General features: G+C 39.7%; 2 protein-coding genes across 4 annotated transcripts; one reads left to right on the plus strand and one right to left on the minus strand.

The window, feature by feature from the left end:
- Positions 1–26,635: 26,635 nt before the first annotated feature.
- LOC101160301 (excitatory amino acid transporter 2-like) lies at positions 26,636–55,371 on the plus strand. 2 transcript variants are annotated; one of them, XM_023952414.1, is made up of 11 exons: positions 26,636–26,754; positions 43,845–43,984; positions 45,095–45,247; positions 46,704–46,954; positions 47,042–47,150; positions 47,770–47,896; positions 47,986–48,219; positions 48,589–48,783; positions 49,360–49,494; positions 50,291–50,501; positions 51,437–55,371. In XM_023952414.1, the coding sequence occupies exons 2-11, from the start codon at positions 43,855–43,857 to the stop codon at positions 51,506–51,508; spliced, it is 1,617 nt and encodes a 538-aa protein (XP_023808182.1). In that variant the 5' UTR covers positions 26,636–26,754; positions 43,845–43,854; the 3' UTR covers positions 51,509–55,371. The 2 variants fall into 2 exon arrangements, with proteins under 2 accessions (XP_023808182.1, XP_023808172.1); XM_023952404.1 differs by lacking the exon at positions 26,636–26,754 and adding an exon at positions 42,211–42,464.
- LOC101160541 (mucin-4) lies at positions 55,077–58,736 on the minus strand. 2 transcript variants are annotated; one of them, XM_020711898.2, is made up of 5 exons: positions 58,595–58,736; positions 56,637–57,646; positions 56,192–56,462; positions 56,026–56,104; positions 55,079–55,907 (listed from the first exon to the last, which is right to left on the minus strand). In XM_020711898.2, the coding sequence occupies exons 1-5, from the start codon at positions 58,671–58,673 to the stop codon at positions 55,733–55,735; spliced, it is 1,614 nt and encodes a 537-aa protein (XP_020567557.2). In that variant the 5' UTR covers positions 58,674–58,736; the 3' UTR covers positions 55,079–55,732. The 2 variants fall into 2 exon arrangements, with proteins under 2 accessions (XP_020567553.2, XP_020567557.2); XM_020711894.2 differs by having other exon boundaries at positions 55,077–55,907; positions 56,192–57,646; positions 58,595–58,734.
- Between the last annotated feature and the right edge of the window lie 13,353 nt (positions 58,737–72,089).

Here is a 72,089-nt window from a genome sequence, read left to right on the forward strand (position 1 = left end):
CAGGTAACAAAACCCAGTAAGACAGTCTTAAGTTAAAGTTATGGGAAACAAAACTTTAGATGTGAAAGGCCAACTGTGTGGAGATGGACACACAATATTTCCCAGCATCATTACAGAGGACACCTGCTGCAAAACTGTCATGTCTGATATGACAGCTGGTGTATGATGGAGGTTTACACGGAACATGGCTTACAGCGGTAGTAATCACAGCATACAGGACTTGATAAAGGTTTACACCAAATTGTTTGATAAATATGAAAACAGACATAAAATGATTTGCTGTCAATGTAAAGTAATAATAGGGTAAAGTTTTTGGAGAAAATGTACATTTTTGATAAAGAAAAACATGGTTTGTATAAGTAAACAGTGGTTTAAACGTTGAGGTGTAATGTCGGAGAGTGTACACTTCAACCATTCTACAGTCTCTCACTTGCTAAAATGTGGTATGGTCCAAGGCAGGGGTGGCGAACACACTCGAGCCGCATGCGGATCTTGGCCAATGAGCGTGCGGCTCTTTGCGTCTCATAATATTTTCTATATACTGAGCCTCATTTCATTATTTTTTCCCTCTTAAACCACACACAAACCATCAGAGGGTATTAAAAATAAATAATAATAAAAGTAATGTGGCAGTGTGTGTGTTTTGATGCTGCTCCCGACACATACGTGACCGCCAATCATTTGCACAGGTCACGCCCAATGCCGAAACACATAGATAAAGATTTGATGTGCGTGCAGACTGTTACCGTCATGGTCAAAATGATTAAATTCAGAGTATAAAGATAAACACAGGACGTTTCTGGAAGAACGGGAAGATTCTTCCTTTTTTACTGAACAGAATGGCAAGTCTCTGTGTTTATTATTATGAACTTTTGGAAGCAGTAAAATAATTCATGGCAGAAAAGAACAAAACGTATCCTGGAGAAAATTAAAAACTCTTCCTGATCTGACACAAATTGTCTCCTTTATTAACAAGTTGGAGCTTTTCGAAGTGCACATTCAAAACGGCCATCATGCCACTTTCCTTCTTTGTGGAGCTCACAGCAGAAGCTGCAATCCAAATGAATAAAGTGCAGAACGTGACGCTGCTGCTGGACGGAAACTTTACTTTGTGGTTTGAGGAGCTGCAGCAGAAACGACCACAGATCACTTTTCTCATAGATCCAGTAACCCTTGTGCTATCCTAGGCACTTTAACATTGGGAGTTGGGTCATCTAGACCCACAGGACAGTGCTCTGAACCTTTTTTCTTCAATGATTTGTGATCTTCACTGGTGTCCATGGATTACATGAAATCTTTCCACCTTTATCCACCTTTGTCATGGTAGGAATAACACGTAATGTAAGGGGGGGGGTCATCTGAGATAGCACAAGGGTTTAAAGCAGAGACTGACTGCCTGAGATCCCCGCTTGTCACTGATGAGGCAGCGAGAGAACCGGAGATGATTGAGCTGAAATCTCTCTGAAAGAAGGCCCTGTTACGTTATGGAGAACAGAGAAATCCCCGTGTGTAAAAGAGCTGCTCACAAGCTTCTGTTGATGTTCTCCTCAATGTCTGCCAGTCCCTGTTTATTACCTTGAAACACGTGAAATCAAGGCATCGGTCCGTTCTGACCGACACTCACGTAAAGGAACCGATCAGAGAGGCTACGACTGGGCTGGAGGTTAGCCCTTCAGCCCTTAAGGATCATGGGAAGTGGGGTATCTTGAGTGCAAAACCATGAGCCAGGGAGCTGTGAGCAGAAGTGACTTGCATGCCGTTTGGCTTGGTGTGTCTTCAAGTCAATGGGCTCTTAATGTGGACAGGGGGGCGTGAGTATTGCAGCCAGTTTAATGGTAACTTAGCACTTGTTTGCTAACTTTGTTGGAGAATTAACTGAGTCATTGCAATATATTAACATTTAATAAATTATTTGCTTTTGATGCAAAAAGTCAGTCATTCAATTTTAAATAAAAAACATATAAAAGCAAGATATGAAGGTAAAAATTAACTTAAGATGCACACAACTGAAATGTAATGTATTTAATGTGTTATGGAAATAATACGGTTTTAATTGCATGTTTGTGTGTGTGTGCGTCTTGGCAGGTCAGTGTGTAGTGTGGCTCTCTGACTCTCACAGTAAAAGAAATTCGGCTCTTGGTGTCAAATTTGTTCGCCACCCCTGGTCCAAGGGCTCCATGGTCGGGAAGTGGTTAGCACTCTCGCCTCAGCAAGACTGCTCTGGTTTAAATTCCAGTTGGGTTCCTGCTTCCCCTCCCTCACGTATGCATGGGGTATGCATTGGCACCTAGTTTTTCACCCACCAAAAATGCATTGTAGGTCAAATGGTCTGTAGGTCAGACATCCGGTCACGCTGTCTCAGCAGAGTGACCAGCCTCACCAATGACTGCACCCATCCGGCCCACCCTCTGTTCAACTTACTACCCTCTGGCAGACGCTACAAGTCCATCAAGACAAAAACCTCCAGACTGAGGAAAAGCTTTTTCCCTCAAGCAGTCACCCTACTTAACGCCCATTAACATAAGCACACCCCAGTCAAAATCTCAGATTCTTAATCCTAGTTGGAATCTGACTTTTTACTTGTTGCTTCTTACTTTACTTACTTTTTGTACATTACCTCTACCCCTTTCTATAAACTCCATCTTTGCACAACTGCATAAACTTGCATATTTGCACTCTATGTCTACCTCTTATTTATTGATGTCCTCTGTCTGTATCTGAGCTGCTCAAATCTCGTCACAATCTACTAATGACAATAAACATTTCAGATAATTGTGATGGTCATTCTAAGGTGTGAATGATGTGAGTGTTAGTTTGTAGCCCTGCTATAGCCTGATGACCTGTCCAGGGTGTACCCCAGCTTTGCCCATCAGTTGCGGGGATAGCCTCAAGCAACCCCATGAGACTGAAAGGGAGAAAGTGCATTTAGAAAACAAATGGGGAGGTATGGTTTCAATAATGACCTCCTCTCTAATGTGGAGACTTAAGCTTCACAATGACCATGATTTGTGCATCGCGGCATCCAGTTTCAATGTTAAGTCAAAGTTCAGACACGATCAGAGGTCCTGCAGCGCATTTTGAGCATCAGGAAAGAGGGTCTAGCAGCAGCTCATTTCAAGTATCGCGATGTGATTTGGGCATTGCAGCACAATAAGGGCTCAAATATCTGAACTTTGGTGAAGAAGACAAGTGAAAACCAATTAGGGACTCAGCTACAGGCCCTTCATGTGATGATGACGCGAGTCCAAAACCAACATGGAGAAGAATCTGATCATTTTCCTCCTGAAATTTGAGTTTTTTTCTTATTTATACGGAGACAATACCAAAAAAAATACTTTTATTTTATTTATACCCTGTTTAAATTTTTTTTCCCCCTCCTTGGAGAGACGGCAGTACCACTGCTGGCGCCGTCATTCAGTGGCAGCTCCTGCAGTTGATGGTGTAGCTCACCATACCGGGAGAGTCTCTGAATGACCTCATGTACCCAGAGACGAAGATGTGATTACAGATGCTTTTGTAGAACTCTTCAACATACTTAAACCTGATCTCTCAACATCATCCGTGTCTTCCAAGCATTGTATATGAGAGATTCAGTTAATGCTTTCATGTAGCGATAAGGCTCAAAACTTTGGAAAGTAGCTCCTTCAACACACTTCTGGAGTGTCAAGCCATTTTTGAACAAGCGATTCGATGTGCGAATCGCAGTATCAGGAAGAAATCAAGGCATATGATTTTCAGGAGGACAATCAGTTTTGAGCCGTCTCACACAATTCAAAATTATTTCTAGTTTGTTTGTTTAATCATTGGTGGCCAGATGCACAAACACTTCCCTTTTTGTGTTATTTAAAAAAAAAGGAAGTTTTTATCCGACTTCTATAATCAACCTCTTTCCCATAATTTCCCCACAGATTTTGATGTTGGCTTGTACCTACAGCCCCCCCCCCCCCCCCCCCCCCCCCCAACGTATTCTCCACCAATGTATCTCTGCCAGTATTTCCCCTTGTTGCTATGCAGTGCTCAGTGCAGAGTCAGGATTCATAGGAGAGAGGAGAGAGCGAGTTACAGACCCACATTAGTCCTGATTAGCCTGTAGTTTAGAGGAAATGGAATGGGTTAGGGATCTCTATTCATTACGCTGAGATAGGAAAGCTTATCACCCATAAACAGATTGGAAGACTGTTACTGAGTTGAGAGCCAAAATCCAGATTTTCCTCACAGCCAACATGCTCATGATCACAGACCCAAATTATGTTTCCCTCTTCTAAATTTCTGTTTGCTGACTTGTTGCAGCTTTGAAACTTGGTAAGCAATGTGAGTTTTTCTGATTTAATGAAAACTTAGATGTGAATTTTACTGTTGTTTGCCTTAAATTGTTGTTGCAATAGAGGGTGGTTATTTATTTGCAGTTTTTAATCCGACTTACTTAGATTGTTGTAAGTTGAGTCTCTTCAGGGACCAATCTAGCTAAAGAGGAGGCGAAGGAGGAGTCCACCCCGAACACGTCACCAGTTTGTTGCAGGGCCACACAATCACATGCACACTTAGTGGCAATTTAGAGATACCAATTAACCTGTGAAGCATGTTTTTAGACAGTTGGTAGGAAACCAGATGTAACGGGAGTCACCTGTAGGTGTCTCTATACCCATTGTTCAGGGGGTTTAAAAAGGAAGTTGACGTGTGGTTGCGATGGCGCTAGCTTCCTGTGAGAAAGCCGGTTAGCTCAGAGAGCAGCGTGAGTTGGCTCGAGCAAAGAGTGCGGATCACGGCAGAGGTAGATCCTGCTTTTCTGGGGGTTTTAAAGACTGGGCGTGAGGTTTTGCGACGTACCAGTGTTGGAATACTGTGCCCTGCTGTCCTGTTTAAGTTTATGTTTTGTACTTTGTTTGTCCGCTCCTGACGGAGCTGTCCCAGCGTGATTGACTAATCAAGTGCAGGAGCGGACTATTTACCCTCTGTTCTGTTTGTCATTTTTTTTTAGTCACTTCCCTCAGGTTTCACCCCGCATGTTATTTTGGTGGGTGCCGCATCCCACCGAGTGCTGTGTATCACAGTTACGTTGCATGTTTTTATTTTTTATTGTTGTGCATGAACTGTGGTTTTTTTGTCTGCATGCTCCTGTGGTGTCATTGATACGGTCAACATTTTTATTCTACTCATGACGGGGTTTTTGTATTAATAAATCTTCGTAACCTGCTCTGTGTTAGTTTTCCCTTTCTTGGCCCCTGCAACATTGGGTATAGAGACACCTACAGGTGACTCCCGTTACACAGGGAAAAACCACATATGCACGAGGAGGACATGCAAACTCCAAGGTCCCAGCCAGGATATATGTAGTCAGATATGCACTTTTCCAAATAATTCATATTCTCCCAAAACAACGCTATTTTTTAATGTAACTAAAAGAACCAATTCAATCATCTTTTGCTTTATTAGCAAAGCATTCCTTGTGGGGCAAAAAAGTATTTAGTCAGCCACCAATCGTGCAAGTTCTCCCACTTAAAAAGATGAGAGAGGCCTGTAATTTACATCATTGGTATAACTAAACTATGAGAGACAAAATGAGGGGAAAAAAATCAAGATAATCACAGTCTGATTTTTAAAGAATTTAATTGTAAATTATGGTGGAAGATAAGTATTTGGTCACCTGCAAACAAGCAAGATTTCTGGCTCTCACAGACCTTTAACTTGTTCTGTAAGAGGATCCTCTGTCCTCCACTCATTACTGGCACCTGTTTGAACTGGTTATCTAGATAAAAAACAACTGTCCTAACCTCAAACAGTCACACTCCAAACTCCACTATGGCCAAGACCAAAGAGCTGTCTAAGGACGCCAGAAACCAAATTGTTGTCCTGCACCAGGCTGGGAAGACTGAATCTGCAATAAGTCAGCAGCTTGGTGTGAAGAAATCAATTTTTGGGAAATGGAAGACATACAAGACCACTGATAATCTCCCTCCATCTGGGGCTCCCTGCAAAATCTCACCCTGTGGGGTCAAAATGATCACAAGAACGATGAGCAAAAATCCCAGAACCACATGGGGGACCTAGTGAATGACCTGCAGAGAGCTGGGACCAAAACAACAAAGTCAACCATCAGTTCAACCATCAGTAACACACTACACCACCAGGGACTCAAACCCCAGGGCCAGACATGTCCCCCTGCTAAAGCCAGTACATGTGCAGGTCTGTATAAAGTTTGCTAGAGAACATTTGGATGATCCAGAGGAGGATTGCGAGAATGTCCTATATGGTCAGATGAAACCAAATTAGAACTGTTTGACTGCTGTCATTGCCAACAAAGGGTATATAACAAAGAATTGAGTTTAACTTTTGGCATTGACCCAATTCTTCTTTTCCACCATAATTAACAAATAAATTCTTTAAAAATCAGACAATGTGATCTCCTGGATTTTATCCCCCTCATTTTGTCTCTCATAGTTTAGCTATACCTATGATGAACATTACAGGCCTCTCTCATCTTTTTTAGTGGGTTAACTTGCACAATTAGTGGCTGACTAAATACTTTTTTGCCCCACCGTAAATATGCAGTTTTTAGGTAAAAAACCTGTGTAATTTTTCTAGGACATAGTTTCTGTGGAGCCATTCTAGCCATCATCACTTAGATTAGGTGTATGGATTTGTCACTTTCTCTCAGTTTGATTTTTTTTGATTGTAGCAAAACCTCAGTCTGGCAAATATGGCTGTAAGAAGTCACATGCATTTGTGCACATGCTTTTTAAAAAAACTGTCTGCACACTATGTTCCTTGCTTTTAGTTCTGAGATCCCGGAAAATAATGCCTGTTTTACAGCAGAAACCAACCTTGTAGCGATGCAGTGTTACCGGTACTCTCTTTTACAATCCCCTTTGCTCCAGCCTTGACGACACTTCGTGCAATACTTTCCATTGACAAAGAAATCGTTAGCTTTCCATGTTCTATTGTGGCAGCTCTACAGCTCTCAAAGAGACTGCAGTCTGGCTGGGGCAAAAGCAGGCAGAAGTTAAGTCTTCTCGTCACGTAACAGTGATTAGCTCAACCATTTTCAAGACAATTTGGGACACTTGGCTAATGTTTACAGTATAAATGACTTGTTTTTCGAAAAATTCCCTCTAATGACGGGAGAATAATGCCTCTTTTATGGCCTGTTAGTAGCAGATGCTTGCTTGGAAAACAGAGAAAGATGTAAGCAAGTGAAAGAAGCAAAAAAAGAAAACAGCTGACAGATAAATAATGTTCAATCAAAGTCGATGTGACAATGACTGTACACCTTTAGGAAGGATGCAGGGGTCACACTGCTCCAAAAGATTTAGACAGCAGCAATTGCTGAAGCCTATTCTTGACCCTTTGGAGGGACATGCCTGGAGGTGTTCTCTGCAAAGATGAAACATGGCGTTCCACTTGGTGCTTGGCTAGTTTTCTCCTGTCAGGAAAGCTCTGTAATTGCTGTCTTGTCATAACCCCCCCCTCCAGCGTGTTCTACACAAACAGCGCAACATACGGTCATCGTAGCAGCAGCAAGGTGACAGGATCGTAGCGGCGACCTGACGTGCACATTTAAATAATTTTACGCGGAAATGGGTAGTCTTAGTCTAGGGCAGGGGTCGGCAACCCATGGCTCCGGAGCCACATGCGGCTCTTTCATCCTTTTGTTGTGGCTCCCTGTGACTTTGGAAAATAAGGAGTATTTTATATTAATTAAATTTTATTTTCGTTTGTTCATCTGCTGGCTCCGTACGAAGCGCGTACCACGTCAAAACCAGCTTCCTAAATGAGCTCGTATTTATCGGGCGAGAACTGCAGAGCTGATAGCAGGAGGACTGTCCCTGAACCAACAATGTTCAATGGCGACCCCTTGAAGTACAATGATAGGAAACTTTCTTTCCAAACCATAATTGATCAAAAGAGCATTCAAGATAAAGAAAAACTCTATTACCTTCGCCGATATGTTGGTGGTCAAGTCAGACAAGCACTAGATGGTTTTTTCCTTCTCGGAACTGAATCTGCTTATGTTGCAGCATGGGTAATGTTAGAAGAAAGATATGGAAATCCGTTTGTGATTGCAAAGGCATACAGAGACAAATTGCAAGCATGGCCAAAAATTGTATCCAAAGACAGTTTTGAATTAAGAGAGTTTGTTGATTTTCTTCATAGTTGTGAAACAGCTATGGCTCATATCAAGACATTGGAAATCTTAAATGACTGCAATGAAAACAGAAAAATCTTGTCAAAGTTGCCAGACTGGTTGACAGCACGATGGAACAGAAAAGTCATTGAAATAGAGGAAGAGAGTAATCGTTTTCCATCATTCAGTGAGTTTGTTAAGTTTCTAACAAGAGAAGCTAAGATTGCATGCAATCCCATCACTTCCCTGCATTCAATGAAACAAGGTGAAGTTGAAAAACAAAAAACACAGAAGCATTCCAGTTTTGTAGCTAAATCACTGAACACAAAATGCACTGAAAGACCGCTGGCTACATGCATGTTTTGCAAAAAGACTGGACACACTTTACATAAATGTCGAAACTTCATGGAGAAAGATCTCAAGGATAGAGTCAAATATGTTCAGTCTGAGAGATTATGCTTTGGATGTCTACAATTTGGTCATCATTTGAAAAGCTGCAGATATAGGAGCAGCTGTGACATGTGCAAAAGACGACATCCTACTTGCCTGCACGAAGAGAGAGACAAAGAAAAGCAAAGGTCTCCACAAAACAATCAACATCTTTCTAGAATCGACTCTCACACAATGCAAGTGAACAACCAAGAATGTTCACCTAATCCTCACCCTGAAATCATTCAATCTGCAATTTCAAACAGAGTGGTGCATGATGGGGCCACAACACAAACAGCTGCAGTTGTTCCTGTATGGCTTTCATCGTCAACCCATCCAACCAAAGAAGTCCTTGTATGTGCACTCTTAGATTCTCAGAGTGACACAACTTTTGTTCTCAAGGACGTGGCAGACACTTTGGACATCAGCAAGGAAGCAGTCAAACTCAAACTCTCAACAATGGCATCAAAGAACATAGTGATAAACTGTCAAAGAGTAAATCATTTACAATGCCGTGGTTTTTCCAGCACTAAGAAAGTTTCTTTACCCCCAGCCTTCACTCGTGAGTTCATTCCAGCCAATAGGACTCACATACCAACAAACGAAACAGCTAAAGCCTGGTCCCACTTGGAACATCTTCAAGATGAGATTCCAGCTCTGCAAAACTGCAAAGTCGGTTTACTCATTGGCTATAACTGTTCTCAAGCTTTACTGCCAAGAGAAGTTGTGTCTGGCAATGAAAATGAGCCTTATGCTCAACGCACAGACCTTGGGTGGAGCATTGTTGGCCATGGAAACCCTCATGTTGATTTTAGTGATGCTATAGGTTTAAGTCATCGCATAATAGTGCAGCAAGTGACACCGATGGTTAAACCTTATGTCAACCTCAAAACTAAAGTGAACTTCGTCAACAGAACAAAAGTGAAAGAAATAACTCAATCTGACCTCATCAGAGCCCTTGAGCTAGATTTTCAGGAAAAAGGTGAGGAAGAGAATTTTGTTTCTCAGGAAGATTTCACTTTCATGACAACATTAAAAGACAACATCACACAAAATGAAACAGGTCATTATGAAATGCCTTTACCAGTCAAAGCTCAAAGACAAAACTTGCCTAACAACAAAGTAAGTGCTTTACATAGCCTAAAGTCTCTTGAAAGAAGATTAAGGAAGGATAAGGAACATTATGAAGACTGTGGGAACTTTATGACTGACATAAGTTCATGCAAAGAGGCAAAAAGGGTCCCTGAAGAAGAAACAACCAACCCAACAGATGCTTCTCAAGGTTTGAAGGTGAAACAACTCAAGAACTCTAATTGGTTCACAGGTCCAATGTTTCTTTGGCAAAGTACTTTACCTGTTAAAGAGTCCATGGTGGGAGAAATTAAGGACGATGACCCCAAACTCCGAAGAATAGTGTGTAACACGACGACACAGAAAACGCCATCATTCGTAGATCATTTTCAGAAATGTTCTGATTGGACAAGACTGGAAGGAGCAAATGCCAGATTGAAGCGATTTAACAAAGAATTAAAAGAAAGGAAGCAAAGAACAACAAGCAATAATGGACGTAAGAAGAAATGCAACAAACACAATCATAAGACTAGCTAAAAATGAAGCATTCTGTAAAGATATCAAGACTTTGAAGTCAAACGAAACAATCACAAATCACAAGGACAGTAAACTGTGGAAGTTAATTCAGCACCAGACAATGAATGGAGGTTAGCCAGAGTCAGGGTACGAGTAAGATGGCAAAGTAAATAAACTTTAGTTGCAAGTTAGCGATACCATACTTGACAAAGGTGGGAAGTCCAATTTCTTGAAAGGCCAGTTTATAAGGTTGTAACTTTGATTGAGGCAGACTAAAAATACTTATGAGGTGTTGTTAAAGACAAATTAAAGGACCTGAGAAAAATCCCACATTAAGATTAGTGTGATTTGGTGGGAGTGTAATGGTCATTTGTTAGTCTGTTGTGTTTTGTTTGATAAATGTTGGTTAAGTTATGAGAAGTTTATTTTGAAAGTAATTTTATTTTGAAAATACCGGAAGTGCTTACCTTGCTTAGCGCACATTGTATGGACAGAGAAGAGAGACGCTAAGCAGGAGCACCACGTTTTTATGCAAAGAATACCAGATGTGGATGAGAGGACACTAAGAGTAACTCCCATCTGGGCATGCAGCCAACGAGGTGATTTATTTATTTGTTTTAACTGTCTGTTTACAATGTATGTTCAATGTCAAAGAAGTTTCTATTATGTTTGTATATGCAGTTTTCACGGTGGATTTGGAGAGGCCAAATAAACCCGTTATGAGAACCATTTGCGTCTGTAAATGCCTGGTGTGGAGAAACACATGGAAACCAGTGAAGATCACAAATCATTGAAGAAAAAGGTTCAGAGCACTGTCTAGTGGGTCTAGATGACCCAACTCACAACGTTAAAGTGCCTAGGATAGCACAAGGGTTACACATGTAGCTCCAATATTGCTCGCCATTTTGTTACAGCAGTAATGTTGGGTTGGGAGTGTGAGGGGCTGTTAGCTAGCAAGAACTGCATGTAAACAGAGAGCTCTTGGCAACAAGGAGGGAAGGGGGGGGGGTTGCTCAGGGCCACCAGTCCTGCCAACAAATCAGAGAAACATTTCTAATAAACTATTGCCGCTCTGCAGAAACCAGCCTATGTCGTAGAGAATGTCACAGGTTTTTGGCTTTGTGCTATAAACAGCATAATCATAATGAAAAGACAACTAGAAACACTTTTACAATATATCAAAAATGATCAGAGAGGGACTTTAAATCAAGAGAACAAAAAATAAATAAGCAAAGATTTAAATCACCAACCCTAGCTATGTTTTAAAAAGTTGAAGCTTGACTCTAACAGTTAGTCAGGCATTCAAGCAGAAGATACAGTCTTGTGAAGAAATTAGGACACCCTCATTAAATAATCAGCTCTGTCTTAAAAAATGTTCATATATCAATGTCCAATCATACTTTGAACATTTTCTAAAAAAAAGGAAGTGACAACTGGAGGAAAAAACGCTCTACACCTCTCATACATGATATTAGTTCTTTTTTTGTTGTTGCTTAGCATTTTTACTTTTATTAAATAAAAATTGTTTCATGAATGTAAGAATGAAGTAAATTCTCCACTAAAATAATGACTTTATTACAATAAAATACTGACTCTATTCCTCATAATTTTACTACTTTATTGTTGTAAATGTATTTATTCATTTTCATGGTGGCCCTAATAGCCCGTCATTAGTAAATCCTTATATTGGTATATAACCATGATTTCCAAAGGTTAAACTGTCTAGAATAAATAAAAACGTGGTACATCTTAGATTTAGGCTGATGTAACAAACATTGATATTTTTTTGGGGTGTGTGCATGCTGGTGTGAATGCATTTCAAACATGCTAAAACTTGTCCTCGAAAGGTAACAAATACGCGACCACACATATCCACACTACAGGACAACCAATAATTCTCTGTACTCTGTCACTCAAGTGAAAAACAGTCATAATATTTTTCTAGTGTATACTTTTCGTGCCACAGGAGAAATTTCCATTCCGTCAAACATTGTAATTTTGCCGTAAACTATGCAAGCAAAGGCTCGTACGCCTTTTTGCACCCTTTTCTGAAGTGTGTAATGAAAAAACTGACCAAGCACTTACATTAAATGGGTTGTGTAATGTGCTTTGAAAGGCAAGACAAAATCTTTCATCTTTGCTCCCTTTGTGTGGTGAGGACTGACTGGTATCAGTTGGAGCAAACTTTTCATTTTTGTTTTGTTGTTGATTGTGCTCATGCCAGTATGCGGTTGATCATTATACTTGTCATAGCACCTGGTTTGCATCTATCACCTCATGATATTTTGGTGTTATCCATCATCTTACACAGCATGCCACATTACTGCGCTGAGTTTTAACAGGGTTCCGTCCTGCTGTGATGAACACACATGAAATGGGACCGGGCATTTACTAAGTGGAAAGTAATTACCGTTTTTTGGGGAGCTTATAATGTAGGGAGTTCATTCTGTGAGTGCAGGATCATGTAATAATGGAATTACCCAGCAACCAGTGTGGATGAACTGTGCAAGTGGAAACAGGGGCTGCAACATGAAGCTCAGATGGGAGACGTGGCAAAATAAAAGTCAAATGCAGAAATATATTGGGCTACATCTAAAGCTTCATTCACATTGATCTGGGCGACGTGCATTCAAGCGGTCGTTTTCACGTAGCAGTTGCACGTAAATGCGCAATTCGGGCTCCTGCGTTCAAAACTCTCACATACCTTCCCACAATTTTAAGCCGGTTTTCAAGCTCTATACAGTAAACCCTTGTTTTTCACGGGGGTTACGTTCCCAAAAAGAACCCGTGATAGGCAAAATCCGTGAAGTAGAAACCTTTATTTTTTTCTTACAATTAATATACAATTAAATACAATATTATACATTGAAAAGAAAGAACAAACCATTTTACAGGCTCAAGCATTTGTTTCACAAATAAAGGTACTTTAGAAACGTTTTTTTTTTCCAACAAATAATTTCTGTACTGTACTGTCAAATAATAATTTTAATCATCGATGTGAACAGAGGGCTTCAAATTGCGGACATTAGCCCCGCCTACCGCGACCCGAGTAATTGGATTAAACCGAAGAAAATTTTAAATGATTATGAAAAAAATACAAAGTACAGTCGGACAAATAGTGACTCAGGTGTATTTCACTGCTCTTCAGACTGAGCTGCTGCATCCTGACTCCGCTCTGCAGTGTTTACTTCTTTTGAAGCCCGCGGTGCAGGTGTGTTTGTTCGGGAGAAGAACATAGTGATAGGCAGGCAGTTGTTGTCGCTCTTTTTTCCTATGGCTTTTTAGAGAAACTCGAAATTGCAAAAGAATTTGCACGTACGTAATGTAAATTTGGAAAGCTGTTTTACGTACGTGTACATATTAAACTGCAACGTTATTGACGCACAGGTAGAGAAGAAGCGGAGTGACTTTTTAGCCAATCAGAATGCAGAACACAATGCACGATGCAAATCCGTGAAGTAGCGAAACCGTGAAAAGTAAACCGCGTTATAGCGAGGGATCACTATATACCAAACACCTGGTTGTTGAACGCATATAGGAAGTTAAACCAGTCGAACTTTGGTCATTCAGGGATTCAAGCTTGGTAGTGACACATCGATGGTGTCCCTTTAACTCACAGAAGTGCCAAACGTTTAAAAATTAATCATGGATTACAAATAACACTTTAACTGCCTGCTCAACCAAACAGTAAAGTACATTAAGAAAACATAGTATAAGAAAACATAGATTTTTACTCCCCTAAAAGAATAGGCTTTTTAGACTTTTTATTTTGTTTGATTGGTTTTATCTTTGTTGGGTATTAATAATTGCCATTTGTGCCCAGACCGATTTCTATGTCACCAACTCTTTTATGTAGTGGAATAGAGCTGTGATAGAAAAACCCTAGAACACGATTTGCACCGCCTCAACATTTCGCGCTAAGCCTCTTACAACTGTCGGAGGTGGACATGCACTATTACACAGTAGAAAAAGAAGAAGAAACTTTCACCTGCTTGTCCAGTGTGAACATTGTGGGCTAAATGTTTTACGCGTTCTTGAATGTGTATCCTGTGCTCGGTGTCTGTTGGGTCAGGATTGGATCTCTGTTGTGGTGGTTACAACCAAAGTGCTCTCGGAGCATAGCCTATCTATATTGTAATATCAATCAAAACAAGTATAGGCCAGAAGGTAGTAAAGCGCTATGTAAGCATATGTCATTCACAGTTAGGTGAACAAGGGGTACAGCCTGTACAGGTTGCCAGTGTAGTGCAGGGTTATCCTTTGTGTTATCCTAAGCACTTTAACATTGGGAGTTGGGTCATCTAGACCCACTAGACAGTGCTCTGAACCTTTTTTCTTCAATGATTTGTGATCTTCACTGGTGTCTATGGATTACATGAAATCCTCTCCAACTTTATCCACCTTTGTCATGGTAGGGAGAACACGTCAATGTAAGGGTGGGGTCATTTAAGATAGCTCAAGGGTAATACAATCACACCTTGGGCAATTTAGGGAAATTAATTGTCATCCTGTTTTTGGACTGTGGAGGGAAGCCATACCGCCTAGAGAAAACCCACACATGCACCAGGAAAACTCAACCAGGATTCAAACAAGGGCCTTCTCACTGTGAGGCCAGACCACTAACCACAGCGCCACCGAACAGCCCGCTTTTTTTAGTCTTTACAACAAAGTTATCCAGAAGAAGAATGTTGTGAGCTTTATGAGGACGACAAATCAAGAAGCTGGCGTTGAGCTTGATCGAAATGCCTCTTATTTTGAGCCATAAATAAAGAACCAAATGGTTTTGTCATTTTTAGCAGTGTTCCTTAACTCCGCCGTGGAACAGAACCTGTCTGTGGGAGTATTTTTACCAGGCTGCAAAAACGTTTCTGTGTAATTTCTAAACTGATTCCCTACCTTACTAAACTACTGTCAATGCAGTGTATCTTTTTTTCCTTCTTTTTATATAAAATAAATGAAAAAGCAACAGAAGACAAAATTCTTTTATAAAGTCTGCTGGGCCATTTTTCATACTAAAAAACTTTTCGTTTTCATTGATGATTATCATAAACATCATGTGCCTCCATTTTTTACTCCCTTCTCTACTCCCAGGTTTTTAGCCCACAGTGTGAGGACTTTGATGGGGAGGATCTGTGCTCCCATGTGTTTACTTGTTTTGTGGGGGCGTGTCCAATTAGAAGCTGGGTAGGAACTGCTTCCACCATCTTTTCTTCTCAGTTTTACTTTTTTTTAGATATTTATTTTTTCGGGAAGAGTTCAGATAGGAAAATTTTTTTAGCAATGTCATGAATGCAATCGAACAAAATATTAATATGAGTAACATTACATTGCAGCAGTTTAATATTCTGAGTCTAAACAAATATTTTGGAATGAATGGATTTTCTCTAAAACCTAAACATCTATGATATACGGTAGCTATTTACTCCGGTTATTATGAATGATACGGCTGAAGTGCTGCTGCTCTTTTATAAATGGCTCAGTCATTCTGCATGTGTGCAGCCTGCAGGATCAGAGTACTGATGTGAGACGGACTTTCAATTATAGGTCTTTTTTTTTTACCCTTTGTTGTATTTCAAACAAACAATATATTCCATTTGCATTTTATTGGTACAGTATAATGAACACAAAACTCTCCATAGTAGAGTCTATGGAAATAAGCTGAAAAACTAGTTCAAGATTCTCAAGGACAAATCCCCAGTTTCTCTACAAAGAGATTTTTTTAAAGGGGCCTTTGCAGGTGGTTTGTTCATTTATGCAGATGATGTATAATTAATGGCATCACGCAGAGCCCTTTCTCACCCCTTTTTTTCTCATCTTGGTATACTCTCAAAAAGAAAGTTTCAGTCTGAACCCTTACTGCATGTTTCTTATGCTTATCTTCTCTCCAAACTACGTAAAGCCCGTCCAAGTCCAGCACAGTGAACCCTCCACCTTCCTCCATGATCCGTGGATACCATCGAGCTGCTGCTGACACACAGGGTGCAGTGAGGATCCAGTTTTCTGGGGGAAAAAACAAGGAATCTGCCCGTTCCAGAGGATCATGGCAAACCATCCAAATGTTTTTAATTATAACATTTAAATTTGACCTTTACGTTCCTAATATTATTTTTATTTTAACATTGAGACAATTTTTAAAATTTCAACTCCACATGAACTCAACTTGACCTTCAGCTCTTATTTTGATAGAAAAACTATACAAAAGCAAACATAAATTACAGCATCCTAATGTTACTATTGTTCGAGGACAAAGAAACATTTAATCTATTTCCCTATAAAACTTTTTAAAAACAAATTATTGTAACATAGTAAACAAAAGGAACATACTGTCAAGGTGCCTGTCGGACTCCTCCCCCTCCAACACCGCCAGCCGTGCTCCCTCTAATCACCTCCAGCTGACACCACTCATCTCATCTACCTGCTGCTTAAAAGGAGACCCAACGCCTCAGTTCAACGCCAGTTCGTTAACCTCTATGGTGACTAGTCTGGTCTCATGTCATGTTAAGTCTTAACCCTCGGTTTGAATCTAACCCCGATCTCCTGCTCCAGGAAACCCTTGTCACGAGTGACGTCAGTTGGAACCTCCGATCCATTCACGGCAACCCACCGGACCTCGTCATCCACGCTGACCGCGTCTGTACCTCCAGCCTCGCCGCTAGCCACAGCTGCCTCTTGACCAACGTCTACGCCTCAGTTCTCCCGGGAATTAAAATAAACCTCTTCTTATCTGTCTCTACCAATCTCGCTCTCTGGGTTCCAGCATCTGGGTCCTCCCGCTTGGAGAATCATGACACATACTTTTGTCTAAGAAGAGGCAGACCCAGACGCTGGAACCCGGAAGGAAAACACAGGTGAGTAAAAATGTTTATTTTTGATCCTGTGTGGCTTGGAGTCGTGGCGAAGCGGGAGGCTGGATAACGTCTTGTGGCGTGACTGGAGATTTGTCCGAGGGTCGTGGCGTGACTGAAGGTTCGACTGAGGCTTGTGGTGTGACTGGAGATTCGTCCGAGGCTCGAGGCGTGACTGGAGATTCGTCCGAGGCTCGAGGCGTGACTGGAGATTCGTCCGAGGCTCGTGGCGTGACTGGAGATTCGTCCGAGGCTCGTGGTGTGACTGAAGGTTCGACCGAGGCTTGTGGCGTGACTGGAGGTTCGACCGTGGTTCGTGGCGTGACTGGAGGTTCGACCGAGGCTCGTGGCGTGACTGGAGATTGGACCGTGGTTCGTGGCGTGACTGGAGTTAAGCAGAGACTTGAATTCAGGAGGACTGAAGACTCAGGTGACCATTCGTGGTAATGATGTCCTGAGAACGAGGCAAAGAATGAGATTAGGACAAAAGCAAGGATACATGGACTAAGCAAACTTGGCGACCAACTATGCACCATCAGGGGCAACGAACTGGTGATGAATACTGGAACTGGATCTCCTTTTGAAGGCTGGCAGGTGATGAGGTGAATGGCCACAGCTGTGTCGAATCAGGAACCAAGCAGAGAGGGGAGGGGAAGGAGAGCTGACAGAGGCACCATGATAAAATGAGAAACAAAAATCAAAAAAGTACTTGATTTCAGCAAGGGGCGCTGTCTTTAATATCTTTATTGAAGACAGCTGTAAAGGGCTATAAAGGGGAAAAGAAAGAAGCACATCTGGGCCGAATTCGTCCCCTACCCCTCCTTCTTCAAATGTTTTGCACCCAAAATAGTGTTTTGAAGGCACAGGGTCACACTGTGCCTTAGAGGAGGAGCGCTTTTCTTTATGTGGGTGTAATGACATTTCGTTTTAGCATGACCTTTTTAAGTTATACTTATTATTTTCTGAGCACTGGCAGCTCACTGACCAGCTGGATGACCAGCGGCTATTGATGATTTCATCTAGTGGAAGTGACGTCGGAATTAGAAGACAAAATTTTGCGATAACTCTTTGTTTGTAGGAGTTGGGGGAGAATTAGGATTTGGCATTGCTTCCCCTTTTATATTTCTTTTGGATAAGAATGACTAATTTTAGAAAAAGTAAAATAAAAAATACTAAAATTTAATATTTAGTTGATCAAAGCATTATAAAATTAATGCATGAAGCACATTACAATTATGTGCCCCACAATATACAAAGATGATTAAAAAAATTAAAAGTTAGAAATTATATATATATAAATATATATTTGGTCCTGGGACAGACCCTTGCGGTACTCTGCAAGGTTTATTGCAAATATTTGATTTTATGCTATTAATCTGTACATACTGTTGTCTGTTGTTTAAAAAGAAACTTGTTAACCATTGTACGTATTCATTGTGTATTACCTGCTAAAGGAACATTTTTAAATGCAACACTTTTCCAAGCCTGTTTCTATGTTTGTATCAATGTCATTTGAAATGAGGAGTAACACCCTGTTATGCTAAAATTATTACTAATTATGTTAAGTGTATGTGCAATTACTCATTATATGTAATGAACCATATTCTTTAGCTCTATTCTTATTTTGAATTACTGCAAGACAATATTCAATAAAGGCACTTTTGTGAGAAGATTTCTGTGTTGCAGCATTTAAGCTTGTCTATTTACAATTGTTATGTAAGTGTAAGCAACACTACTGTTCCCTACAAATAAAACCCACAGACCTGCTGTCAGACTATTGAACTGTTTAACCCTTGTGCTATCTTAGATGACCCCAACCTTACATTGACGTGTTCTCCCTACCATGACAAAGGTGGATAAAGGTGGAAAGATTTCATGTAATCCATGGACACCAGTGAAGATCACAAATCATTGAAGAAAAAAGGTTCAGTGCACTGTCCAGTGGGTCTAGATGACCCAACTCCCAATGTTAAAGTGCCTAGGATAGCACAAGGGTTACAAAATGTAAATTACACGTTAAGGTCACATGACTGGAATTAAAAAGTGGAAACATTTACATAAGATTTCCAATATGTTTGCAGTTACATATGGAAATTTGTCTGTTTACCATTCTAGCATTTACTATGAATCTACTATGAATTTACTTTGAATCTACAAGGTGCATTTCATTGCTCTTTTCTTGTCTCTTCTGGTTCCAACAGTGTGGCAGATCAGACACACTCAGCAGACACAGTCTGCCTGACACTCAGTGGCCGTGGCATGCAGCCATTTATATCCGCTCACCTCCTGATCACCCTGAGAGCGCCCACAGGGCCGGTGGAGGCACCGCGCTGGCCCAGCAGGGGGCCTCAGAGGAGTCCACATTCTGGTTCCTTGCCTGCAGCGGGGCTTTGGTCGCAACACGGTGTGTGCCGGGCAAGGACAGGCAGCAGCCCTTCCACACTCATCACGTGAAGATAGTCATGGGGGGGGTCTCCTGAAAAACCTGCAGCACCTCAAGGTAAAAATAAAGCTAGATACAATTTAAACTTAAGACTTAAAACCATGTCTACAAAAAAAAATATTTATATTTATTGTTTGTAGAAAAAAAGCATTTCCTGTCATCTCCTTAAATCTAAATTTGTATGTACTGTATGACCTGCAGCAGTCCAGGACTGCAAAGACCAGATAGTTTCAGCAATTTTTTTTTCTTTCTGCGCTTTTGAGCTTAAATTTCTCTCACATACTGAGAAAACTCACCAAAATTCACACACACCTTGTACCTGATGAAAATAAATATTGGGCACAGTAAGCGAAAAATGATGACATCACAGCATCACAGCAGCCGAAACCATCAAAAAAAGATGAATGGGGCCAACATTTCTTCTTATAGAGCTCAAATAAAGTAGTTCAAAGTCCACTAATAAACACCAAAACACATGCGTTTGGGATATCCAAAGGACGTTTTGAAACTATTAAGAGATGGCACAAGAGCTACGGCTTTGAGTCCATTTTGTGGCAAAGTGTGAAATTTGGTGATTTTCACATTTTCACACAACATGGGAAAAGTTTTATTATGAAAGTCCTTGGCTCAAGCTGAATGAAATGATAGGACATACGATATGGACACATTGCGAATGCTGGCGTGGTTAACAAAAACACTCCAATGCCAATGTAATCCAAAAGCGCCTGTGAATCTTACAACCCCACTCTGGCTTTAATTTATCAATATAATATAATTGTAGCTTTCAACACTTGCCTACGACAATTTCAGGCTTTTCTGGTCCCAAATCACTTTAAAAAAGAAGCAATTCTTATTTTAATTCAACTCATATCATTCATTTATTCATCTTCTAAGCCGTTTGGTCCCTTTCGGGGTCACGGGGCTGCCGGAGCCTATCCCGGCCACTCGTGGGCAAAGGCAGGGGACACCCTGGAGAGGTCGCCAGTCTGTCACACGGCTCAACTCATATCATTTAGTTGAAGTATTTTTGTTTGCCGATTAAACTCTTTGGCACTTAGACGTTCAATAAACACTGAAAAAACATGCAGCCCTGCCTGATCACCATCTGAAGTGTTTGCATGTCTTTATTTCGTGTTATTTACACATCAACAACTCTTTGGTATTCTTGCTGTGCGTCACAACAGGTTTCAGATTGTTTACTGCGTCCAAGTTTTTCCTTTACTCCTGCAACTGCTCTGGGCTCAAGTTATAGAACAAGGTCAAGACGGGTGAGCATGTGCTCCTGGCATGTCTGCCCACAGTGGAGAGTGCAGAGGTGACAGTGCGGCAAGCTCACACTGCCAGGTGGATTTTCCCCAGCAACCTGAGGTTTGAGCCAACCTCTGACCTTGCGCTAGTCAAAACCTGTTGAGCCGAGCCCTGTTGCTCATTGTGAAAGAGAGTTTGCTTAAGGAGTGGCACACACTGCAGTGATTGGTGACAACTCACTCTTTGTCATCAGTAGGCAGTCAGGTCCCAGAGGCCCGTGTTCTGGTGTTTTTCCAGGCATTGCACTCATGCCACCTGTGTTTTTCTACTCCAAGAGTGTCCTGACAGGTCACAAGGAGAAGCAGGGAATCCTTGATTCTGACTGACAGCTCCTTGCTTTGAAGAGATTTATCATGCACACGATTACTCTCTTCAAACACACACACAGATGTTGTCTCCCCACCTTTTTCTCTCTACGGTACCCTATTCATCTCATCTGCGGGCGCCTGATGGTTAGGGGTATTTACTGTACTCTCAATATTTGTATTTATTATTATTATTATTATATATTTTTTTTAATATTTTTTTTTGTTGCAACAATGACAAGATGATTATTTCTATTGTTGGTTTTATGATGGTCACTGCTATTTACTTTTCCAGTACCAAGAATATAATGAATGTATAGTTATATACGTCCATAGCCTTTCCTATCTATTTATATGATTCTCTAATAATGTAAAATGTAAATATGTATAGTTAGCATGCATGATGGTTAGTTCAAATTAGTCTCACTTAAATAAATAAAAAAAACAACAACAACAAGCACACACATGCACACACGCACACACACATACACAGTAACCCTATCAAGACTGGATTATATCCAAAGATTATATCCACAGCATCTTTGTTTTCAAACCAAATCACTCATCTGTCTGGATGCTGCTGCCGCAGCTTCATTTGCAAGATTTTAAATCATGAAATTGTCGTGGTTTTGTCATCCTGCTCTGCAGCGCCTTTTGTTTGTTGGTCATTAAACCCTTTAGTCCTGAACCCGTTGGCCTCCCGTCTCTGCATCTGGGTCCTACCGGCTCTCTAGCCATCCCAGACCGTGACAGAATGTACCAGCCCTTTTTTCTGGACCCAGCAGAGCGGGACATGATCCTCCTAGAGGCCTACTGCCAGGAAGCCGAGCGTACGAGGTCTTACTGGGTTTTTGACCAGGCCCAGTTTGCCTCGTATGCCTGGAGTGGGAGCCACCTGGACTTCACAGGGAGCCGTCTTGCCCTGAGGGGGGGTCATCGTCGCCGTCGTCCCCGCCGTCCCCTACAGCCACGCCCAGTGGTGGTCCTGGACGCACCACAGCCACGTTCAGTGGTGGTCCGGGATGCTCCACAGCCACGCCCAGTGGTGGTCCCGGATGCTCCACAGCCACGCCCAGTGGTGGTCCTGGATGCTCCACAGCCACGCCCAGTGGTGGTCCCGGATGCACCACAGCCACGTCCAGTGGTGGTCCACCCCCGACCCGTCCCGGCTCCCAGGGGGGTGCCGCCTGCACTCCGACAGGTCCCCGTTTCCAACGGCTCCATGCCTGACCCGCCAGAGCTCGGCTCCACGCCTGACCCGCCAGAGCTCGGCTCCACGCCTGACCCGCCAGAGCTCGGCTCCACGCCTGACCCGACCCGCCGGCCGACTGCTGGCCCGACCCGCCGGCCGACTGCTGGCCCGACCCGCCGGCCGACTGCTGGCCCGACTCCTCCAAGTCTGACCCCACGCCTGATCTGCCTCGCCGGACCGCTCGGCCCCCCGGCCGTCCTCCGGACCTGCCTCGCCGGACCGCTCGGAACCCCGGCCGTCCTCCGGACCTGCCTCGCCGGACCGCTCAGAACCCCGGCCGTCCTCCGGACCTGCCTCGCCGGATGGCACGGCCCCCCGGCCGTCCTCCGGACTCTTTGGACAATTATGCCCGTCGAGGTTTGTCTTCCGGGGCCCCCCCCTCAGTTGACTTTTGGAACCTCAGAGCGGTTCCTTGAGGGGGGGGGTACTGTCATGGTTTGAGTTTCTTGTGTCTTGTTTTTCGTTTTAGTTCTTGTTCTGTCTTGTTTGGTTCTGTTTCCTGTTTTATTTTGAAAGGTTTCCTGTCTTGTTTTGTTTCTTGAGTTTTACTTCCTTTGGTCCCCATCTGCCCTGATTGTGTTCACCTGGGTCTTGTCTGCCCTGTCTGTATTTAAGTCTTGTCTCTGCCTTCCTCCTGTGCTGGTCCATTAGCCTTTGTCTCGGTGTTCACGTCTTCATGCCATGTTCCTTGTTTCGTGCCACGCCACAGTGAGTTTTTGGTTTTGGTTTTGTCATCCTGCTCTGCAGCGCCTTTTGTTTGTTGGTCATTAAACCCTTTAGTCCTGAACCTGTTGGCCTCCCGTCTCTGCATCTGGGTCCTACCAGCTCTCTAGCCACCCCAGACCGTGACAGAAATGAAAATAAGAAATAATGCAGCAAGTATTAACATATGAAGTAGGTGTTCTGTTTTCAAAACAAAAACAAATAGGAAAATTCTTTTTTTTCTTTCTTTATTTTTGTTTTACAGTTCGTCATGTTATTTACTGTATTTTCCGCACTGGACCATTCATTGATTTACCATCAATGAATTGTTTATTTTCAAAGTTATGTAAAGTAATCATGGGGTCATTAAATCAGAATGACCAGAGGTGGTCAGGTGTGCCGTGGGTGATTGTCTTCATTAACTGATCTACAAACTTTTCCCATCTCCAGGATATCAACTCTGTGTTCATCCAAATAGGCTTTAATAAAACACTGAGTAGTTAAGAATATGAAAGATCATAAAATACTTTTTTCTTTGTGTTTATTTGATTATATTAAAGACATTTTGATAAGAACGACGGCACCGCGATTTAGCCGTAGCGTCAGCTGTTTTCGGAAAAGTCCCGCCCCTTTAACTGTCTCCACCAATCATTCTTGGAGGCTTCATCACACGTCATCAGTCTGACCAATCAGAAGTGGTTAAAGTCTTCACTTCCTTGTTCTGATTTATCTCGTAAAGTCTCTCAGTTCCAACGTAAATACCAGCTAAAGCTCGTCTTTAGTGGTGTAGCTTTCCACAGAATCCGGAATCAGACAGTGGAACAAGTGAACAAAACAATGAAGCTCAGAGACGCGAGTCTGTCTGCGTTTGGTGGCTGTTTGCACTACATCTCCCATGATGAATTGGGTTAAAGTGACAGCGTCTCAGCGCACAATGAGTCTTCCTTTGACATCTTGAAACCAGAACGAACACACATCAAACAGTTTTTAAATCTTTTAACTTAACTTTTATTTCCTCTTTTAGAAAAAACAGCTGCAACTTCCAGCTTTTTCTGCCACAATCATCTCAAAAATGCATGTGAGATTGTGGAGGGACTGTAGATCAATACAGACTATGAGTTTCTCCGTTTTTTGTTTTTTTTTGGATGCTGGTGTGCCGTGGGTTTTTTGACAAGGTTACAGTGGGCCATGGTTAAAAAAGGTTGAAAAACACTGCTTTAAATTATTCTCGGGAGGTGATTTTTTTCAATTTGACTCTCAGGAAAGAATCCGCTCTTTCGACTCTCGACTCTTTAAAAAAGATTTTTTTGCAGACTTTTATTTTACCATAACTTTAACAAAAGTATTGGCTTGTATTTTAAGAGATACTTTAATGTTATATTCATAAGAAGTCTTAGAATTGCCTAATGTTTTGCATTTATTCCATTACAAACCATTCTTTTTTTTAATATTTCAATCAAATATTGGCATGTGAGTTCTTTTGTTATGATTACTTTTTAATACTTAAGCTTTTCATTTATTGTTTGAAAGAATTAAACAACAGGGACAGATAACGTACATTTTTCTTTTTTGTGCTCCTCTTTATTCATAAAAATGTCATATTTTTTGTATTGTTATGATGAAATGAAGGTCTAACAAATAAATAACAAAACTTTTTAATTAGAAAATGAACCAATTTGAAGATTTGCTGTCCTGCATTTACCCCAGAAGGAAAATAATAATAATAAATATACAATTAGAGGATCTTTTTTATTAGTGTCTCGATAAAAATAAGAAAAATATCATAAAGATCAGGAGGCCTGCGCAGGCTGCTTCCCCACGCTCCGCCTTCTCCCTACAGTGGCCAGGACGGGATTCAGCAACGGGTTAAACATTGGATGGAAGCTTAGAATGAGAACACTTGGTTGCTGCTGCAGGACTGACACACCGCTCCTGGCGCTGAAATTGCACCGCAGGACCTCAGATCGAATCTGTACCATTCACTTAACATTTAAGCTTGACACCCCTGACACGTGAATCGGGTCTGGTGTGGAAAAGCAGGCAGAGAGCATGCAGCAAAATAAAGTAAAGAATTGGCTACTCTCATTTGAGAGTCAATTCTTTTGACTCCCCAGACATTGTTACATGTTAGCCGCATTAGCGTATTTACAATAACACCCAGTTTTGTTTGCAACATGTAGAAAAATTTATTGGGACTATGCTAACTCCCCACATTGTTAGTAACACTTAAAAAAACAACACAGTCAGACCCCGCTGCATGCTAGCGCACACCAGAATTAGTCCGTATATAAAGTGATCTGAATTTTAAAACGCACTGTGGTTTTTGTTTTTTAAGCTTTGAAGTGTGTCCGGAAAATACGGTACAACAACATTATGCAAATTATCAAAGTTTTTTTTTAAATTCCCCATTTTTTATTCTATTAATACCAAAACAATAAATCAAACATCACTTTTTTTCCTTCTGGAACTTTGTACTATTTCAAGTTTTAGAGCACACATAAATAAAAATGATTATGCAGTAGCGCTAAACCATATTCCAAACATAAAGAATGTTTCCACATGTTATAAATAGATGTGCTTTTAATTCATTCGAGACGGAAATTACAATGCAATAATTTACATTGGAATATAATTACTGTGATAAATAGGCAGAAAAATAACTGTCCTATTTTGCAAGAGATCTAATTTTTGCACAATACTAGCTAGTTAATTAGTTGACTTCTAACTCCTACTTTCTTAGACATAAGCATTTTTTAAGAAGGATAAATTATTAGTTGCAAAGTCCACAGTGCATTATGCAAATTGTAGGAATCTATACTTAATTTAAATTTTTATGCTTTTTGTTTTCAAGTTTACTTCAAGGGATAAAACCTTGACTATGAGTTAAGAAACCATTTTTCTTCTGTGCTCAAAATTCCTTGCATGTGTGCACGGCAGAACACCTTGTCCCCCCTAAAGGCTCCCCTGTCGGGGTAAAAATGCACATGCAGAGCGCGTGAGTCTGTGCTCGCATGTGAGCCTGTGCATCCCTCTGCAGACACTCCAACATGTGCTGTCATTGAGAAACGCGCTGAGAGGATTTGCTAAACTTAGCTCTTACTCCTGCGATGCAGACACCCGCTGCGCTCACTGAGCCTTTGTGCAGGACACCTGTAAAGCCCAGCCAATTAAACAGCAGCTCAGCGCTCCGTCTCTGCCTCTCACAAAGTGATTTGCAAGGGTAAAAGCAGATAATGTTCAGCAATTTAAGATCATGCTATCCCTTATGTACACTTCCATTAAAAGGTTTTCCAAAGAGCAAATGGTCAAGATTTCAATAGCTTAAAATGCAAAGTTCTGTAATGAATGTCTAATAAATCATTAAAACATTGCATAAAATTTGATTTTTTGTCTTTTTACAACAGATATGTTCTAATAGTAACTTGCCAAGGCCTTCATTTCAATTTGATTCTATGATGTTAAGAAGTTTTCTGTCAAGGTTACTTCAGCTGCTTTAACTGGAAGAACATCCTACTCCAACTTGAGAGGAGTCACTGACCTCTCCGTTCAAATCCCTACCTCTGCGTGAGCGTCAGTGAGCCCGCTCGCAGTGTTTGTTTAGCTTGCTAAGATGTCCTTTCCTTAGATTAGGCTAGAACTGCTGCTACACCAACTTTTTGCCCCAAAATATTTTGCCAACCCGACTGCTTCTTTGACTTTGAACGCAACAAGGCTTACAAACTGATCAAGCAGGACCAGCTTTTTGAACAGGACATCTACAGGTGAGCAGAATCTATAGATCAGATGGTGAATATTGAGGATTGCTTCTTTTTTCAGGAACATTTGTTGAGGGAGTCAGACAGACTTATTTGTGCTAAAGTGTAGTAACTTTAAGTGCAAAAACGCCACTCCTTATTCTGTAAATAATTTGCTGGTTTCTGGATTAATGTAAAATAAGAAATAGAAACAGAAAAGTGAGGTGACCTCATTTTGTTGGAGTTTAAAGTTGGTTGCATTTCCACTCATACTCCTGGGTGGATGGCTCAATGTAGGTCACATCAGAATCTTGTGTTTCAACTGGAAATGATCACTCCACAAAGTCTTGCAAAAGCTAAAATATATAAACCTGTCAAGTGAACGGACTGACTTGAAATCTCCTAACAGGAGTTAATGTCAAGCGATGCATTGTATGGATGTGACAGTTTCTTAAAGTGATGCAGAACTGCTTGCCTTCGGCCACATGTGCATCGGTAAAGATATGACGCTGTGTGCTATCAACTCCCACCACAACTCGAGACAAAGCTGCGAGAGGAGGGAGTTCAAAAGAATAGCCCGAGGGGTTAGACTGTACATCTCCAGTAAATTAACGTGATGGATTTCACATCAGCGCGGTTTGTTTTTCTGTGTTTTGTCAGGGAATGTAGCGATGGGAGGGGGTGAGTGGCCAGCAGAGAGAAATGATATGCCTCCCTACCTGATCAACATCATTCTAAACAATTTGTTAAATAATTTACATATTTATTATATTAAAGACTGTGCTAGCTTTGGCTTTTTTCCTGTAAGTTGACACTTTTTTGGTGTTTTTTAGTAGCAATGCGAATTTAGACAAATTCCTTTTCATCTAACCACGAACATCACTCTGAACCCTGGAAATGAAAAACTAAACTTGCTTCAGTTCAAGTAAAAAATTGTCCACTTTTAACATTGAAGTCTGCATAAAAGAGGTGTTCAGTCAGACTATTGAGACTAAATCTCTGTGTCTGCTCAGAAGATGCAAACAAATCCCAAATCTCCCTCCCTTTACCTGTCATCACATCTTCACATCTGCACCTGACAGAAGATGGTGCAACTCCAAATCTGTGGCCCCAACAAAAGCTTGGAAACATCCATTTATAATGATTTTATTGTCCAGGGGGTTGAAGCAGCAAACGTGTTGCCTCCTTCCTTCCTTCCCTCATGTCCGATCAGTCATGAATATCAAATATTCTCTGAACCTCAAAGTGACAGGCAGCAAAGTGGATTCCGTGGGAAAGGATCATGAAGACCCAATATGGCCTTCTGTCTCCCATATTTACTTTTTTAAAATTACTCTGGTGGAGTGTCGGCAGTCTTTAGGAAAGTGTATGTTCAAATCAAATATGATATTTTATTTGCTCTGTTGCCTCAGTCTTTTGAGGAACACTTTTAATATTTCTTTAATCCCTTTTTTAAATACCCACTCTGATGAAAATTGTGTTTTTGGTGTTTTTAACATGTTCTTGTAGCATTTTGCTGATGATGGAGGGCATTTCAATACAAATTAAGCCTACAATTTCATTTCTGGGCATATTTTTATTCAAATTGTTTTGAATCAGGAGCAGATGAAAAAAGAACTCATTTGGGTGAGCCACAAGCTTCCTGCCTGTTCCAGTCTTAAGTCTAATGTTTTGAACCACGGCAAAAATTTGATTTATTAAGCTAAAAACATGTCATCATTCAATGTGTCAAGTTTTTAGAAATGAAATAAGAAAAAGCATTTCCAGTTACCATGAAGAAAAATTAACTTTAAAGTCTCACTCCAATCATGTTTTTATTTATTGTAAGACCAAGTGGTCTTTAAATTATGATGCCATTTTTTAGCTAATAAAAAAAAAACTGCATTGTTTTTTAGTTCATGGTTCTTCAGAACGGCAGGAGTTCATCAGAAATTTACCTTTGAGTTGTGGGTGGGACTGTGGGCACAAAGTAAGCCCACCCCTACTTCCCATCACCCAACAAGCTCTCCCGCTAGCTTACAGCACCTCACACCCCTAAGCTTTAACACATTTTAACATACAAAAATCGCAAGCAGTATTGGAGCTGTACATGGCAACCCTTATTTTAATCATCTATACATTCCAATATTGCACGTGGAAACTTTTAAAATGCGAAGAAGGGGTTAAAAAGAGGGCAATTGCTTTGATGAAAAAGAATCACATACAGTGGGCGGAGGGCAACGCGTTTAACCCCGTCCACATTGAGCCACGCCTCCCCCATTTTTCTTTATCAGCGGTTGGGATCTAGCGTGATGATGGTGCATATTGCGCTTTACTTACATCATTTTGGTAAAAAAATAAAACTTTAGACCAGAAAAATCATACAGAAATTTTTTAACGGCACTATATATATTTAAAACCAAGATATCAAAATTTACGACTTTTAAAATGCTTTGCAATGCCTTGTTTCCAAGTTTTCAAATTCAAGGCTTTTAAGATTTTTTAAAGACCCCGCAGGAACTCTGCTTTATACTACGGAGGTGTAAAACTTGGATTCTTCAGAGTTGAGTTATTATTTTTATGAAAAACAGTACATTGATTTTTCTCTGTACATGCACTTCTTGTAATTTAAATCATTTTGCACCCCACCTGTGTAAGGGGAAATTATGACAAAGCACAAACACTAACAAGTGTTTAAACATAAAACCTAACACAGGAGCAACAAATCTGTTTATATTTGCAACTGCAGCTCTATTTTATACACTGTCCTTCATGACTGCAGATGACTGTGTGTCATGGAATGGCTTGTATTGTATGTCTCTGAAAGAACACCAATGACAATCAGTGAAAACAGAATTAGACCTAAAATATTGGACGGAACTGGAGAATTTCTGTTTGCTTTCTGTTTAACCAGACCCATATCTTTTGGATTCTGGTTCTCTTTAGTCTGAACCATTGACTCTAAGAGGCTATAATACCTCATTTCCACTGAGTTGTACAGTATGGTATAGTCCAGTCCAGTTTGGCATTTTGAGCATTTCCATTATAAAATGGACCAATTAAGCTGGAATAACCCATAATTTTTGGGGCCCCCATTGGTTGTAGGTTAATAAAAAAAAGGAATGGATCGGTCAGGGCAGAGCTACTGTTGAAACTTTTGATTGGCTCAATGTCATTAAAACAGAAGAAAGCACCAAGTGGCTGTATTCCTCCGCAATCTTCTCTCAAACACTAAATGCTTTGTATACAAAGTACCAAAAGCCGAGTGGAAAAAAAAAAAGAGCTTCTTGATGACCTCCATTGTTGTTGTTGTTAGCTTCGCCCATGACGTTCCAACTTTTGGTGGAAATGCTCACCTGGACCATTCTAAACTGGACCACAACAGATCGGACCATGCAGTGGAAACTAGACTGACGAGAACTGGACTAAGTGACCACTCCCCCTCGAGTTTCAAGTAGGACGTAACCGCTGGCTCCAAGAAGCCAAATCCCATAGATTTCTATAGAGAAATAATCAACTGTTACTCTGTTTTCTATTGTTCAGAATAACCATTTTGGCCTTGCAAGTTTTTCAACTTATAAACTGACCAAACAGGTGCCTCAATAAAAGTATATTGTCTTGCATCAAAATGTTTGACCCGGCTTTCAAGTGGTAGGGGTGTGGACTTCCAATAAGCTTACTGCCGATTGTCGACAGAGAAATGTTGACTCAGACCAACGGTGACCAATGACTGCTTACTGAGGCTGTCTGGTTCCAAATTGGGGCGTCCATATCGCACAAAAATGAAAGATCTCTCCTTCGTGGAGGGATCCTCTCCCAGGAGGAAAGGCGATGTACCAGGTTTTAAAAAAAGAATACGCTTATCTAACTCCGCAACTACTCACAGGTCCAGATCTCATATACAGTCAATGGTGTGAGTGCAGAAAATCAGGAAAGCACATTACTTTTAGAGGAATTTTTCACAGAGAACCTGTTGTATTGTTACATATTTTCAATATTTTAGAGCAATGCAATTAATACAAAAACCTAAAATGTATATGCATATATTTTTCTATTTTTTATATTCTTTGGAACAGGACAAAAATTCTGCTCCCTTAAAAACAGGCCATCAAAAAATCTTTTTTTTTTTATTTATATTTGGTTACAGATTTCAAAGAGGACTCAAACATGAGCACTTGATGGCAGGAAAACAAGGCATTAATTAAACAACCAAATAGAATCTCGAGGTGCCACATTGTCCATAAATAAATAACACAAACATAAACAGAGGAATAAATAAATGATCTGAGATGAAGTGTAAAAATGTTGTGGCAAATAACTAGAAATGACCATGCTGGCAAAGGAACAGCTGAACACTGAAGACAAGAGAACGACTCCTTCAGAAGCAACATCTCTAAGTAGCAGGGATGTTACATAATATCTGCGCTCAAAAACAGTTACCCAGCATGCATCTTTACCACCTGCAGCTTTGTGAGCAGAAGACTTACAAAAACACATCAGGATTCTGCAATTTTGTGTTGATCTACTTTATGTAGACTTTATGGTGACACCAGAACACAGGAAAAAAAGTGCCTTTTTTTTCCTTTTTCCTTTCAAATAAAATAGGATGATGAGACAAAACAAAATAAGATAACGTCTTTATTGTCCTACAAAGAGGGGATTTTCAGGAAAGTGATGCGTCCAAATCGTGTCGGTTTGAGAAAAAATTATGATATTTACTGTTTGTTTGTTTTGCATTAATTTACATATTTTCCACACCACAGGGTGTTGCAGATGATATGGCACACCATTAAGGAATGATCTATTTTCAAATTTATGTCATATGTAGGGCGCGCCGAAGTATAAGGCTCATTAAGAGACACAAAAGAGTCAGAGAAAAATTTGGCAGTCAGATTTTACTACGTTCACAGTAACTTGTTTGTAACATGCAGCGTGTTAGCATATTCACAATACGTGCAACTCCCAACCTTGTTAACCACACGTGAAAAAAACAAACTAAAACCGCTAAAACAAACGTAACTGTGAGTATGCTAACTCCCAACCTTGTTAGTACCATGTAAAAAAAAACACAGTCTAAAACTGCTACATGTTAGCTGCATTAGCATATTTACAATAGCTGTAACTCTCAACCGTGTTTGCAACACATATGAAAATGGACTGATACAGCTTAAACCAATTTTACTGTGACTACGCTAACTTCCTACCCTGTGTTGTAACACCTGTAAACATGTCAATCAGAATGTTGCATGATTTAGAACCTGGCCTTATATGGAAAAAGAATGCACATAATGTGGATGTTTTGCCTTCAGCAGGAACAAATGTTTGGTGATGGAAACTGCTATTGATTTTTTAAACACATAACTCTGCAAAGCATGATGCAAGACTATCCTATAATTTTGTTGTATTTTGTCATCTCCTGCATGCTGGGAAAGAGAAGAAAAGAAAAGAGTCTGAGTAGAAAATAACATTACCTCCTCTGCTTTACTCTCAAGTGATGGCAGTGCAAGTTAAGAGCTGTTTGTTGAAGTTTTTTTTTTTTTACTTTCTCTTTTATTTCTTTCCACTCATATGTCCTGAATAAGTAAGAGCAGTTAAATCCCATAATCAGGAGCTGAAGCAGAGCTCTGGCTTTGTGATTGCGCTCTTAGCAGACAGATGTCATTAAAATCATCACTGTGTTCATCAGTGCTGCACTACGATTTCAGCCATGATTTCAGATTATGCAAAACTGAAGAAAACACTCAGTGAGCGTGGATTACACAGACTCTCAGCATGCGTTTTTGCATTTTCCTTTAATTACTTTTTCTAGAAAAAAGAACAACTTACTTCTACAATTAGTAAGGAATCATTTTTTGCTTCCCTTCTGTTTGATTATTAGTTATAGGTCACTTTAAATTAGCACTTTTTTTGATTTTGAGAATGAAACCATGTAGACCAGAAATGTCCTCAGTGTAGCTGTAAGTATGATTCACTACAAAGAGAATCTGTGTGCCCCACCATATTTTCCGCTCTATAGGGGGCATTGCATTATAAGGTGCACCATCAATGAATGGTCTATTTTTTAAATTATGTTTTATAGGGCATACCAAGCAATTAGGCATATTAACTGAGGTCAAAAGAGTCAAGGGTCAAATCCAAATTCTTCCCCTACCCCTCTGACTTCTCCCTATCCCTCCAATTGTAGGGCCATTGGGGGGGGGGGGGGGGGGGGGGGTAGGGTTGTGCGAAATCATTTTTTGAAGGGGAAACCCTGGGGTGGAGGGCTCTCTATGCCTCTGCTACGGTAATCCACACCACAGAGGAGAAATGCATTTTTTCATGTGGGTGCGTTCTAAAGCACAGAAGTTTACATGTAAATTTAAGTAAGGACTATTTGTTTTAGCATGACTTTTTAAAGTCATAAAACTGATGTTATGTATTTGCGAGCGCTGGCAACTAATATACAGTACAGACCAAAGTTTGGACACACCTTCCCATTCTGGGAAGGTGTGTCCAAACCTTTAGTCTGTACTGTATATGACTGTCAACTATTTATGACGTCATCGACTTTTCTATATGTTGTCTAGATGTTGTTTGTAACATGCTGAATGTTAGCCACGTTAGAAACGTTAGCCTTGTTGGTGTCCTAATCACCTGTAACTCCCAATCATTTTTGCAAAAACACCAAGAGGGCCTGGCTGCATACAAGATGGTGCCCAGACATAATTGGCCAGAAAAGGAGATCCGGAACCAGAAGTTCACAACCCCCGGGCCCCTTCCCATCGAAAAATACTCTTTCTTTGGTCAAAAAACGTCTACATTCCATGTTAAAGCATTCTCACTCCACGCATCAGCTCCTGGTCCGGCCCATCTATCAAATTTTAGAACCCAATCTGGCCCGCAAGTTAAAATAATTGCCCACCCCTGGTCTAGGGCCTATACGGGTTGAAAAGTTGCAATAGCTGAAGGAATGTTATCGCTGGACCTAAGGCTCCAGTGTAAAAGTGTTGACAGTTTTACAAATCTGAACACTTTAGTTAATATCCTTTTAAAAAGGAACAGTTTTTTTCTCCCCATTTTAACTTCATCTTGCTAATTAATCTGTTAATTTCATGTTAAAATATTGTAATAAACAAACAAACAATTCTGAAATTTCACCTGCCGGCTACTGATGTCTGGGGGCCACCCTGCCTGCAACCAGGTCCTCCTCAAAAACAAAAAAAACCAACAGACTGAAATCACTAAAACAAAGGTTTCTGTGACTACGCCAACTCTTAACATTTTTAGTTTATTGAAAAACACAATCAGACACAGCTACACGCATTCACAAGAAAACCCAAACTTGTTTGCAACACGTGAAAATAAAAAACATAGACTGAGACCGCTACAACAAATATCACTGTGAACAAATGTTAAAAACACTATTTTCATCAGAGTGGGTCTTTAAACTTATTCTCACAACCCCTTTGAAATAAAGAGAGGAATCACACTAGACCAGATTTAGCGGAAAAGCACTGGAGTGTGGAGTTTTTACCACAAAGGCTGACTCTCTGCTGGGCACTTTGATGAAAGCCATCTTGGCTCCTAAAAAGGGCAAGGTGACCAGCAGCAAAGACAGCAGGGAGCTTGTGCAATCAAAGTCCTCAGAGATGTCTTTTTTTTTTTCAGTTTAAATTGAGGATTATGCAGGGGCTACAACAGTATCTTGCTGTAGCTTTATTCTGAAGTACAGCAAATGTTAAAAAAACATGTAACATAAAGATAAATACAAATGTACTACTTCTTCCCCAATTTAGAAACTGAAGGTCCAATTTTATGCTTTTACCAGAGTGGAGTAGGAGGTAGGTGGGTGTATAAATGCATGCAGTGGGAGTGAGTGTTTTCTGTTTGTTCCCTTCTGATTTTTATTTTATTGTATTTTTTTTTGCACATGATGGATGGATGGATGGATGGATGGATGGATGGTCGGAAGGAAGGAAGGAAAATAGTTTTTAAATTACAAGGCTCTTTATGCTGCTTGTGCATGCAAGTGTGATATTATTAAAGTTGGAAATGTCTAAAGCAGGGGTGCCCAAATCCAGGTTTAGAGGGCTGATGTCCTGCATGTTTTCCAACTGTCCTGCCATTAAAGTTCCTTCCTTAATATGCTCCTGAACACCTGACCCAGGTAATAAACAGCAGAAAAGGCAGGATTTCTGGAGAACTAGCAGGAGGCTGGCCCTCGAGACCTGGATTTGGACACCCCAGCTCTAAAGCATTGAAACTCCCCCAAAAAAAAGAAAAAAATCTTTTACGTAAAGGTCCTCAAGAGGCTGCTATTTTGTTGATTTTTAATTGAAATGTTTCATAGTTACACAATGAGCCTTTAATTGGTTTTTAATCCGTTGGGAATGGTTTTCTAAATTCCTTCACACACACACGTATACACCAAAAATACATGTCGTACGTTTAATTACCAAAAACAAGACATTTCCCTTTGTCCTCGCAGCTCCTCCACATAGACGTTCTGTAGTTGCCACTTTTTAAGACACTTTCAGACACAAGTCATTTATCAGCAGAATTTGTGTGTTTCCTTTGAAAAGTGTAACAATCGTTTTTCTGAAACTAATGTCTAGGTCATTTGCAAGTGAACCCTTGTGCGTTTCATTTACAGCAGAGGTGTCAAACTCCAAGCCCCGTGGGCCAATGTCTTCCATTTCATTCCAACTAAGCCTTAGCTTCTCATTAATAAACCCAGTAAAGGTGATCAGCAGTAGGTTGAGCAGGGATATGTGAAAAACCAGCAGGATGCCAGCCCCCCCGATCTGGAGTCTGACACCCCTTGATCTACAGTGTTAATGCAAGAAGACTTCCCAGAAGGCAAAGAGCAGAGGTGAATCAAAAAGAATGATTGATGTTAGCAACACGCATTAAAAGTGTAAAAAAATACACTGTCTATATAGTGAATTCAAAAAGCATGAGCATTTATAAACATGTGATGTTCAGTAGACTAGCTGGGCAGCCCTTTATTTATTCATTTGTTTTTCTTTTCTGTTTCATTTTTTACTTCATAATGCCGAACTTACAGCCATTAGAGCTGCATTTCCAGAGGTTTGGTCTGCCAGTTAAACTAAACGAAGGTGTAAAATTGTTCTGCATTTACTATTATTTTGAACAAACTTTTAAGTTCAACGAATATCTTTGGTTGAAACAGCACAAATTAGGAGAAGCATTAATGAGAAAAGAAAAAAAATGGTCACAGGTTCATCATTTTCTTCAGAAATACTTTACTTTATTTTCTGTAGAGGTCTACAAAAGATGTATACTTTATTTTATGGTTACTTTTATTTTTTAGGCACTGTTTTAATTGTGCTTAGAATGCTATTCTTGTTTCCCGGCTTCTCGTTTCAACTTGATGAACTAAGAAATGTATGATTGCTGTGAAACTGCAAAATAAGCCCATATAATCATTTCTTTACCACTATGCAAGGGATACTGCTTATTTTTTAGCATTATAAGGCTCACCTAAAAGCCTCAACTTTGTTCTGAAAATAACATTGTGCCTTATAATCCGGAGTGCTTCATAGCCTGTATGACTTAATTCTGGTTGTTTTTATTGATGTTGAAGCAATTTTGGGAGGTACACAGCGCTCTGTCAAGCTATGCTGGCTGGCTGGCGGCCTGAGTAGGCCGCCTACCCTTCCTGTGGCTCACTTTCTCCCTTCCAGCCAGTCGCCATGGGGCTCCCCGACGTAGCTCCAGACTCATGGGCCCTGCGACAAGCTGGTGACCTGTCCAGGTTGTATACCGTTGACTTCCCAGCAGTCAACAGTAAAAAAATTAGATGCAAACTTGCTACCTGTAGAGAGTTGTTGGTCAAGTTATTAATTGAATTTAGAAAAAAAACGTTTCCATTTCAATTTAGCAAAATATGTCCATTTTTATATGCCTCAAAAACACCCCCTCCAAGCACGAAAACTTATTTTCCAATAAATGCGAGTTTTTTCAAAAAAGACGTGTTTCCAGCAAGTCAATTTGTTATTGCAAACCCAATTTGCTCAATTTCATAGTCAATGGAAACATGTTTTCTGTTTCTTTATGTCTCTAAGCTACGTTCAAATCAAACACGGTTCCCGTGTCAAATTTGCATCAGACGCTTTTCTTTCTTGGCGAATTCGCTGCTCAACGCATGTCCAGAATTGTGCTTATAAGATTGACGTCCCAGACGTCTGTGGGAGGAGCTACTGCCAGATGTTTTTAGCCTGATCACTACATGGAGTGGTGTCTGCGTTTATCTCAATTACAATGCATGGAAGACATGGATGATGTTGAGGGATCAGATTTATTTATTCTGAAAATGGTAATCATGTCTCCATATCTGCATTTGTGAAATCATTCAGACTCTCTCCCGGTAAAATGAGCTTGACTCCTGCTGCGGTAGCTGCTTCTAAATGACAGCCGCTGCTGTGTTTCTGTCTCTCCGTGACCCAGTGTGACGACTTGCTGTCTAACATTAGTCCAAAAGGGGGAAAAAATAAAAAATGCAAATATTTTTTTTATTTATTATTGTCTAATGCAAATAAGAAAATTAGCATGAAGTTCGCCCAACAGTAACCGAGACAGGCTCCAGCAACCCAGTAGCCCCAAGGGATATAGCAGGTTAGGAAAATGGATGGATGAAAAGAAGTTCAGGAAAAGGACGCTCGGATCGATCCTCCAAACTGAATTTGGACTCCACCCGCTGATAGAGTCACTGAACACGTCCCTGATTGGTTGATGCAACACAGCAACCTCACCAAAGTTCAGAATCTTTAACTCTGGACACAGCGTCACCCAAATCAGGCAGCTCAAATCGCGCTGCTGCCAGACTGCTGCGCCTCAACCGAGACTCCAATCGCGCCGTGTTCACAGTGACTTAACACTGAAACTCGACGCCCTGACATGCAAATCATATTTGGATGTTAACTTCGCTTTATAGTTCAGTGCAGTTTATTTATAGACCATTCATTGACGCAGCACCTTATAATCTATAACTCAGATGTCATAGATTGTCATAATGTATGACTTGATCAGAAGTCATACATTATGACTTAGAACAGTTTTTTGTGTCCTAACAGTGGCTTATTATTACCGCACCCAGCCAGCAAGGTCAAGTGGGCCCCATATGGTTTAAAAGTGGGCAGAAAATGTGGGCCCTGAATGGGTTTGTCCGTAGTTTCTGTGGGTGGCGCCACCTGTGTTTTCCCATATTGGCTTAAGTGGGCACTCAGTGGGCTGACTGACGTAGAAATTAATAATTGCAGGTTGTGCCTGGCAGGAATTCATACATGAAAGCAAAAGCCTGAAGCAAAATTCACAATTTTTGCACCACTTCAGCGTTTTGCACCAAGCCTCTTCCAACTGTAGATGGCAGATGTGCCAGTAAACAGTACAAAAAAAACAATAAATCCTTTCCTGCTTATCCATCGTGAACAGCATGGGCTAAACACATATTCAAGAACCCGCATTTAGCGGATTCTTGAATGATTTAAATGCCCAGTGTGTCTGTAACTTAAAAGTTTTTTTGATCATGTACATGTAGTAAACATACTGTAATATCCAAAGCCTAAAAGGTTGCTAACTTTCTACGTGAATATTCTATAGTTTTCAACCGTCTCTACTAACGCAATTTAAAATGCATATTCTCATTTAGAGAGTACCAGACTGGCTTGCAGCTAAAAATTTTCCATTAAGATCATTGTAGATATAATTTCTTCTTGGCATGGTGCTAACATTCTCCAGACAAGCAAACTGCCCAAAGAGAATCAAGAGGTTAAGCAGCAGCAAATAGCTTTTATTCACACTTCCTATTTATTTGCAGATGGTGAAGTTTTACTTAGGTTCGGTTTATAAAACTCATAGTTTGGGATTCTCCTCCTGAACCTACAAAAATGCCTTTTTGTTTCAACAAATTTATCATTTGCACATATGCATACATGGACAGACAATAGCTCCTCAACATAGTATTTAAAAAAAAAAATGTAATTTTAGGTATTATTATGAAAACCTGGAGTTTGAGAACGATGAGACCTTTGTTGGACGATTCCAAGAAAGCCTTTACAGCTGCAGACTTGTTCTCAGAGTTTGTCTGATCCATCTTGGTGAATGTGTGTTCTCGAATTAGGATGGCTCAGGGCAGATTAGGTAATTATAGACACCTGCTGTCTAAGCGTGGCCAAGTGTTGTCAGGTGTTGCAGCATGAGGTGCACTTGTTGAAGTGTGTGTGTGGGTGTGTGTGTGTGTGTGTGTGTGTATGTGTGGGGATGGGGGTGAGGTTGGGCAACCTGAGGATGGACAAATGTTTGGCCATGTGCTCTTAGCTTGGCTCTCCCTCACTTGCTCGTGCTTTTTGAGCTGGAATCTGAAACTACAGCTTTGTTTGGCAAGTCCTTTGGACTTACAGCATTTGAATCCAGTTTAATATTCATGCTTTTTTTTTTGCATTTCAATAAATAAGTGTTTTATCAGATAGGAGTTATGTTTTACATCAGATCAACATGAAAACCATCATATTTAATTGAAGACAAAACAGCAATTCACAATTACTCTCCTTGAAGACTTTATTGTACTTTTTTTCCTTAAACACAACCTAAAATATCTCAGACATTTGCTGCAAAAATAAAAAATGTGATCTGCACAAATATCCACATGTGATGATTAAATGACAGCCATATATTGGATTGGAATTGGTTTGTTTCAAGCAATCCAAACAAAAAATATTTTAAAAAAGACAAATAAAAAATTTATATCTAGATTTTCAAATTTAGAATTATTTATTTTGACTTGATTGAAATGTTTTTTAAAAAGAAACAAAAAAAATTGTCCCATTAGAATTAGTTACTCTTAATCATAAGTAGACATTTTTGTACTTAAAAGTACATTAAATGATACACTGAAGCCATGAAAGGGGATGTTTGACAAAAAAAGAGTTGAATTATTTGCTTGAAAAGGAGTGGGAGGAAGCAATTTAATGCCACCCTTAGGATTAATATGTAGCTTAATACTGTTTATTGGCTTGTAAGGCAACGTTTGTCAGGATTTGAAAATGTCTTTAATTTGTCATAAGCATTAATGCCGGGAGCTATCAAACTGATTTCACTCACTTCAAAATATTGATATTAGGTTCCCACATATCAAAGTGGGTATTGCACAAACAGGGATGACTATACTATTCCACATTAATATTTATATTCACCTCTAGTTCACAGGTGGACTCAACAGATATGTTGATGCCAAAACTCCACACATCAAAGGCCTGATTTCTGCCTCTCCTGCCACAAAATGCTATGCTGCTCTTCAATGATTTAGAGTGAGAGAGAACAAAAGGAGCAACAAGCATCGAGGCTTTTTTTAGTCAGAGTGAAGAAGCATGCAGTCATGTTTACATCCAGCCAAATTATCTCTACAATGTACTTAGTGGTTTCTTCACAGGATATATGAGTGCCGTGTCTCATATTAAGGGGCTGAAACCTCAGAATAAAGCTTTCATTACTCTCCAATTGATGGATAAAAACGGCAAAACTAAAAAAGTAATCATGCCTTTTTTTCAGCACATTCCAGAAAATGAGTTTCTATGAGGACTATTGCTATAAAAATCTAAACCTAGTGCGTACAGCAAACATTGTTCTAAACCAATGAACTGTGAAATTGACGTGTTTTATAATTTTAAACACTTCTGTCTAAAATTACATTAATAAGACATTTTACCTGAAGACCCTCATCAAGGGAAATGAATAATTGTGTTTTTTGTCCGGCTGGAATTCTATAAAAGCAAGTCTTTCATGTAGAAAAAAAAGTCTGGAGGAAGATTTACAGCATTTACACTTCTTTGATATTTCAAACCACGCCTCCTCATATATCAGGTACATGCGCTAGTATCAGGTAGTGACAGTCCAGTGTGAACACATATGTCCGTTTGGAGCGTTCGTTAACGCACATTACATGCCTGGTTGTGAACGTAGCATCACAGATTTTTCTTGATTTGTTAACATTTTGGATGCAAGAGTTACCAGAGGACTTTGAATAAAGAAATCCGTGCAATGTTTTGCATCCAATCCCCTTTCAACCCTTGTGCTATCCTAGGCACTTTAACGTTGGGAATGGGGTCATCTAGACCCACTAGACAGTGCTCTGAACCTTTTTTCTTCAATGATTTGTGATCTTCACTGGTGTCCATGGATTACATGAAATCTTTCCACCTTTATCCACCTTTTCATGGTAGGGAGAACACGTTAATGTAAGGGTGGGGTCATCTAAGATAGCAGAAGGGTTAAAGTAAGCAATAGGGGGTAGAATAACCAAGGTTCAAACAGACGACCTTCTGGTCGCATATCCTGTGCAGAAACCACTTAGTACAGATGGTGGGGTGGAAGAAACACAAGGTTCTTGATTTGGTTTTACTGGCATTCTCCTCATGCAGGACAACGTGGGTAAAACTGCTGAATTTAAATCTCCTGTTTAACTCTCATTCAAGAAGATACTACAAAAAAAATTAATTATATAACTTACTTTTGTTTGATTACCTTCAAACATATTATCTATTCATGAATATTATAAATAGCTGTGAGGATAATAACAGAATTAAAGGGTTAGCATGCTGTTGGGATTGCCCCGCTGCTTTTGTTTTATTTACAGTACATTGCTCTTAGGACATTGAATGAAAATCAAATGTAAATGTTGTTCCACTTTTGGCATACCCAACAGCGAACAGCTCCCACTGAATCACACAGGTGGTTTGGCAGAGATTTTTACGCCCAATGGCCTTCCTGACACAGCTCTATATTTTATTTGGGCTGAGACCAGCACAGGGGGACCCAGACTTGGACCCCCCCTTCGTGGATGCATTGTTAGGCAGTAGGATGAAGGGTCTTTCCCAAGGACCCACACTTGATGAAGCTCATGGCCCCCCTCCCCCGGAAAACGAACCCTAGTTTCCCTTGCTCCAGCCCAACAGGCAGCCAACTAAGTCATCCAGTCGACAATGAAATCTAAATGTCCACAATTTTTTCATGCTTAGCAACTTCTCTGAAATGAATTCTAGAACTGGCGGTTGCATATGCATTAGAGTGGTCTACAGTAATAACCCAGGGTATTTAGTTGCTGCAAGAAAAGAAAAAAAAGAAAGGGGAAAAGAAAACGCTCACCAGACTGATGTAAAATATTCTTGATGAAAATGCTAAAAAGACGACAACTTCTGCAAGAAATGTCCTTTTTTTATATCTAAGTTGTTGGTTCAAATTGTTTTTGGTGTTTTCTTTAAGTCACTGTTTTTATCACAAAATGTTGAGCTTGTTTCAGTAAAAATGTGAAGGGGTGTTGCTTGCATTTTGTTGCTGTTATTATTTATTATTAAAAGTAGTAGCTGTAGATTCAGCATTTTAAGACTTTATTGTCATCAAAGGGGAGAAAAAAGCACTGAAACAAAGAGGCAAAATGATGCCAACAAGGATTTTCACTTTGCTGCTAATCTCGGCAGATTGACTCCACCCTTCTTCGTTCTTGGCTGTGTGCTGTCAGACCTGCACGAAAGTCAGTTTACCTCAACACACCTTGGTGCAGCTGAATCGACGTTCATCCGTTCTTGTGGATATACATCTAATGGTCAGGAGTGAGTGATGCTCACATCTTTACTTTCTTAAAAAAAGAAGAGCATCTTACTGAATGGATTTATTGCTGCATGCACCATGATCTGGTTAATTTCCTTCGTTGCACCTTTGGCTGTGTAGGATCGTCCACAATTGTAGTCTTCAATACGCAGAAGGTAAGCATGTTTTGCAGTGTGGATGTGAGAAGGGAAGGAACTTTTGGAGCTTCTTGCATTGCTGATGCAAGATGAGCTGATGTTTGTCCTTCCATATGTCAGAGATGCACTTCTGTCAAGTGGTTGTATGTCTACGGAAGTCATGTTGTGATATACTTTAGCGAGCCATTTTTTCATCATCATCTTCCAAACATAGACCTGGAATTCAAGCTGTTCTGCTGACAGATGAGTCTGACATCCCAAAATCTCAGCAGAACAGATCCTGTGTAGTTTTTCACCATGCTAGTTGCTATGCTTGTTCCCAAACTTTTCTTTGTTGTGAACTTTTTGCTCTTTCATTTTTGCATTTATTGCTCTGCAGTCACCTGCAGCTTTGAAAGTCAAACACTCTCAGGCACCTTGACTTTGATAAATGCCCTTTCCTGTTATGCAACTCAGTCACTTATGCGCTGTAAAGACTAATTTTAGCCTCTTTAAATAGCCTAAGCCTCATTAATGCCAAAGCACAGTGCATCAGACAGGCTTGATTGACTTGGCAAGTCACCTCATGCTTCCTCTTTTCCTTTCTTGCACAAAAGTAACTGATATACTCAATCATCACAAACACCTGATGATTGAGTTTTGTCATACTCGCCTGTATCAAATGTAAGGGATGCATTTCCCTCTCTAATGACAGTTATCTTCAAAATGCATTTTTTGATCATCCTTGACTAAAAATAATAAAAGTGATAGGGATTTTCTTTTGCCACAAAGTGTTTTTGACCCATCAAACTCAAGGTTATCCCAAATGACTCCAATGACCGCAGGTGCTGGATGTTATATAACTGCGTGCGTCTGAGGTCCACAGATCTGTAGGGGATTTAAAGGCCACTCAGGGAAGAGTTAATCTTCAGTCAGAGAGGGTTTAAGTCAAACCACAACATACCAGAGACAATTGTTGCTTCCGAGGCCAAACACGAGGAACTGTGTGGTCAGATGTGATGGTTGAGGACATTTTGTAGTCCATTCACAGACTCTTTAACACCTGATTGAGGTTGTGAAAACTCCTTTGGTATATAATCGCTGTGGTATTGCATTTAGGAACACCCACAATCTACTGCTTAATAGAGTACAAAAGAAAACATCTACAAATCCCTCAACAGGCAACATGCATTAAGTACAACAAAACCAATGCTCTGCCGTAACCTCTCACCAAGTCATGGACATGTTTCTCCCATGGAAAAACAGCTCCAAATTACATTTTTGTGACCTCTACTCACTTATTATCATGTTAATTCATGAGATTTTATCATTTAGTGCATGTTTGTAGTAGTCTTTTTCTGCATTGAAAAGGGTCATCAAAGTCATTCAAATAGACAGGTGTTTTTTTTTTTCTTGCAGTGCCAATAAAATGCATAAACAAGTGGAGGTCAGGATGGGTGAGAACCACCTTGAGCCGTCCGTGGACAGTCCTGAGAATCCATGTGCCGGTTTCTGCGACAAGATAATGAAGAACATGGTTCTAACTCTCACCATCCTCGGTAGGTTTTGTTACATCCAGGTACTCAGGGCTGTTGGATACATGTTTCATGTCAACACCAGACTGACATATGAACATGATCTGAAGAAGGTACAAAGAATTAAGCTGGATCCAGAGTTTAAAGGCTTAAAGAAATCAAAAGTTTTTGATTTTGATGTAGGTAAAACCTTTCACAACAACAACAGATCAAATAAGAACCACTCGCTGATTACAATAGTCATTCAGTTATTTCAAAAAGTCTCCATTTGACAGAATGTAAGAACAAAAAACACGATTGGCAAAAGCTGTAGCTTATTTAAGCATACTCCTTTGTACCCATTTAACTCTGACAAAAAATGAAACAAAACAAAAAATCAAACATTGCTAAAAACACCATTACAAACTAGCCTCCATAAGGTTTTTTTGTCAGATTTTCTATGAAGTAAACCATGTCATCGTAAACTTGTTTGTGAAAGAAAAAAGCACACAGAAAAATCTTAAAGTTTTGCACCCAATTACACTAAAAGTGTCCTTTCTAGTAAATAAAATTTGGAGTATAACAATGCAACATGCTGTGCCAAAAAAAATTGACAATTTTTTTAGCATCTTAACCTGTCAGGAAAATGAGCTGTGAAGCAAATGTTTCCCATTGTTCTTTGGGTGCAGAATGAATGCTGAGCAACTCACTCAGCGGGTCAAAGGTCACACTGGAGGCTTCTTCTCACACCGTTAAAGTACGAGATTCAATAAAAATGTCTTCAGCCTGTTTTTGTTTTTTAAATTAAAAATGAAAACTTTACTTGGAATGGGATCAACTAAGCAGCAAGTTCAATATTCATTAAAATTGTTTTGTAAAAATTATTTTTTGTACAAGATGCATCAATAAATGTAGTCAAAAATTCTAATGAATGCCCTTTACAGCTAAAACCAGCAAACTTCTGGCTGTTTCATTATGAGTAAGGAACGTAGTATGGCAACGTCCTATATGCCAGGTTTAGAAGCTGCATCTTGAGAGAAATGCTGCATCCTGTTTTCAGACAGCTGTGCATTCTCAGAAGTATTCCTATGGTTTATCTCAGGGGGGGTGCTTCACGGGCCGTTGTGGTTAAGACCAGCTTTCTCTGTCTGACAGGCGTGTTCCTGGGCTCCATTGCGGGAATGCTTCTACGGCACATATCGCCTCTCCCTCCGGATGTTATAATGATCATTGCCTTCCCTGGGGAGATTCTAATGAGGATGCTGAAGATGCTTATTTTACCTCTTGTTGTTTCCAGTCTGGTCACAGGTGGGTGAGATACAGTACATGCTGCCTGTAATGTTCTAGTGAATTAGCAAACAACTGCCCTAAAGGAAGTATATGAAAATTGCATTTTTTAAGGACACCTCAACAGAAATTAGAGGTATTTGCGTTTTTTCTGATAAATAATTACGATTCTACAATTTTACCTCCTAAGCTAAGGCTGCACTTAGTTTTTTTGAGCAAAAAAGTAAATAAAAGTATTAGCTTTTGCAAATGAACAGCATTTCTCTTGTGTATTACATAAAGTCAGAATGCTTATACACTCTTAAAACACTTGGATTATTTCTTTAATCTCTTGGATTATTCATGTTAGGATATACTTTTTTGGGTTTGTTTTTATATCAATGCTAGTTTTTAGGTTATAGGGGTTTCATCTTAATTTATGCATTTATGCTTTGATTTATGAGGGTTTTTTTTTTTACAGAGTTAAAATAACGCAATATATTGTTGATCTCTTTTAAGATTGGAGTTGGGTAAAAAACAACCAAACTTGGGTTATTTTATGGAATTTTTAGTGTATAGTATGGCTAGTAATCCACTTGGTCACATAATTCGGTGACCAAAACCAGAAATGTACATCCATATCTATTTTCAAAGGACATATTTGGAAGTCATTACATAGGCTATGTTTCCATTGACTATGAAATTGCGCAAATTGAAATTGCAGAAAATAAAATGGCCCAATAGAAACACAACAATTATGAAAAACAATGCAAAAAAATGTTTTTGTGCTTGTAGGAGGTGGCTTTTGAGGCGTATCAAAGTTGTCATATTTTGCAAAACTGCAATAGAAACACTTTTAGAATGTAATGAGTCGTGTGACCAACGGCCAGATGGCAAAGCGCTTCTGGGTAGGAACTGGCTGCCTTTGGCACTCCACTGGGGTCCCACAGCATCCCACATCATCAGAAGCTGAGCGTCTCATGCAGCATTGTTGGATCCACTGCTCCTCTGTTAAATCATCACCGCTCCATGGCCTGAATAAGACGCGGTCGTCTCCTTAGATAGATGATAATGAGCGCTAGTGCTGTGGCAGAAATTTGAATTTATCTGCTGTAAATCAAAGTATTGCTCACATTCATGTTTTTGAATGACTTATCGCGTGAGCTGGTTTGTGTTTACTCGGATGATTGGGATTGAACGAAAATAGTGTAATTGCAAATGTTCTACACTAAATTTCTAGAATTTCAATAATGTTATGTGCATATGGGTAATGGAAACACAGCTATTGTCACCTTAATCTAAAAAAAAACTTAAGTGTAAAAAAGAAAACGTTTTTTCTGAGAATGTGTCTACCTCGGAGGATGTAAAAGCCTTAAAGATGTACCCAGACTTGCTGCTGGGTGTACAGCTTCAATTATTCTAATGTTATATTTATTTGTTTTATTACCAGCTTCTTTTGGTCTCTATTCACTGACTTTTCCACTTATTTGGCCAACAGGACTTGCAGGCTTGGATGCGAAATCCAGTGGCCGTTTGGGCACCAGGGCCATGGTGTACTACATGAGCACAACAGTGATTGCAGCTGTCCTAGGAGTGATATTAGTGCTGCTCATCCACCCAGGGAACCCAAAACTGAGGGCTAATCTTGGACTTGGAAAGAAGAATGACGAGGTGTCCAGTGTGGACGCCTTCTTTGATCTCATCCGAAATCTTTTTCCAGAGAATCTGGTGCAGGCTTGCTTCCAGCAGGTAAGATACTCATGAACTTTACAGGAACAGCGATGTGTTATGAGTACAGCGGCCCAAACTCTTGTTTTTTTGTGTTTTGTTTTTCAGATTCAGACAGTAATCACCAAAGTACAGGTCCCCACAAACAGGACCAGAGCTCCTCCACAGTTCACAATTAAGAGGTCACTTCAGTTCAAGAGCGGCATGAATGTCCTGGGTATGTCGCATGCATCAAAACACACCAACTAAAGGTCTCCAGAAAAAAAAAAAGATATTTTACATGATGCGAAAATGCCTGTACTCAAAGGTTAAGGGCCTTGTTTTTTCTGTCATCATCACATGTTGTAAAGTTGTGATAAAAACACCAAAATAATGTTTCAAATTGTATGCTGATTTCCTGGATCATGCATTTATTTATAATATTCATAATTCATATGTTTTTTGTGGTTTATATTTTTACCTTCAATCTTTATATTTACGGATTTACTAAACTGTTTTTAATATTTTTTATCATGTGAATCTTTTAATGTACAGTGCTTTGTTCACATTTTGATATCTCTTATCATACCAAGGTCCGGGTGAATACTCAATTCTGATTGGTTGCTGGGTGTGGATTAAAAAGTCATAATCCACAGTGATAAAGCACACTTAAAAAAGAAGTTCCTCCGCTTCGCGCCGGCTGGTTCAGGCTCCCACGGCGTCCGTTAATTTCTAATAATGCACACTTCATCGGCCATTATTCCTTATTTAAAAATGAATGATGCATAGAATAGTTTGGAAAGTAAGCGTTACTTTATTGATATTAATTAGCTTTATTGTGTTTATTTGTCATTTAGGTTTGATCGGATTCTTTGTTGCATTTGGAGTCATTATGGGCAAGATGGGAGAAAAAGCAAAGCTCATGCTGGAGTTTTTCAATGTGCTCAATGAGATTGTCATGAAGCTTGTAGGTGCAATTATGTGGTGAGTGCAGTTTTTTTTTTTTTACCATTTCTGTTTTGCAATCATCACAGCATGTTATGTCACAAGATCCTGATAAGATCTATCTTCAGGTATTCTCCTTTTGGTATCGCCTGCCTCATCTGTGGAAAAATCATCTCCATTGCTGACTTGGAGGTGGTTGCAAGGCAGCTGGGGATGTACATGGTCACTGTGATCGTGGGTCTCATCATCCATGGAGGCATTTTTCTTCCATTGATCTATTTTGTTATAGTGAAAAAAAATCCATTCACGTTCTTTATGGGGATATTCCAGGCCTGGGTCACAGCACTTGGAACAGCGTCCAGGTATGGGAAGGTTCTGCTTTTTTTTTTGTTGTGTTTCCTGAGATTATTAGCCTTCTTTCATAGTGATTTATTCTTTTATTTTAAATTAGTTTTTTTTTTTTAAATGGGATTTCTTGAGGCTACAAATATTCTAAAGCAATGTTAAAAAGGGAGATGATTCCCATCCAGTAGAGACTAAGAAAAAATTGATAACCAAATCCATGATAACTTCTATTCAAGTGTGACCCATTAAAACTATGAAAATAGGAACTAATTTAACGCTCTGAAATGACGTCAAGAATTGTTAGTGGAATCTTTACGTCGTTTTACTGACTGTCACCTTAAAGCCATTCATTCTGTTTTTATTTTGTTTTTGTTTTTTTACCACAGTGCTGGAACGTTACCAGTCACATTCAGATGCCTAGAGGAGAACTTGGGCATCGACAAGCGAGTCACTCGCTTTGTCCTACCAGTAGGTGCCACCATCAACATGGACGGCACGGCCCTCTACGAGGCTGTGGCTGCCATCTTTATCGCTCAGATGAACGGAATTGATCTAGACTGGGGCCAGATCATTACAGTCAGGTGAGAATGTGGAAAGGAGTCCGAGGACACTTGGAAAAGTTCAAAAACAGTTTATTTTACCTTATTTCCCTCACTATTAAGCGCACTTACAAGCCAAATTTTTTTTTGGGATAAATCACTTTGTGCCTTATCATCCAGACCACCTTATATATGGATTAATACTGGACTTTGGAAGCTACACTGTGCTCTGTAAAAATGTTCGGTTGGGGGCTATTGTGAATGCGGCTATTGTGTAGCGGTGCAGTGTCAGATTGTGTTTTTACGTGTTGCAAACAAGGTAGGGAGTTGCAGGTATCGTGATTGCGCTAAAGCAGTTACATTTTTAATGTAGATAGCTCGTAGCTTGTTACAAAAAAGTTCTAGATTTCCTGTTAACGCAGTTAATAAAGTCTGACTGACAAACTTGTCTCCCGCTTTATAGTTCAGAGCACATTCTAAATGACATTATTTTGAAAATAGACGATTCACTGACAATACGCCTTATTATGTGGAAGAAAGTTTAACGGTAGCTTTTAACGTGTCATTGTATCGTGACATAGCACAGTGTGAGATCCGTGTGTGCATGTTTCTTTTCAGTATGACAGCCACGTTGGCCAGTGTTGGAGCAGCCAGTATCCCCAGTGCTGGACTTGTGACGATGCTACTGATCCTCACAGCAGTGGGTCTGCCCACTCAGGACATCAGCCTTCTGGTGGCTGTCGACTGGCTTCTGTGAGTTACATGTTACACTGGCATGTCCTGCCATGACTAATTTATTTCAATATGGTCCAGTGGCCTTCCTGTCTGTCAGTTTATGGTTTAATGTGTCTGAGGGAAAGGAGTATAAAGACCTGTTGGCTTCAAAATGTCAACCAATCTTTTTCAAGCTTTTTTCTCTTGATGATTTTCAAACTCTTGGCAGCATAAATCAAAGGAAAGAGTTAAAAATGCAAGTAAAATCAGAGATTTTTTTAGTACTTCCTTAATAAATTTAGTCTGAGAGTCAACAATTTAGACATCTTGGTGTAAATCGAACAGACACTGTCATACTTGTTCAGTTAAGTTGCATTCATTTCCACACCAGAGTCTATAATCGAATGTGAAAGGTAAAAATAAAGTAACACAACACCAAGGTTTTTTTCTTTTTAGCAAGAAAAACAGCGATTACAGTAATCTGTTACAGTCAAATCACAATATAATGATATATAAACCTTGAATTCCTTTATGGTTGGATATCAATATCATCTGTTTGTGTAGTGGGGAAATAGATCAAATTAGGCTTGTATTAACATCGGCACATGCATCTACCGTACTTTGTAAATGTTGGTTCATTGTGATCAGCATCTGTTTAACCCCACAGCAAAAGTCTTGTTTTGAATTTTCCTTATACTGCCTTTCATTGTAAAAATCAAAAACTGTTTGGAGAGCTCTAAATTTGGAGCAGCTAAAACCATTATGAGAATCTTTTATTCCCTTTTGGACAAATATTATCTCATGTTTTTTTCTTCTTTTGTGTTTGAACATGCAGTGATCGCTTTCGTACCTCTGTCAATGTGGTTGGGGACTCCTATGGTGCAGGTATTGTGTACCACCTTTCCAAGGACGAGCTTGACATGTTTGACGCCCAGCAGGTCAGGATGGATGACTTTGAGATGGCAAAGACACAATCGTTCTTTGAAAACAACAGCAACCAGAACGTTTATGCTCACCACAACTCAATCTTGATAGACGACTGCAAGGTACATTTTACATTAACGGACATAGAGACTTGCATGTAGAGAACCCTCATCCTCGGTCTGTGTTTGTTTTTTTCCTTTTTGTCTTTGTGTGTCTTTTGTATGTGATTGGTGTATTTGTGTCATTCCCAAGTGAAAAAAATTGCATGTTTTCATTGATGAACGTATTTTCTAAAAAAAATGGTGGAAGAATTTAATAAAACTCCATACTTTATTCATTCACTTTTACATCAAATGAAGAAGCAGTTTTTGTGATACCTGCCTCAACAAAAAGTAAAGTGTGTTCTTTTGATTTGTTTCATACTTTGTAAACAAAGACATATTTTTGGTTAAAGTAGCTGTCAAAATTGTTTCATAAAAGTCAAATTGTTTTATTTGTGTTATTCTTGGCAATTTTTGACTTGTAAAACTTGTGGTCTATCCTGAGTTTTTCTTTTGTTGAACTATTTTGGACATGTATTTATGGCAGCCCTGACCAAATTACAATTTTCCAACATTGGTCATATTTCCAAAGACGTTTTGTTGCTAGTGGTATACATAAAGACTGCTGATTCACCATGTGTGATCTCAATATATCACATTTAAGGAATGCTTGTCTCAGATCCTTTCCTGTAGTTTTCTATTCAAACTTTTAGCTATCTGAATTGCCTGTTTAATGTTGATTATTGTAATTTGGTTGGGGAGAGAATCCATAAAATACATGGCCAACTTTGGAGATTTTTACTCATATTCTTGTGGGCTGTCAGTAACAGTTTAATGATGCGAATCAGTGTATGATTCTACATGTGTACCCATTTTCTTTCATGGTTCAAACTCAGTACCAAAGACAATGGCCTGATTGTATCATTTCAATGGCTTCTCTGCTCCCAACCAGCAATGGTTTATAAATCACAGTGCCTTGGCCCAAATAGTCAGTTCTTCTTAATAATTGCTTACAGGTCACCATGGGCAAAAATGGGAACACTCGAGAGTTCTCTCTTGTTGAAGAGGAACCATGGAAATTTGGGTAAAGCAGATTCAGTTGCTGCTCTACCTTATCCTGAATTTCATCAGCTCTCTCATTCTGAGGACACGACTTAAAGAAAAAAGTAATCATAGAAAGAAAAAAAAACAGGAACAGAATTAAACAAGAAACGTCGACATGGCTGATTGGCCATTCAGATTCAACGGTTGACCAGTGGGACTGAAGGCATTTACCCATCCGGGTGGCAGCTGGTCACAATCTCAAAGTAGCACCTTGTGTTAGCTCTTTCATCTGCTCTGACAACACACATCTGTCCTGAATTGAACTGATCTACAGACAGGGCCTTATTTGTGGCTTGTGTGTACTCTGTCTTATCCCAATCGGCAACACCTTTCTTCGTGTTCAAGCGCTTTCTCTGGAACTTTAGTGGCAGAGTCTGGATAACGTGGAAAAGATGGCCTTGCTTTTTAAAGAGAATCAAAGACTCAAAAGTAAAAAAATAGCAAAGGTCTGACAGGCTCCAATTGTGACTGGTTGTTGCGAAAATGTTCTTTTCTCTACAGAAATAAACAAAATGGTCCAAAGAGAGTCAATTGCAAATTGAATGTATACAAAGTAACTGGTGGTAATACAGACAAGTGCAGGACTGTTAAGCACTGTATGATCTTTTACTCTTTGACTTATGGGATTACACTGTCACACACATGCTTAAACCCAAGAAGCAAAGCCTAAGACTTAGGTAAGAGGGGGAGTGGCCTCTAAATAAGGCAAGAAACAGTACAGCATGTGTTGTACAGAGTAAATCTCCCCATGGGGTGCATTAAAGGTGCCCTTCCAGCTGCTGTATTTACTCAAATATTTATTTATCTACATTTTTCTATGCAAGATGTTTATGAGTAAAGAATGGAAAGTTGGCTTGCCTGTTTCCTGGATACTATCTGTCCTCCTGAGAGGAAAAGAAAACTGTCAATCAACGAGAGAAAACGAGAGGATTTCCTCTGAAACTTTGCAGGCTCGTGCTTTGTTCTGTTTTATTTCAAAGTGTTTATTTATTTGATATTCGACTACTTTGCCTTGAAGATGTCACCTGCAGAGTGCAGTCACTGTTTTGAGTGCAACAAACTTTTTTTGTCATTTCATTAGGATTCTTTAAGATAAAATTCTAGCTTGGGAAACGAAGATTTCCAGATTTCTTTAACATTGCTACACTTTGGTAGGAGGATGGCTGGGACGTCCTCTTTAGAGAAAGTGAAGAAGCTGGACAGATTTACTTTATACAGACACAGTTGTGTAAAATAAAGTTGAACCCTGAGTCAGTTTAGAAGTTTCAAAAAGAGCATACAACACTGAATTTTTTGGTAGAAATAACCTAGTTTAAAAAGCAACAAAAAAGCAGCTCTTTCATTAATGGTTTGTCAAAAAAAAGTTTAAAAACTGAAGTATTGGGTTACCTACCAACAGTTCTTTTAGAACAAAATTTTTTTTTTAAAGAGACATGTTTTGTTTTTCTTTTATTTGTGCATTTTTGGAAAGTCAATACAAATCAAAATATGTCAATAAGTCAAAAAAGAGTGCTCACTGCTCTATGACAGTTATAAAAAAACATTGGGAGGCAGCAGAAAATCTTTTGACAAACACCCCACAGCAAAAGTCTTGTTTTGAATTTTCTTCATAAAGCCCTTCCAACCATAATAATAAATAAATAAAACTTGTAGCTGAGGCCAGCAAGGTTTTAATTTTCTACAGTACAAATTTTTTTTAAAAACCCCTCCGTTATGCTGTTTTGTTATTCGCTAGCCATCTCCATATGCAGCTACGTTCGGTCACACCGCCCTTGGTACGTTCCAATGAAAATACTTTGTAAACATGCATAAAAACAGGTTTCAGGGTTCTGCATTCAAAATTCTTTTATTCCTGTATAGCTATGTACATTTTAAAACCATCTTCGGTCTTTGTGTACAAAAAGCGTGGCCATCAAAAGCATTTTGCAAGGTAAACCAGGTCAAACGTTGACTTATCAGGGACTCAGATTTGGTGTGACACCACATGTTGCATTTATCAGAATAGAGCTATGAAAGATTTGGGAGATTTGCACCGCTTCGACATTTCGCACAAAGCTTATCCCGACTGTAGGTGCACGGCATGCGCTTGTAGACAGTAGAAAAAGAAAAAGTAGCTTCTCCCTGCTTGTCCAGTGTGAACACCACGTTACACCCATTCAAAAGATGTTCAGCGTGTTTTTGAATGCGAGTTATATGCCTGGTGTAGTTGTATAGAATTGAAAGTCAGAATGGTCTGTTGACCTGTTCTGACTTTCTTTCATTGACGATTTTGGGTTCAAACAAACATCAATCTCCAAAATGTCTTCATGTCAAAAACAAAGGCAAATATTTATCAAACACTAATTACTTGAGAATTCACTGCAAGTGCTTGAACAAGCTTTTGATTAAAGACGTTTTCCATTTTCTATTCCAATGGTTCTGCGCACTAGCTCAATTTGTCACAAACGTCGTTTTTCCCCCTCGAACAAATGTCGTTCTTAATTATGAAACCAACTTAGAACCAAAATGTTTATTTGTATGCTCTTGTGAATACATATTTGAAACTGACAGGGAGTTTACTGTGTTTTACACAAGCAAAACGGCAAAACTTGTAACAGCGTAACTTTTAAACAATTGCATCTGTTTAGCATCTCTACAATCAATTTCTGCCTCCAGCACTCATGAATGTGACAAGGTCAGCAGATGTTGTTTATGCATTTTCTCAGAGTTTCACGGTGGAGCAACTACTTTTATCTAGATGAAGGCTGAACCGTATGTTTCTATTTCAAATAAGCAATAGCTTACATATTCATATTTAAAGTGCCTGTTTGCACTTTGTGTATATATTCTCAATAGATGAATTGTACAAATCAGATGTATAGACTTTACGTTTTTGTCATAATCATTATTTTTACTATGCTGAAAGTTTGTATAGTGATTGTTTGTATAGTTATTAATGTGTCATCACTTCAAAATGTTGACATCATCCTTGACGAAATGTCAATGGTTCCCCTTCTGATGAAGAGAACTAATTTTCAAAAAACAAACTGGGAAATGAAATGTTTTAAGGCTCTGTTTGTTGTTGGTGTGTGAGCATGATGGCTTTGGCAGCTACATATGGTGAGTGTCCATAGATTGTGAGAATACCGGCTAGATTTTGTCTCTGCCACATCACCGCATTCAAATGAAATGTTTTGTCCATCTTAAACTACTGCCCCTTCAGTTGCACTTGTTTCCAGTAATTATTCTAGCTTAGAAAATGTCGTCAACTGGTCTTATTAGGTGCACAAGTGAAGTTCTAGAATAAAAAAAAATGTTGTTTATTTTTTATCTGTTTGATTCTATGCACAAATCAGAAAAAAAAAAAAAACGTTTCGTTATGCGGAAACTTGTTGAGATAAAGAAATGTACTGACTTTGACTGACTGTATGAAAGTAGAACTGTATATATTTAGTACACTACAACAAGCATTAAGCTATTTGTCCAGAAAATGTTTACACAGATTGTGTACACTGGATGTTTTAATACTTGTATGTAAATTTTAAATTAAAAAAAACAACCAAAACAAATAAATGTCTATTGATGAGCTGCCCTTGTATTTATTTCAAGCAAAATGAGTGAATGGAGAGAAAAATGTGAAAATTTGATAGGTGCATTATACAACACATGAAATGTTGATTTGGTGTCAAGTGTTAAGTTAGATGCTAAGCAGTCAGAGCCATGATGAAGCCAAGTAATTGTCTGGGCCACCCAACATAGAGATCTTTCATAAAGTTAGATATCACAATAACATTAAGCTAAAACACTAATACACTTCTCCAGTACGAACAAACCATACTGTTTTGGATGTGAAAAAGACAAAAAAAAATCAGACAAAAATATTTACATAAAATAATTAGACAAAAAAAAAACTGAATTTAAATTAAAATCCTGTGCAGTATTGTTTGGCTGAATTTTCTCATCTGCAAGTCATTGAAAACGTGAAGTGGAAATAAATATAACTGCACAATTGGAGGGAGAGAATAAAACAGTATTGTTTTGGGCAAGAGGTTTTTTTTGTATCGCAGCAAGAAAGAGACCAAGTCAAAGTTTTCTTTTAGACAAGACACAGAAATCTGAGATTCCACCAAAACGGAGAGTAAAAGGGTCTCTTTCTGCATTATAGTTCAATAACTTCAATCACAGCCTTGTGTTTGTCTGATGAGTCCATTGTCCAGTTTTTCTGCATCTCAGTTTGAAAAGTATTTCTCTGGAATATCATTCAGCGGTATGACTGTGTATTCTCCGATCTGTCCGTTTTCTTTTGGCTTGTTTTTGTGCAGGAAAGTCTGCATCTCTTGCTCCCTCTCCTGGTTCAGGAGGTTTGACTTTTCCACTGAACCTGATGATGAATCTTTATTCCACCTGCATAACAAGAAACAAAACAAAAGCATATAAATCAGGGATTTACGTAAGCTTTTTTAGAAACAATATTTCAGCTATATTTCAATATTTCAACAATATTGGAACTATTAGGTCTTACTTGTCTCTTGTAGCCACAGCAACACATAGCCCTAGCAATGCAACAATACCAACAGCTATTCCAAGGATGATGAGCCAGTCTGAACACATTTAGAGATAAAAGTTACATAGAGTTTTTAAAAGTAGAATTCCATCATACAAATGTTCTTGTTTTTATTTTTGCTTACCAGCCCTAGAGTGTGTTGTTTTTGAAGTAGTTTTGCTTTCGGAACTATCTAAATGTCTGTCGTCTGTGATAGCTTTCTGAGGAGGAAGTTCTCCCTTTAAGATAACACTTTTGTCAAATTTTAGCTCTGGTTGATCAGTCAACCTAGAGTGAGTGGTTTGGATGGTGGATGAATCTGAGGGGGAATCTTCTGGAAGGACACTAGTGATGCTCACAGCTCTGGTTTCAGAGATGCCATCAAACGGTAAGGAGGGTGTGCTTTCACCACTCGCCTCAGTCATCGACTCCAGATGTGGCCGTTGTGTTGTTTGAGGGGTTCCAGGGGTTTCAGGCGCTTCGTCTGATTCATTTGTGTGTAACGTTTCCTGTGTGGTGACAGCCGAAGTTCCAATGGGATTTTGTTCACTACCTTCTAACTGCTCAGAAGGTGTGATTTCACCACTCGCCTCAGTCATCGACTCCAGATGTGGCCGTTGTGTTGTTTGAGGGGTTCCAGGGGTTTCAGGCGCTTCGTCTGATTCATTTGTGTGTAACGTTTCCTGTGTGGTGACAGCCGAAGTTCCAATGGGATTTTGTTCACTACCTTCTAACTGCTCAGAAGGTGTGATTTCACCACTCGCCTCAGTCATCGACTCCAGATGTGGCCGTTGTGTTGTTTGAGGGGTTCCAGGGGTTTCAGGCGCTTCGTCTGATTCATTTGTGTGTAACGTTTCCTGTGTGGTGACAGCCGAAGTTCCAATGGGATTTTGTTCACTACCTTCTAACCGCTCAGAAGGTGTGATTTCACCACTCGCCTCAGTCATCGACTCCAGATGTGGCCGTTGTGTTGTTTGAGGGGTTCCAGGGGTTTCAGGCACTTCATCTGATTCATTTGTGTGTAACGTTTCCTGTGTGGTGACAGCCGAAGTTCCAATGGGATTTTGTTCACTACCTTCTAACTGCTCAGAAGGTGTGATTTCACCACTCGCCTCAGTCATCGACTCCAGATGTGGCCGTTGTGTTGTTTGAGGGGTTCCAGGGGTTTCAGGCGCTTCGTCTGATTCATTTGTGTGTAACGTTTCCTGTGTGGTGACAGCCGAAGTTCCAATGGGATTTTGTTCACTACCTTCTAACCGCTCAGAAGGTGTGATTTCACCACTCGCCTCAGTCATCGACTCCAGATGTGGCCGTTGTGTTGTTTGAGGGGTTCCAGGGGTTTCAGGCACTTCATCTGATTCAGTTGTGTGTAACGTATCCTGTGTGGTGACTGCTGAAGTTCCAATGGGATTTTGTCCACTACCTTCTGACTGCTCAGAGGATTGGGTTTCACCACTGCCCTCTCGGATGGCATCCGACAATTGAGGCGCTTGAGAAGTTGTGTTGGTTTTTGAAGGGCCAGTCTGCTCATTGACAAGGAATCCTTCCGTCTTGGCTTCATTCAACATATTCTTCTCTGGTTTTGCAATATGACTGACAGCTAGAGAAGAAGAAAAAAAACATTACACCCCTTCAAGTATTTACACTATGACTCTGACATACACAGGAAGGAAAGTTACTAAGCTCCTTAAGTTTATAATAACAATACCACACAAAGCTTACTTGTTTGCCACATACTCATGTTTTGACTTGTTTTGTGGTCTGCTTTCATAAGGTGTGGTGAAAGGCAGTAAAGTTAACTTGGGAAACTAATTGGAGATTAACATGAAAGACAGGCCTCAAAGCATGAATTTCATTATGTGACACACCTAACATGTCAGAGGGAAAACGTTTCACAGAGCCTCCATTCATTTTGCCAGTCTGGTATTCGTACAATTTTAGACTTTCTTTTTCCCTTTTTAATCTCTGAAAAGTAAATATTTGAGCCTTGCAAAAGAAGCTGAATCAGATTATGTTACACCAACGTACTATAATAGCTTTTTAGTACATAGCATGCATCTCCAGTCTGGATTTCCACTCAATTATATTGGGATCTGGTGTTCCCCTGTGAAGTCATAAACTTGTGGAACAACTGTTTGGTGTTCTTTGGTTTCACAGTATTCAAGACAAACACTAATAATGGGGCTTTTGGAGCTGGTCACTAAATTTCACAAAGAGCTCTGTGTGTGTGTTGGACATGCATGCCAGCAAGGAAATATGAGCCTAAGAGAAGCATAAAAAGTATCTTAGGCTCTTGCAAGGGAATTGCTGACTCATATAACGCAAAGGTTGCAATAGAAACAGCTGAAAAAGTGTGATTTGTATGAAAATGTTGTTTTGTCAAGTAGAGTTTAGTGACATATAGGGATTATGTGGTGTTGTTTTCTTTTTTTTTAAGGTTTAACAAAGCAATTAATTTATTATAGAAAAATCTGGTTCATTCATCCATTGAACCTGTGATGCATTTCTACAATTTTTGACTGTGAAAAATATTTTAAATGTTACTTACCGCCTACAGGTGAGGAGTGGACAGCTGCAAGAAGTCCAATAAAAAAAAACAAAAGAAGCTGCCTCTTCATCATTTCCATTCTGGAGCCTTCAACTGATGTAAAATTCTCACCGGTGAGCTGAAATCTGAATCAGATGCATTACACCTCTCCCTTTTATACATCAGCAGGTACTGGTCATGAAAAGACAAAGGTAGGATAAACTCAGACACACCTGTTGTTGCACCCTCCTCCTCAGTATTTCTCATGGTTTTTTTCCTGTCCTACTTCCGCAGCCACAGGCTGTAAAAGCCCAACCATATATTTCCATTTCAAACGGCAACAGATTAAACTGTAATTTCAGCAAAAAAGAGAAAAACAGAAAACGTTTTTTCAAACCAATAAAGATATATTGACTTTAAAAGTAGATTGTTGGTTTAAGCAGGGCTGTCATTGTTAGAAACAATAAATCCACTTTGCATACCTGAATAAAAATTTCCCCGGAATATATATTATTCGTAGATAACAGAAGAATGGGTTGGAAAAAGTTCAGGTTTAAACACACAAAAAGTGCGGTTTTGGAGGGACATTAGAAACAGACACCGTGACTCATTTTGATTCCCTATCTGTGGAAGTGCATGCGTCACTGCAGAACTGTGGCTTCAGGTTATTTGGCAGATTGAAGACGTCTCAGTGTTACTCAGCAAATGTGTGGGTGTGTTCTTGTCCATGCTTGTTCCACACCCAACACCGACAGCACAGCGCTCTCAGTGCTGAGCGTGGAATTTTACACGGTTGTACTGAATAAATACAAGACTGCTGATGACCAGGACACACGCAAACATTGCTAAATTTAATTGTTAGTGTTTACCGGCTAGACAATGATGTGATTCTGTATAATAAAGATTCTCACAGCAACAATGTGGCAACAACTGTTCCCTCGTAGTGTGCTCATTTAGTCCAGCAGTTCTATAAATGCAATGTGAGAAACTATTCTTAATAGAAATCATAATGAGCACCTAAAAAATGTGTGACTTCTTAATTTTTCATAAGAAGATTAATAACTACTTAAGGGAGTGGTCTTAAAATTATGTCAATACAATTTGAAATTGTTTTGTTTATTTGCTTACACCTTGAAAATAGGGAAACTTCCACAACAACTACCGTCGCAAACAGTGTTGTTAAGCCTCAGACGCAATCCCGTCCGCCCCCATTTGCCTTTTTTTTTACCTCCCTTCACGGACTGAGCAGCTTTATACCCTTCACTCCCCCCTTCTGCTTCTGCAAGCCTGGTCAGATCACTTTTTTCAAAATAGCACCTTTTCTGTTGGTTTTATATCCATAGCAACCATTAGAAAAGTAAGATTTTGAATTTCCTTGGCAGTGGAGGTTTTTTTTTTTGACCAGGCCCACATTCCTAAAACATTTACATTGTATGTTGTGTTGTTTCATTCCGCTCGACCTGTCAGTCATGTGTTAAATTTTCACATTATTCCTGTAAAAAAAATGTACGAGCAGTAAGGGAATGCCAACACTAAAAATCTACAGCTTCTAATTCCAACAGTTTTTTGCCAAGTAGCTTCCCACTGATACTCGAGGAGTTAGGAGGCAACAAATCGAAACCTATGAAAGGAGTTTAAATTTGTGGCTGGGCCGAAAGGTGATTTTCTTTTTTTAATTCAAGATGGCGGCCTTTTCCTGAGGTCAAAGGTCAACAAAACTTTGGTAGTGGTTGTAGACGTAAGGCCCGTACACACCGGGACGAATATTCGCCAGGCGTTTTTCGCCAGCGTTTTTCAACACGTTTTGTGTGTTCACACCCAGGCGATTTTCGCTGACGATGAGCCGAGCGAACATGCAATTTCATTCCCTGACGTTAGATGCCGCTTAATGTAAAACAGAAATACTCCTGTACACAAGGTGGCGCTGCGCAACTTTACGCTTCTTAAAGTCGCTTTTCACTCAGAAGAAGAGAGTAAGTATTTACGCCCTTGTCAGAATCAAACAAAGAAAACATGAATATTTCAAGCACCAGTAGCTCCAGTTCCAGCGATGAAGAAATTATTATTCTGTAGAATGATGAAAGACGGCGGAAAAGACGTCGATTTTGGGTACATCCCATAGTTACGACAAGAGAAGAACATGGGGAGTTTTATCGACTGGTACAAGAGCTGACAATGTATCATGGGCGTTTTCCGGGATATTTTAGAATGTCCGTCATTGAGTGCATCTTCTTCGTCTTATTTCTTCGCGGCAGTGTAGACGCTACTTGGGGTATATCTTCTGTGCCGTGATGTATGTGTGCTCAGCAAGACAGTTTTGTGTTTGAGCGCCCCCAAGTTGTGTTTTACTGTAACTTCAGAAGCTCCAGACACGTGTGCATAAGTGCCATTGTCATTGGTTGTAAAGTTTTTGACGCGGCGCGTCGAACTAAAAAAACTAACCCGAGGCGTTTTTTAAAAAGTGACGCTTTGACGCGTGGCGTTTTTTCGCGTTGGTGTACACAGTCACGAGGCGTTAGATGTCGGCGAATATCGCGCGCAAAATTCGTCCCGGTGTGTACGGGCCTTTAAGCTGACGGTAGGTGTGAGAATTGTTTTATTCCTTCCAGGGTGAGAAGAGGCCTCTTAAGATCAGTGTCTTTAGTCGTTTTAGGTGTGTTTGGGTGAATTGTGTATTGAAGACCTCCCTTGGTGAAAATTTCAAGATGGCTAAAGAGGTGTATTTTGATTATAGTTGGCTTCTTTTCCAGCCCAAGGTTTTGGGCTCCCATATTATATGGGGTGAAAAGGGCCTTGGACTCTAAACAAACCACAAAGATTCAGTTAAGTGACGATCTGAGTGAGATTTTATTGCTGTAAGTACCTTCAAACTCCATGAAAATAAAAAAAAAGTATGGTTAAAACAGTGTTGGGTTATGGTTTTTCAAGAATTTTCCAACCCCTGAAAACTTAAAGTAACAAATCTCTATAGTTGCTGGATTGTGGGAGCTTGAAGGTGAACACCCTCAAGTGGTAGATGAATGAAGACAGAGTTTGAGGGTTTTCTTCTCATCCATCTGATCCATCTTGAGCCAAATAATATATGAAGCAGCTGTAATAATGAGTGAAAAAGTCCAGTGTTGAGAACAGACCTGAATGGAAAGAACAGCTGAAAACCAAAGCCGAAGACTCCTCTTCAAGGGCTTAGAAGTTGGTTATTATATTAAAGGTGATTAGGTTTACACTTTATAAACTAACACATTTTTTAAAACAATGTTTGTTTAATCAAGTAGATTTTAAAGACTGAAGGAATATCCTCAAATAGAAAGCTTAAAAAACAAACTAGAATCTGTATTTTCATGTAGAGATGGGCAATGTATCGGTGCAAGTATTGGTATTTGCAGATATTTGTGGTTCAGTGGTTAGCGTTCTTGCCTCACAGCAAGTGCATGTTCTTCCCGTGCATGCGTGGGTTCTCTCCGGGGTCTCCGGCTTCCTCCCACCGTCCAAAAACATGCTTAATAGGTTAATTGGTCAACCTAAATTGTCCCTAGGTGTGAATGTGAGAGTGCGTGGTTGTGTGATTGCGGACACTCTACCCTGCGACGGACTGGTGACCTGTCCAGGATGTTCCCTGCCTTTGTCCACAAGTGGCCGAGGTGGGCTCCAGCAGCCCCGTGACCCCGAAACGGAAAAACGGGTTAGAAGATGAATGAAAAAATAGAATAGAATGGAATGAGTTGAGTCGCCATGAGCGCAGCATGATAAATATTTTGTGTTACTGCACAGAGACCCAGTTATTGCAAAGAAGTCAGTTATTGCGCACATGCGTAGTAGTCAGTAATTTAGCGTTGCAAAAAGTCAGAGTGGGGTGTAGGTGGTGGAAGTGTGTGTATTCCGTATAGTGATTGCCTGTGAAAAAAAAGCTGTTCCTTAGTCTGTTTTTCCTGGTTCTGATGGACCTGTACCTCCTTCCAGAGGGCAGCAAATCAAACAGGGAGAAAGCAGGATGGGTGGAGTCAGTGGTGATGCTAGTCACCCTGCTGAGGCATCGTGACTGGTAGATGTCCTTCAGTGAGGGAAGAGGGCAGCCGATGATCCTCTGCTGTCTTTACCATTCTCTGGAGGCTCTGCCGTTCTGCTACAATGCAGTGGGAGAATCACACTGTGATGCAGTAGGACAGGATTCTCTCGACGGTTTAGCGGTAGAAGGTTACCAGCAGCTCCTGGAGCTGGAGCTGATGATGGCAGCAGAGGGTATCCAGAGTGATCCTCCCCTAGTGCTATCCAAGGCACGTTGAGTTGGCAGTGGGGTCATCTGGACCCCACAAGACAGTGGGCTGAACCTTTTTATTCAATGATTGTTGATCTTCACTGGTGTTTTATGTATTACATGAAAGCCTCTCCACCATTATCATGATAAGGGTTAACACGTCAATGTAAGGATGGGGTCATCTGGACCCCATAAGATAGCACAAGGGCCAAGTGAGGAACTCCTTCATTGAGAGAAGTTTCTTGTTTGATTGCTGTTGATGGAAATTTGCAGTGGCTTGTTCTGTCATTTGTTTTGCATATCTGGAATGTGCAAACAGTACTTTAGCCTTGTGGCCTAGCAATGTCAGTAATGCTTTATCTTTCAGTGGTCTCTTTTTGTTATTTTCTTTAGTAATTCAAAAAAATGTATTAGGATTCAGGGGATTACTCTCAAGTCAAGGTCATTATTGCTTTTTTCATGGTTTTAAAGGGATCTCCAGGACTAAACATTTCAAATTGAGAATATGCAGCCATGTTGCTTATAACTAATATGAATAGGGCAATTAACTTGGGGTTATATGATTTATTGAAACTTACTGTCTTAAATTTGTTGTAGTTATTGTTTTGAAAAACTATATTACTGTAAAAGTGCAATTATTATTGTAGTAATACATTTTTAGCTGTCAAAGATTAAATGCAATTAAGTAAAAAAAATATTGTTGTATTTAAAACTAAAACTTGTTCATGCAAAAGGAAAAAAAAAACAGAATTGGGATTTTAGTGCAATTGAGCAACATCAACATTTTACCATCCCCCAAAGATACAGTTGTTTGTTTTCCGATTTCTATTTGATCTTAGATTAAGGTGGACATCACGTAACATATAGTACACATATAGTACAGTACAGTAACATATAGTACATATATATAACATATAGTCCGCGTCACGCAGCACCACCGCTGCAGTCAAGATTCTGCGATATATACATGCTGATCGTCCCGATGGGTTGAATAAAGCATCAATTCAGAGGGAAAGTTAATCGCTTACCGCTTGTTTTTGCCCAGATGATGAAGCAAAAGGTTGTTTTACAGAAGCCCGGCGCAGTGATACAAATCATTTAAGCTAGCCGACCGGAACTTCTTTTTTCACCGTGCGGTTATCAGGTTTTAACGCATACCCAGCAGCCAATCAGAATCGAGTATTCACCCGAACCATGGTATAATAGTTAATAATGAATGACATTATTAGCATGAGCTGAGTCATCTAAAGGCTCACGATGATCCTGGTGTTGCGAAATCTGGGCAGCTCTCCGCGTGCGCTGTTCCTCCTCTCAGCATGAGCCCCCTCCTCCCCTTTCATTCTCTCACACAAACACGCGTGTGTGACTGGAGACAGGAGCACGCAGTTGCAGGGATGGCAATTCACAGATTTCAGGCTGTTATATACTCTGTCATATAACAGATAATAGTAAATCAATAGTGGCGCAGATTTTTTTCCAAACGCTGAGCTGCTGTCACTGCCGCCCCCCATTAAATTTGCTCACCTGTGCCTAAAACCGCTACTATTGCGCGCCCCCCCTGGCAACGCCCCACTATTTGAGAAGCACTGGTTTAGATCAAAGCAGCATTTTTGCTGTGGATGAACCATTTTTATTTCTCAAAAGCAAGCATTGATGCCCCACAGCAAGCACTTGAAGTTTGTTGTTCTGATGATTCTTTCTCAAGGAGTCAAGAGCACTTAAAGCTTAGAGGCTCACTTCTCAAAAGCACAGTCCGCACACTAATCTTTTATGAGCAAAACAAATAACAAAAGGAAAATGATAGTATTTGTACATTTTCTATAAGATGACAATCTCCCTTTTTTCAGAATGAATTTTCAAACTCAAAAACCTGACTCTTTTTTTTTTTTGAGGATGGTACATTGAACGTTGACACCTTTATTTGGCTGATTTGCTTTCCCATACAAAATCATCAAACTAAATCAAAGCTAGGAAAAATCATGCAGTTCCAATACTCAGCTGTAGCCTGACACAAGCCTAAAAAATAAATCAACTAAGAAAGAAAAACCAACCATTGCATTGCATTTCCTATAATATAACATATTTATTTATAGAAATTTGGAATGTGATTCATCTGTTGTATCTTGTCCAAAAACAGTATTACCACAGCCTGGGTCTTATTTCTGTGATGATCAATTTCTTTTTTTTCCTTTTAAAATCAGACCAAAGTTAAGCATTTTATGGTCATTTTACTATATCTGCTAATCCATGATTCATTGCCCCTGCCTCATGGCGTCGCTCTTTGTGTACATGGAACAATAGTAACAGGTTTGCGTAACGTCTCTAGCCTGTATAACTCATTGACCAGGTCTATTAACAGATACAGGAGTGTTAGAGGAAATAGACTTCCTGAGAAAAAAATCCTAATCCTATTGTTAATGTGCTCTCACTAACTGAAACCATGGACTGTAATACATACAAGGGACTAATATGAACAAAAGCAGCTGTGATAATAAAGCAAGCAAACCAGTTGTGAACATGCCAGGGCAGCAGAGAATGTGAGTGTTCCATTAATCCCCAATCACCAACGGAGTACTTGGTTCCACAGAATAATTTACCAATTCATCATACCTCACTTTATGAATGGGGGAAAGGGACTTGGTTTCTAGTCTCTATTTGAATATGGATTCATAGTTTCCTATAATAGTCACAGCTGATTCTGTTTTCAATAATTACTCGAAGGTGCAAAGAATGATCAGTCAGTGTTTGAAGAATCGCTTTTAGCAACCATAAATGCAGAGTAAAATCTATAAATACAAGATTACAGGACAGCCTGAGCAAAAAAACGTAACTAAAATGAAACAGAACTAAAATCCCACATCATTATAGTCAGATAAACTGTCAGTCTGGTTGATATTTCAATACCTAGATGCATATTGAGTAAAGTTGTCAAGTTTAGAAATACAGTCAATGTCAGTTGCTGTTATAGATACAATACAAATGACACATGGGCTCATTCATAAGATAAGCGTTCATGCTTTATGTGTAATATGTTTTGGACAAATGATTTAAAGACTCACTTTGATAAAAATAAAACAAAACAGTGTTTTTTTTTTTTTTTTTAACATGTTCTTGTGGTATTTTTCTGTTAACAGAGGACATACATGAAGAAAATTAGGCACCAAATTACATTTCTGAGTTTTACTGTATTCAAACTGTTGTGAATCAGGAGCAGATCATATAAAAGATCATATTTGTTATTCAGAAAATATGCTGGGCTCGCTCTATTCTGATGTATTTGCAGACAAATAGATCCATATACGTCTTTGTTTTCCTCGTCTGAAGTGGAATCTGGATTAATACTGTATCGCTGGACAGCTCCAATATTGCTCTCCATCTGGGGAGTGGAAGAAAGCGAATTTATATAATCCCACCCCGTAATACTATAACCATTTTATTACATGATTTATCAATATCCGGTTCCTAGCTTTTATCAGACAGAATTAAGAATCATAAGATATCGATAAAGCACATGACAAAGATGAATTACTTAAGTATTACGTCAAAAATAACTATTTTAGAAATCAACATGGCAAATGCAGATCAGTCATCTGAAATATATGCAGATTATGTTACTTATAAAAGCCATTCATATGAATAAAACATAATACTATATCAGTAAAGTAGACACAACACTGTTTCAGGAATTTTCATAGCAAAATTTCATCAAGTATCAAAGGTTAAAAACATGTGCAAAATTATGCTACATTAGGAAAGATTTTTGAATCAATTTATCAATTTTTGGAGAAAGTGAAATAATATCATTAAAAGTCAATCAATTTAACAATTTTCAATAAGTGATTAATCATTTGTTTTCCTTTTTTTAAAAAAAAATTTTTTGTATTTTTTTTTTTTTTTATAATAAAGTAATGCTGTAGGGGAAAAATAAAAAGGGTCCATAACTGTCGATTGTCCAAGGTTGGTATTTATTCTTTTACTGATAACAGCCTTTCTTCTGGGTTCAAAACAGTTAATAGTTCTCTTCGATGTTATGACTGCAGACATTAGATTCAGGTCCATATCCTTCTTCAGCTGATATCAGCGACGGTGAAAGTTGAGGTCAAGTTGTCTGCAGGTCAGAGCTCTGCTGTTATTCAGGTGACGTCAGACATACAGAGAAAGTGAGGAATCCAGGTGTCATATTTCTTGAAATTATTTGGCTCTTTGGTTTATTACTCCATGTTGTTTCAGACGACCGTAATCAAACACTTTTCAAAGTCTTTCATGGTGTTCACAACCAGAACCTTGGACCGGTCCTCTGGACCAAGCGGTTTGACGTAAATCCTGCAGCCTTTAACCCAAGTGTTCTCAATCTGCTTACGCTTCCTGAGAAGCCGTGCATGTTTTGAGATTTCAGCATTCCTTCTGGTCAGATGGTCGTTCAGATAAGCAGCCGAACCTTTCAGGTGTTTCCTTTGGGTCATCAAAGCTAGCTTGTGTTTGTGATTCACAAACCTGATGAGGATCGCTGGTTTATCCATCTCCTTTCTCCTGGGGAGCAGGTGGCAGGTCTCGATGGTATTGAGATCCAGGGAAATCCCTTTAGATGTGAGAAATGAATGTATTTGCTGCTGCAGAGACTCTGCACCGATCTCCGTATTAGCACTGCTAGCTACGCTAGCGCTAGCATTACCAGTGCTTGCTCCTGCTGTCAGTTTCGCTCGAGGCTTGATCGGTACTCCAGTGAGAATGACATTATTCATCCTTACTTGCTGTTCCACATCATCCAGTCTTTTCTCCAAAATCTCGACCCGGTTTTCTCGCTGCTCGTTTTGAGCCCGAAATCTTCGGAACTCTTCAATCATTTCCACAGTGGCGTTAGCTTAGCCGACACTTGTTCCATAAAACTTTTCAACGTTTCTTGAATAATGTCAAGAGTCTTTTTGAGGTTTTCGTATTCCTGGGGTTTCTTTGGGGGCATGATCAGCTCTCTTTTTTGGGGAAAATCAACTTTTTAAGTAATTTGAAGATAGTTGTATTCGCAGAGATGCACCCCACGCGTCCTGCTGTGTAACCCGGAACCGGAAATCCGGAAATCCCCCAATTCAATAGGAAAATACTAAATAGAACTAACAAACTGACTAAACTAAACTGGCATACCTGCCCTTAGACCCTCCTTCGCGGTAAGGTACTAAAACTCCTGAAAACTCCTAAAAAAAACGGATTCTGGAAAAAACAAAGACACCTCAGGGATCCTCCCCCAGGACGGACAGGGGATTTACCAGAACTCACAGAGAAGAATTAACTTATCAAATTCTACAACTACATATTTAAAGTCCAGCATAAGAGCTTCATCCAGATGGAGTTGGGGGGACAGTCGGGGGCGCGAGTCGAGCCGGAGACAGGATCCACAGCCAGGTGTAGGAGCAGTAGTAGAGGCGAGCCAGAGGCAGGATTCACAGCCAGGTGTAGGAGCAGAGAGGAGCCAGAGACGAGGTACACGGTCAGGTACAGGAGCACAGATGAGCCAACTGGAATCTGGGACTGTATATGACTCGCACTGCACCAAACAGAGGGAACTAAATGATGAATAATAATCAAGAACAGAGAAGAGAGGGAGAGTAGAAGTAGATGAGAATAGAGGACAGAACCCCAGTGCACCATAGTTACCCAGCTTCAAAATTACTAGCAGCCTACTAATAAGTAATTGTTATTGGTAATAAGTTTAATTTAAACACATTAACATTAAGTTAAATAATCTCTGAACTCTAGCCAGTCTGACAATAAGCCTGGTCAAAGAGGAATGTTTTCAGTCTAACTTTGAATGAAGAAACTGTGTCGCCATCTCTTACAGAGCTGGGAGTTTATTCCATAAAACAGGAGCTTGGTGGCTAAACGCTCTACCTCCAACTGTACTTTTACTAATTCTAGGAACCACAAGCAGTCCTGCATTTTGGGAGTGAAGTGTTCTATTTGGATGGTAAAGCACTATGAGGTCTTTGATATAGGATGGGGCCATACCATGTAAGGCCTTATAGATTAACAGGAGGATTTTTAACTTGATTCTAGAATCAACTGGGAGCCAGTTAAGTGAAACTAACACAGGAGTGATGTGATCTCTTCTGTTAGTTCCTGCTAAACAGAGAGCTCTCTGCAATGGGGAAGGGAAGGGGGGGTAGATTTATATAATTTTGGCTGACTGAACAGATTCTGGACAGTAGACAGACAGCACAGAGGAAGATTGATTAACAAGGTAAACAGCCAACCAGGACTCAGAACACACTGCCTTGTTAAACTAAAAAACAAACAAAAGAAATCCCAAGCAAAATTGCACTGAGAGACGTCAAAATGACCACAATATAGCGAGGGACTACCATGCAATGTAAGCGAAGCAAAAGGATTCTTGAGGTCCGTGGTGCTTAGTTTTTAACACTGACTGGATGGTGTTATTACATAAGCAAATATATTATATGGTTGGGGGGGTGGGAGCGTGTTGTAAAATGGGTTTTCATGGCCAGACTTGCAAACCATGCATGGTGAAGTTTGATGTCAAGTATCAGATATAGTGGTGCAAAGCACAACAGCTCTAGAATGCAAAGCAGTGGAAACATGTCCTTTGAGGTCAGATAATTTGGCTTCCTACCTTGGCTGCCAAATGACTGAGTCTTGACAGATAATGAGATAATGTAGGGGGCTGGGGGACTGTATCCTGCCTAATATTAGAATAATAATTCAAATGTCTCCCATAGCTCTTCATATGGATGATGTCCCTTTTAATTCATTGAAGTGCCAACCTTCTGAAAATTGATTATGGAGGGGAAATTAATAAAAATGGTTTGTACACCAGCTCTTTAATGTATCGGAATAAAGTTGTGAAAGAAAAAGTCTGGAGGAAGATTTACACTGCTTTGACTTTTCACACCAAGCCTTTTCTTACTGTAGCTGACAGGCATGGGCTGGTAAACAGTAGACAAGGAGCTTGATTATTGAGAGTTCTTTTTTTTTCAAGAGATTCATGATGTGTGATTTGTTAATGTTGGATGGGAAAGATTAGGGTGTGTAACAAGGCAGGTTTTATTTCATAACACAGATCCTTTCTTTTGGGTCAAGGTGTGACCACGCATCTCTACGTATCTCTCAGCTTTTGGGTGATCACCTGTAGTTACTAATCCTTGCTTTGAGTTGTTTATGCATGTCTCTCTAGCTGTAAAAGCACTGAAAATGTTTTTTTTATTTTTTTTAACTATGAGAACTATAGCAAAAACGTAAATCCTACAAACAGCTTGAACGATTTTTTAAAGTCTGGAAAAAAGTCCCAAAAATGTAGAATTAAAGTCATTGGGTGTGTCCAAATTCAAGACCTGCATCCTTCAATGGCCGCGGCCTTCCCAGGCTACCTTGGCCGGGTCCGTCGTCGAGCGGGTAAGCCGGATGTTAACGGCTGTGAATTTGGGCCAGTCTAACTTTTAGATAATTCCAGTCGTTACATCAGTGAATGCCCTGTCACCTAGCAACCGTGAGTACCAAACAGAGAGGAGTAGCGGACTAGGCCTTGAGCTCAAAATTTTCCTGGCTCATTTGATCCAACTTTTATTATTGGAGGTGTAATTATAAAAAGGTGTAATTATCTCCAATTCCGAGTTCCGCTTCACAGTCCGCCATTGTTCTCTCCAGGTTTGGCCGCAATGCATCTTAGGATATGAACAGCATAGAAGGATACAACAGACCAATCATTGAAATTGGAAAAAAGAAGGCCGTATTGACCATATTTGAAGGAGTCGGTGAATTTGCACAACACTTGTTGCAGCGCTGTGATGTAAACAGCCTACAAATGCAGCCCATGTCCTGGAATGTGGACACAGCCAATGTCCCTGAAAGAGATGATTTGTAACCTAAAACATGCTGAAAAACAACAGATAGTATCAAAAAATATATCAAATTAACTGAAATGTACTATATAGTACGTAAGTAAAAACCAAAAATAGAGTTGAGGGGATTTAAATGTTTAATAAAATGCAAAACTAAACTGAAATGCTTCTTGTAATCAATATAAGGGTTAATGGCCGATGAATTGTGCATTATCACTTTTTAACGCACACCGTGGAAGCCTGAACTGCTTCCGCGAAGTGCATTAAAAAGTGATAGTGCACACTACGAAGGCTATTAACCCGCTTATACCATGGTCACTTACAAAATAAATAAATATTAACCAGTTTTAGTCCTTAATTCTTGTTTTTTTATTCCGATTTGGATCGCTTTTTTCACAAAAAGCGGACTATTTGTCACGTGTCACGGCGCTGCACCACCGTTGCAGTAAAGATTCGGCAATATAAAGCGATATATATATGATGATCGTCCCGATGGGTTAAACAAAGCATCAGTTCAGAGAGAAAGTTCTCATCTTGCCAGTTGTTTTTGTCCAAATGATGACGCTAAAGGACCATTATATAAAGTTTATTCACCTGCAGAAAATTGTGTGTATTACATTTAAATTTGAAGGAACCTCGAGGAAGGTGTCAAGTTACTCATGAGAGGTGGCTCCTGCTGTGTTGGTAAACATTTTGTTTGTAAACAGTCTTTTGTTGGTACTGAACACAGGTGCAGCTCGTTAACTTGGCAGAGACTGTGAGCGACACATGAGGTTCGCCCACATCAGCTTGAACAGCTGGATGCTTTTTTCAAAACCACAAGTCTGATCATAATAAGTCTTTCACTTTTGTTAATTTCAAACGTGGATTTACAAAAAAGGTACAAAGTGTAAGGATTCAGTGATATGGTTTTGTTCTTGGTCATGTTTTTGGTTTTCTTTTTGTCAGTCACACCAGTTTCAGGTTCATGATCCACATCTGTCTTCAGTTCAGTTAATTGCCCTCAGACTATTTAAGTGTCTTGGTTTCTGTTCATCCTTGTCAGGTCATTTGCTCTATTCTGCTTTGCCACCTTTTTGTTGCTCCCATGTTTTTGTCATGTATTAGTTTATTAAATCTTTTAGTTTCTGTCACCAAGCCTGGTCTCCTGGATTTTGGGTCCTCCACCACCAGTTCCTGACATAAAGAATGAAAAGTAAGATTATAAGATTAAACATGTACTGTATGTGCCTCAAACAAAGAAATCTTTATGTAAAAGTGATCAGAAGACAACCAAGCTCCTATTCTATTGAGCATAGAAACAGATTTTCTCTATATTCACACCTACGAAACTGTTTCACCAAAATATCTCAACCCTACTAAGAATCCCAACTCTTTGGGCCACAATGTGATCTGGTCTGATGTCTCAAATACCTTC

Source organism: Oryzias latipes, chromosome 3 (assembly GCF_002234675.1).
Source record: "Oryzias latipes chromosome 3, ASM223467v1".
Taxonomy (NCBI): domain Eukaryota; kingdom Metazoa; phylum Chordata; class Actinopteri; order Beloniformes; family Adrianichthyidae; genus Oryzias; species Oryzias latipes.

What these genes read in the sequence shown, in the direction of transcription:
- LOC101160301 (XM_023952414.1), top strand. Translation starts at nt 43,855, where the DNA reads ATGCATAAACAAGTGGAGGTCAGGATGGGTGAGAACCACCTTGAGCCG. An exon ending in TCTAACTCTCACCATCCTCG is followed by an intron (nt 43,985 to 45,094) that starts GTAGGTTTTGTT and finishes TCTGTCTGACAG; the next exon opens with GCGTGTTCCTGGGCTCCATT. An exon ending in TGTTTCCAGTCTGGTCACAG is followed by an intron (nt 45,248 to 46,703) that starts GTGGGTGAGATA and finishes TTTGGCCAACAG; the next exon opens with GACTTGCAGGCTTGGATGCG.
- LOC101160541 (XM_020711894.2), bottom strand. Translation starts at nt 58,673, where the DNA reads ATGGAAATGATGAAGAGGCAGCTTCTTTTGTTTTTTTTTATTGGACTT. An exon ending in CCACTCCTCACCTGTAGGCG is followed by an intron (nt 57,647 to 58,594) that starts GTAAGTAACATT and finishes CTTCTTCTCTAG; the next exon opens with CTGTCAGTCATATTGCAAAA. An exon ending in GCTGTGGCTACAAGAGACAA is followed by an intron (nt 55,908 to 56,025) that starts GTAAGACCTAAT and finishes CTTGTTATGCAG; the next exon opens with GTGGAATAAAGATTCATCAT.